The sequence below is a fragment of the Triticum urartu genome, chromosome 5A (assembly GCF_056163025.1).
Source record: "Triticum urartu cultivar PI428250 chromosome 5A, HENAU_Tu73, whole genome shotgun sequence".
Taxonomy (NCBI): domain Eukaryota; kingdom Viridiplantae; phylum Streptophyta; class Magnoliopsida; order Poales; family Poaceae; genus Triticum; species Triticum urartu.
This window is the reverse complement of record NC_141877.1, coordinates 587,431,101-587,494,790: the sequence shown is the minus strand read 5'-3', so window position 1 is coordinate 587,494,790 and position 63,690 is coordinate 587,431,101. Positions and strand designations below refer to the sequence as shown.

At 44.9% G+C, this 63,690-nt stretch overlaps 6 protein-coding genes across 7 annotated transcripts; 1 reads left to right on the top strand and 5 right to left on the bottom strand.

Moving 5' to 3' along the window:
* Nucleotides 1-16,318: 16,318 nt before the first annotated feature.
* On the bottom strand, nucleotides 16,319-17,006 carry LOC125527892 (uncharacterized). Its single transcript, XM_087524345.1, has one exon. It carries the CDS (start codon nucleotides 16,934-16,936, stop codon nucleotides 16,532-16,534), a length of 405 nt encoding a protein of 134 aa, XP_087380471.1. The 5' UTR covers nucleotides 16,937-17,006; the 3' UTR covers nucleotides 16,319-16,531.
* Nucleotides 17,007-31,114: 14,108 nt separating this feature from the next.
* Nucleotides 31,115-31,929, bottom strand: LOC147973108 (uncharacterized). The gene has a single exon (XM_087524338.1). The coding sequence runs from the start codon at nucleotides 31,854-31,856 to the stop codon at nucleotides 31,371-31,373; it is 486 nt and encodes a 161-aa protein (XP_087380464.1). The 5' UTR covers nucleotides 31,857-31,929; the 3' UTR covers nucleotides 31,115-31,370.
* Nucleotides 31,930-34,582: 2,653 nt separating this feature from the next.
* On the bottom strand, nucleotides 34,583-35,395 carry LOC147973107 (uncharacterized). The gene has a single exon (XM_087524336.1). It carries the CDS (start codon nucleotides 35,313-35,315, stop codon nucleotides 34,836-34,838), a length of 480 nt encoding a protein of 159 aa, XP_087380462.1. The 5' UTR covers nucleotides 35,316-35,395; the 3' UTR covers nucleotides 34,583-34,835.
* Nucleotides 35,396-41,672: 6,277 nt separating this feature from the next.
* Nucleotides 41,673-42,917, bottom strand: LOC125506060 (uncharacterized). Of its 2 annotated transcripts, none has more exons than XM_048670938.2 (4): nucleotides 42,730-42,917; nucleotides 42,543-42,605; nucleotides 42,207-42,445; nucleotides 41,673-42,118 (listed from the first exon to the last, which is right to left on the bottom strand). In XM_048670938.2, exons 1-4 carry the CDS (start codon nucleotides 42,805-42,807, stop codon nucleotides 41,950-41,952), a joined length of 549 nt encoding a protein of 182 aa, XP_048526895.2. In that variant the 5' UTR covers nucleotides 42,808-42,917; the 3' UTR covers nucleotides 41,673-41,949. The 2 variants fall into 2 exon arrangements, with proteins under 2 accessions (XP_048526895.2, XP_048526894.2); XM_048670937.2 differs by having other exon boundaries at nucleotides 42,207-42,448; nucleotides 42,730-42,916.
* Nucleotides 42,918-46,546: 3,629 nt separating this feature from the next.
* LOC125506059 (uncharacterized) lies at nucleotides 46,547-47,347 on the bottom strand. Its single transcript, XM_048670936.2, has one exon. The coding sequence runs from the start codon at nucleotides 47,284-47,286 to the stop codon at nucleotides 46,807-46,809; it is 480 nt and encodes a 159-aa protein (XP_048526893.2). The 5' UTR covers nucleotides 47,287-47,347; the 3' UTR covers nucleotides 46,547-46,806.
* Nucleotides 47,348-54,263: 6,916 nt separating this feature from the next.
* Nucleotides 54,264-56,290, top strand: LOC147973106 (uncharacterized). The gene is made up of 4 exons (XM_087524575.1): nucleotides 54,264-54,587; nucleotides 55,451-55,589; nucleotides 55,713-55,958; nucleotides 56,040-56,290. The coding sequence occupies exons 1-4, from the start codon at nucleotides 54,264-54,266 to the stop codon at nucleotides 56,288-56,290; spliced, it is 960 nt and encodes a 319-aa protein (XP_087380701.1).
* Nucleotides 56,291-63,690: the final 7,400 nt, after the last annotated feature.

Below are 63,690 nucleotides of genomic sequence, written 5' to 3'. Positions count from 1 at the left end.
ATCGATGGGCATCTCCATAGCCCATTGATTAGACTTGTTGATGTGAGACTTTCTCCTTTTTGTCTTCTCCACATAACCCCCATCATTATATTCTATTCCATCCATAGTGCTATATCCATGGCTCACGCTCATGTATTGCGTGAAAGTTTATGAGTTTGAAATTATTAAGGTATGAAACAATTGCTTGGCTTGTCATCGGGGTTGTGCATGATGAGAGCATTCTTGTGTGATGAAAATGGAGCATGACTAAACTATATGATTTTGTAGGGATGAACTTTCTTTGGCCATGTTACTTTAAGAAAACATAATTGCTTTGTTGGTTTGCTTGAAGTATTATTATTCTCTATGTCAATATGAACTTTTGTCTTGAATCTTCCTAATCTGAATATTCATACCACAATTAAGAAGATTTGCATTGAAATTATGCCAAGTAGCACTCCGCATCAAAAATTCTTTTTTTATCATTTACCTACTCGAGGACGAGCAGGAATTAAGCTTGGGGATGCCTGATACGTCTCCAACGTATCTATAATTTTTTATTGCTCCATGCTATATTATCTACTGTTTTGGACTATATTGGGCTTTATTTTCCACTTTTATATTATTTTTGGGACTAACCTATTAACCGAAGGCCCAGCCCAGAATTGCTGTTTTTTGCCTATTTCAGTATTTCGGAGAAACAGAATATCAAACGGAGTCCAAACGGAATAAAACCTTCGGGAACAGGATTTTCTCACTGAAAGTGATCCAGGAGACTTGGACCCTACTCCAAGGAGTCAAAGAGGCGGTCACGAGGGTGGGGGGGGGGGCGCCCACCCCCCTAGGGTGCGCCCCCTGCCTCGTGGGCCCCTCGGTGCTCCACCGACGTACTCCTTCCTCCTATATATACCTATGTACCCCCAAACGATCAGAAGAGGAGCCAAAAAACCTAATTCCACTGCCGCAAATTTCTGTATCCACGAGATCCCATCTTGGGGCATGTTCCGGAGCTCCGCCGGAGAGGGTCGTCATCATGGAGGGCTTCTACATCATCATAGCCCCTCCGATGAAGTGGGAGTAGTTTACCTCAGATCTTCGGGTCCATAGTTAGTAGCTAGATGGCTTCTTCTCTCTTTTTAGATCTCAATACAAAGTTCTCCCCCTCTCTCGTGGAGATCTATTCGATGTAATCTTATTTTTGCGGTGTGTTTGTTGAGACCGATGAATTGTGGGTTTATGATCAAGTCTATCTATGAATAATATTTGAATCTTCTCTGAATTCTTTTATGTATGATTAGTTATCTTTGCAAGTCTCTTCGAATTATCAGTTTGGTTTGGCCTACTAGATTGGTTTTTCTTGCCATGGGAGAAGTGCTTAGCTTTGGGTTCGATCTTGCGGTGTCCTTTCCCAGTGATAGAAGGGGCAGCAAGGCACGTATTGCATTGTTGCCATCGAGGATAACAAGATGGGGTTTATTTCATATTGCATGAATTTATCTCTCTACATCATGTCATCTTGCTTAAAGCGTTACTCTGTTTTTAACTTAATACTCTAGATGCATGCTGGATAGCGGTCTACTTGTCACGGACGTGATGCCTATATACATGATCATGCCTAGATATTCTCATAACTATGCTCAATTCTGTCAATTGCTCAACAGTAATTTGTTCACCCACCGTAGAATACTTATGCTCTTGAGAGAAGCCACTAGTGAAACCTATGGCCCCCGGGTCTATTCTCATCATATCAATCTCCATCACTTTAATCTTGCTATGCTTTTTTACTTTGCCTTTTACTTTTCACTTTGCATCTCTATACCAAAAATACCAAAAATATTATATCTATCAGATCTCACTCTCGTAAGTGACCGTGAAGGGATTGACAACCCCTAATCACGTTGGTTGCGAGTAGCTATCGTTTTGTGCATGTACGAGGGACTTGAGCGTGGCCTCCTACTGGATTGATACCTTGGTTCTCAAAAACTGAGGGAAATACTTACGCTACTCTGCTGCATCATCCTTTCCTCTTCGGGGAAATCCAACGCAAGCTCAAGAGGTAGCACGCTCCGCTTCCACAAATTTCTTTGCAATAATGCGATCATAGTTGCCTTTCGGCGGAGACTTTGCTGGTTTTTTCAGGGCAGCCAGAATGCGCTTCGCTTTCACAGGATCTACCTTCTCCTCCGGAGGTGGATGTTTCTTTGCTTTCACCCCTTCAAAGAAGTTCCTCACTTCGGCTCGCACAATCTTGGCGTTCTCCTCCGGGGTCCTCTCATATGGTAACTTCTCTGGAGTCTTCAGAGAAGGACTGAATCTGTATTGCCTCCCGTCTCTAGCTGTACTGCTAGACGTCGGTAGAGCAGACGGAGCGGCTGCAACTGTCTTCTTTCCTTGCTTACGAGGCGGAGAAGAAGGACTACGACGCGTCGGAGCAGCTGGAGCGGCGGCGGGTCTCTTCCGCCCTTGCTGACGAGGCGGAGAAGGAGGAGGCTGGCTGCTCGGGCGCGCCGGCGCAGGCGGAGAAGGAGGCGGAGTGCCGCCACGCGCCGGAGAAGGAGGCTGAGTGCCCTGATCACTCGCCGGAGGTGGAGGCGGAGTGCCCTGACTCGCCGGAGGAGGAGGAGGAGGAGGCGAAGGCGTCCAGTTCAGAAGCTTGATGAGCTCCTTCCGCCATAGGCATGGAGTCAATAGACAAGAACCCAACCGAGTCTCCCCTTCACCGGTAGGGTAGTCAAGCTGGAGGTCCTCAAATCCCTCCGTTATTTCGTCCACCGTCACCCTGGCATATCCTTCTGGAATCGGACTATAGTGAAAAGTTGCGCCGGGTTCAGTAGGTCGAACAGAGCCGACAGCCGCCATGACTTTGAAGTTCTACCATTGCGTCATAAGGTGGCAATGTTGAGACTCCATGATAGCATCCACGGGGTAGCTAGCAGGAGCCGTCAAGACATGCTCCGGCTGAAGCAGCTCGGTGGAAGCCACGCTGCTTCTCCGCTGAGATGGCGGGGTAGCTTTGGGGGTAGTTTCGGGTCGCTTGCTGCGAGCTACTTCTCGTTCCTCTAGCGCTTGAACCCTTTCGTGTAGCGTCTGAATTTGGGCATGCTCCACTTTTTTCCTCCTCTCCTGGCATTTGTAAACGCCTGCGTCTGGAAAACCAGCCTTCCACGAAACGGAGCCTGGCGTGCCTCGTGTCCGTCCAGGGTGCTCAGGATTCCCGAGGGCCATTGTGAGCTCGTCGTTCTCTCTGTCTGGAACGAACGTCCCTTGCTGCGCTGCATCGATATAGTGCATTAGCTTCTTGACTGGTATGTTCATTTGCTCGTCCGTCCAAACGCATTTCCCTGATATAGGGTCCAAGGTTCCGCCAGCCCCGAAGAACCAAGTCCGGCAACAGTCTGGCCAGTTCATTGTCTCTGGTTCGATCCCTTTATCAAGCAGATCATTCTCAGTCTTGGCCCACTTAGGCCGGGCTTTGAGGTAGCCACCTGACCCCGTGCGATGGTGAAGCTTCTTCTTTGCAGCATTTTTCTTGTTTGTTGCCGACATCTTCTTACTCTTTTCCGATGTCTTGTAGGCCACAAATGCGGGCCAGTGATCTCTGATCTTCTCATATCTGCCGATGAATTCTGGTGTCTCTTCTTTGTCGACAAACGTTTTCAGCTCATTCTTCCACCTCCTAAATAGGTCTACCATCTTCTTAAGAGCATGAGACTTGATTAATTGCTCTTTAACTGGCTTCTCCGGATCCTCCTCTGGCGGTAGGGTGAAATTTGCCTTCAGCTCAGTCCAAAGATCATCTTTCTGCATATCATTGACATAAGACACCTCAGGGTCTTTGTTCTTAGGCTTACACCATTGCTGGATGCTGATCGGGATCTTGTCCCTAACAAGAACCCCGCACTGAGCAGCAAATGCTTCCTTTGTCCGGATGGGTTCAGTCGGCATGCCATCGCGCGTGATTGCTGTGATCTCAAACCTTTCATCCGAGCGCAACTTTTTCTTCGGGCCTCGTCTCTTTACTGAAGTTGTGCTCGATCCGGAGGGCTCGAAAAAAGAAGAATTAGATGAGAGTTAATTAATATGTGTACATACCAAAACAATGAATGCATCAATTAGCTAGTCATCACAGGCTTAACTAATATATTTACCTGGCCGGACTCTGTTCGGTCACTGTAGCCGTCACCACGGGCTCCTTCTTGCACCAGCATTGGGTCACCGGAGCCATCATAATCATGTCTTTCCTCCTCCATTCTTTGATCACCGTAGCCTGCTTCTTCTTCACCATGTTCTGCTTGCAGACCATCATTGTCGTTAAGATACGACATGACATCACCTCCGGCTAAGATTATGTCCCCCAACACCTGTTCTTGTTCCTCGTCTCGTCCGAACTCCATTGTTTCTGCAAATATTACAACATGACAACTATTACACAAACATGACAGCATGTGGATATATTAGTGGCAAACGTAGACCTAGCTTATTCCGGGTTTGGGGTGGCCTCGGCAACACTTCAAGGGTAGGGGCGCGACGGGAGGGGGTAGGAGACCGACATCGTTTTTTTCTAGGGTTTGGGTGTCCTCGAGAGTTTTGGTCGAGCGAGAGGACCGGGGGGTGCTCCCGTGGTATAAGTTATCACGGTCGAAGTTATCCGGAAGGGGGTTATATCGACAACGACGACATACATACATGGGAAAATAATGTTATCGGGGAGGGGGTAGATCGAACCCCCCCCCCCTCGTGTTGAAGTTATCGAGACACGGGGTATATCGACAACGACATATCCGATAAAAATAAGAAGACGAAGAAGAAATAAAAAGAGGAGAAGAAGATATTAATAGAGGAGAAGATTGAAGAAAAAAGAAGAAAAAAAAGAGGAGAAGAAGATATCAATAGAGGAGAAGAAGAGAAAATAGAATATTCTATTTTGTCTTCTTCTCCTCTATTCCTTTCTTCTTCTCCTCTTCTTTTTCTTCTTTTTTCTTCTTCTTATTTATTTCTCCTCTTCTTCCTCTCCTCTTCTTCTCCTTTCTTCCTCTTCTTATTTTTCTTTTTCCTCTCATTCTTTTTCTTCTTCTTCCTTTCCTAGCTAGATATATAAAACTTTTCTAAAAATGTAACTTTTGCATACATACATGGGAAAATAATATTATCGGGGAGGGGGTAGGTCGAACCCCCCCCTCGTGTTGAAGTTATCGGGACACGGGGTATATCGACGACGACATACCCGATAAAAAAATAAGAAGACGAAGAAGAAATAAAAAAAGGAGAAGAATAAAGGAATAGAGAAGAAGATCGAAGAAAAAAAAGAAAAAAAGAGAAGAATTTTTTTTCTTCTTCTCCTCTATTCCTTTCTTCTTCTCCTCTTTTTTTCTTCTTTTTTCATCTTCTTATTTATTTCTCCTCTTCTTCCTCTCCTCTTCTTCTCCTTTCTTCCTCTTCTTATTTCCTTTTTCCTCTCATTCTTTTTCTTCTTCTTCCTTCTTAAAAATACATGAAGTAGTATTGCTTGCTTTTTTTAAAATAATGTTCAAATAGAAATTTTAGAAAAAAGTAAAGGTTTTGCCTAATTCATTGTTCATATGAATATACAAACATTTGCATATTTACAATAACTAATATCACCAAAAAAATCTATGAACAGAAAAAATCCTAATTTTTCTAAAAATCTATCTTTTGCATATATACATGAACATATATATATACACACACACAGAGAGAACATATATACATACATATATACATTTTTATAAAAATGCAAAAACAAAAAATCTAAAAAAGGACATATAAACAGATATACACACATACATATACTCATACATATACATATAATTAGGAAAAAAACATCTATATATGTGCAAAAAACAGGGAGGAAGAGGGGGGCGGTGCCGGCCCTGACCAAAGGGATGAGAGGTGCGGCGTGATCGGGGTAGGGGCACGGTGCGCGTCGGGGTAGACGCAACGGCGGCATGGTCGGGGAAGGGGCAGAGGCGATGGCGGCGTGGTCGAGGCTGGGCGAGGCAAAGGCGATGATGGCGCGGGGCAGCTGGGGCGACGACGACGTGGTCAGGGCAGGGCCGCACGACGTGGTCGGGGCGGGCCGCCAGCGGCGTGCTCGGGGCAGGGCGGCTGCGCGTCGACGAGGCAACAAAGGGCGGCGACGGCGTCGACGGGGCGAGCTCGGGCAGCCTGGCGGCGTCGTCGGGGCGGGAGGAACTGATGCAGATGAATCTGAAAAACGCTAAGTGCTTTCTTATATACTGAGAGCATTGGTCCTGGTTCGTGGCACCAATCGGGACCAATGCCACCCTTTAGTCCCGGTTGGTGGCACCAACCAGGACCAAAGGCCTCTTTTCAGCAGCCCAAAGGGCGGGAAGCAGAGGCCTTTGGTCCCGGTTGGTGGCACCAACCGGGACTAAAGGGGGGGGGGTATTGGTCCCGGTTGGTGCCACCAACCGGTACCAAAGGCAGCCTTTCGTCCCGGTTCGAGCCACGAACCGGGACCAATGGCCTTGTGCTAGAACTGGCGCGGTGCGGTGGGATGTTTAGTCCCACCTCGCTAGCCGAGAGGCTTCGACAGTGGTTTATAAGCGCGGCTGCGCTGACCACTTCGAGCTCCTCTCAAATGCAGGCTTACGGGTCTAAAGTTACTTTATCTGCCTATGGGCCTACTGGGCCTCCTGCGGGCCTGAATCCTGGCCCATGGTAGGGTTTCTAGTCGTATTCACGCCGTGGGGGACTAGTAGGTGGTACTTTTTTTGTTTTTTTGTTTTCTTTGTTGCTTTATTTATTTTATTTTGTTTCTACTTACAACAAAATACTTAATGTTGCTATTTTTTTTCAGTTTTTTTCTTTTGTTTTTTACATTATTTATTTTCTTTTGTTTCTTGCTTTATTTTTAAATTCTTTTTTGCTTTTAGGTCAGAAAAATTATAAACTTTCTGTTAGTGCCATTAGTTTTCAAATTTGAATTCTTTGAAATTTGTGTGAATCACAAGTTCATGATTAACTTTACTATAAAAATAGTTTTTTTTCCATTTTTTTGTTTTGTTTTTTGCATTATTTATTTTCTTTTGTTTTTTGCTTTTTTAATTCTTTTTGCTTTTAGGTCAGCAAAATTATAAACTTTCTATTAGTGCCATTAGTTTTAGAAAAATTATAAACTTTCTGTTAGTGCCATTAGTTTTCAAATTTGAATAGTTAAAATTTGAATTGTTTGAAATTTGTGTGAATCACAAGTTTGTGATTAACTTTACTATAGTTTTTTTCCAGTTTTTTGTTTTTTGCATTATTTATTTTCTTTTGTTTTTTGCTTTAATTTTTAATTCTTTTTTGCTTTTAGGTTAGCAAAATTATAAACTTTCTGTTAGTGCCATTAGTTTTAGAAAAATTATAAACTTTCTGCTAGTGCCATTAGTTTTCAAATTTGAATAGTTAAAATTTGAATTTTTTGAAATTTGTGTGAACCACAAGTTTGTGATTAACTTAGTAAAAAATGAGCATAGATGCGTTTATAGAGAAAATTCAACCTAAATTTATAGTAAATTTCTATGAATTTCAGAGAAATTCACTCTGAATTTAGGTTAAACTTTTCTTTATAAGGGCATCTATTTTCACTTTGAGAGGAGCTCAACAAGGCAGAGAGGGAAGGGCTTATAAACCGGTGTGAGCCCCCTTCGGTTGGCGAGGTGGGACTAAACTCTGCCCGCAACGAGGACCAACCCTTTAGTCCCGGTTTGTGGCACAAACCGGGACTAATGGTCATGGGCCAGGGGCGAGGAGCATTGGTCCCGGTTGGTGCCACGAAGCGGGACCAATGCCCCCTTTAGTCCCGGTTGGTGGTACCAACCGGGACCAAAGGCCTTATGGTGTCCCCCTTTATTTTGTTTCTACTTACAACAAAATACTTATTGTTTTTATTTTTATTTATTTTATTAAAGTTTATTTTTAATTATTTTTCTTTTAGGTCACAAAAATTATAAACTTTCTGTTAGTGCCATTAGTTTTCAAATTTGAATAGTTAAAATTTGAATAATGGCCTTTTGTCCCAGTATTACGAGGGCCGAACCATAAGACATTAAAGCATTTCAAATGAACTCTGAAAAAAGTTGAAAGTTGGCATGGTATCATAATTTCACCCACATAGCATGTGCATGTACAAAACGGACAATGGTATCATACTCGTCTGTTACAAAGTTGGCATGGTATCATCATAATAGTTGCGGGAGAAATTCTTCACTTTTTCTTCGCTTGTGTCATTTGCGTATTGCGCCGTAACCATGGATAATCTTCATCGTTTATCAGGATGCTTGGGTCAGCCTTGACTTTGAAGGGAGGAATTTCATGAAACTTTTCATAATCTTCAGACATGTCTGTCTTGCCCTCCACTCCCACGATGTCCCTTTTTCCTGAAAGAACTATGTGGCGCTTTGGCTCATCGTTTGATGTATTCGCTTCCTTATCTTTTCTTTTTCTCGATTTGGTAGACATGTCCTTCACATAGATACCCTGTGCCACATCATTGGCTATGACAAACGGTTCGTCAGTGTACCCAAGATTTTTCAGATCCACTGTTGTCATTCCGTACTGTGGGTCTACCTGTACCCCGCCTCCTGACAGATTGACCCATTTGCACTTAAACAAAGGGACCTTAAAATCATGTCCGTAGTCAAGTTCCCATATGTCCATTATGTAACCATAATATGTGTTCTTTCCCCTCTCGGTTGCTGCATCAAAGCGGACATCGCTGTTTTGGTTGGTGCTCCTTTGATCTTGGGCGATCGTGTAAAATGTATTCCCATTTATCTCATATCCTTTGTAAGTCAATACAGTCAAAGACGGTCCCGTGGAAAACAAGTACAGCTCATCACAAACAGTGTTGTCACCTCTGAGACGTGTTTTCAACCAACTGCTGAAAGTCCTGATGTGTTCACATGTAATCCAGTCGTCGCACTGCTCTGGGTGTTTGGAGCGCACACTGTTCTTGTGTTCATCGACATACGGGGTCACCAAGGTAGAGTTCTGTAGAACTGTGTAGTTTGCTTGAGACCAAGAATATCCGTCCCTGCATATTATTGAGTCTCTTCCAAGAGTGCCTTTTCCAGTCAGTCTCCCCTCATACCGCGATTTAGGGAGACCTATCTTCTTAAGGCCAGGAATGAAGTCAACACAAAATCCAATGACATCCTCTATTTGATGGCCCATGGAGATGCTTCCTTCTGGCCTAGCACGGTTACGAACATATTTCTTTAGGACTCCCATGAACCTCTCAAAGGGGAACATATTGTGTAGAAATACGGGCCCCAGAATGACAATCTCGTCGACTAGATGAACTAGGACATGCGTCATGATATTGAAGAAGGATGGTGGGAACACCAGCTCGAAACTAACAAGACATTGCGCCACATGACTCCTTAGCCTTGGTACGATTTCTGGATCGATCACCTTCTGAGAGATTGCATTGAGGAATGCGCATAGCTTCACAATGGCTAATCGGACGTTTTTCGGTAGAAGCCCCCTCAATGCAACCGGAAGCAATTGCGTCATAATCACGTGGCAGTCATGAGACTTTAGGTTCTGGAACTTTTTCTCTGGCATATTTATTATTCCCTTTATATTCGACGAGAAGCCAGTCGTGACCTTCATACTGAGCAGGCATTCAAAGAAGATTTCTTTCTCTTCTTTCGTAAGAGCGTAGCTGGCAGGACCTTTATACTGCTTCGGAGGCATGCCGTCTTTTTCGTGCAAACGTTGCAGGTCCTCCCGTGCCTCAGGTGTATCTTTTGTCTTCCCATACACGCCCAAGAAGCCTAGCAGGTTCACGCAAAGGTTCTTCGTCACGTGCATCACGTCGATTGAAGAGCGGAACTCTAGGTCTTTCCAGTAGGGTAGGTCCCAAAATATAGATTTCTTCTTCCACATGGGTGCATGTCCCTCAGCGTCATTCGGAACAGCTAGTCTGCCGGGGTCCTTTCCAAATATTACGTGTAAATCATTGACCATAGCAAGTACGTGATCACCGTTACGCATGGCGGGCTTCTTCTGGTGATCTGCCTCATCTTTGAAATGCTTGCCTTTCTTTCAACGTTGATGGTTGGTCGGAAGAAATCGACGATGGCCCAGGTACACATTCTTCCTACATTTGTCTAGGTATATACTTTCAGTTTCTTTTAAACAATGCGTGCATGCGTGGTATTCCTTATTTGTCTGTCCTGAAAGGTTACTGAGAGCGGGCCAATCATTGATGGTTACAAACAGCAACACGTGCATGTTAAATTCCTCTTGTTTGTGTTCATCCCATGTACGTACACCGTTTCCATTCCACGGCTGTAAAAGTTCTTCAACTAATGGCCTTAGGAACATATCAATGTCATTGCCGGGTTGCTTAGGGCCTTGGATGAGAATTGGCATCATAATGAACTTCCGCTTCATGCACATCCAAGGAGGAAGGTTATACATACATAGAGTCACGGGACAGGTGTTGTGATTGCCGCTCTACTCCCGGAAAGGAATAATGCCATCCGCGCTTAAACCAAACCATACGTTCCTTGGGTCACTTGCAAACTCAGGCCAGTACTTTCTCTTGATTTTTCTCCACTGCGACCCGTCAGCGGGTGCTCTCAACTTCCCGTCTTTCTTACGGTCCTCACTGTGCCATCGCATCAATTTGGCATGCTCTTTGTTTCTGAACAGACGCTTCAACCGCGGTATTATAGGAGCATACCAAATCACATTCGCAGGAACCCTCTTCCTGGGGGGCTCGCCGTCAACATCACTAGGGTCGTCCCATCTGATCTTATACCACAATGCACCGCATACCGGGCATGCGTTCAGATCCTTGTACGCACCGCGGTAGAGGATGCGGTCATTAGGGCATGGATGTATCTTCTGCACCTCCAATCCTAGAGGGCATACGACCTTCTTTGCCGCGTATGTACTGTCGGGCAATTCGTTATCCTTTGGAAGCTTCTTCTTCAATATTTTCAGTAGCTTCTCAAATCCTTTGTCAGGCACAACATTCTCTTCCTTCCACTGCAGCAATTCCAGTACGGTACCGAGCTTTGTGTTGCCATCTTCGCAATTGGGGTACGGTCCTTTTTGTGATCCTCTAACATGCGATCGAACTTCAGCTTCTCCTTTTGACTTTCGCATTGCGTCCTTGCATCGACAATGACCCGGCGGAGATCATCATCATCGGGCACATCGTCTGGTTCCTCATGATCTTCAGCAGCTTCCCCCGTTGCAGCATCATTGGGCACATCGTCTGGTTCCTCTTGATCTTCAGCAGCTTCCCCCGTTACAGCATCACCGTATTCAGGGGGCACATAGTTGTCATCGTCCTGTTCTTCTTCGTCGTCTTCCATCATAACCCCTATTTCTCCGTACCTCGTCCAAACATTATAGTGTGGCATGAAACCATTGTAAAGCAGGTGGGTGTGAAGGATTTTCCGGTCAGAGTAAGACTTCGTATTCCCACATTTAGGGCATGGACAACACATAAAATCATTCTGCTTATTTGCGTCAGCCACTTCGAGAAAATCATGCACGCCCTTAATGTACTGCGAGGTGTGTCTGTCACTGTACATCCATTGCCGGTTCATCTGCGTGCATTATATATAATTAAGTGTGTCAAAAACCATTACAGAACATCATGAATAGATAATTAAGTGACCAAATTAATAGAAGTTCATCATCACATTAAAACCAAAGTACATACATAATTCTCATCTAACAACATATAGCTCTCCAGAGCATCTAGTTAATTAAACCATACATTGAAACTATGTAAAACATTTCAATGCGAAAACAAATGCGATCATAATCGCAACCAAGGTAACAATTGATCCAACGGCATAATGATACCAAGCCTCGGTATGAATGGCATATTTTCTAATCTTTCTCATCTTCAACCGCATTGCATCCATCTTGATCTTGTGATCATCGACAACATCCGCAACATGCAACTCCAATATCATCTTCTCCTCCTTAATTTTTATTATTTTTTCCTTCAAGTAATTGTTTTCTTCTTCAACTAAATTTAACCTCTCGACAATAGGGTCGATTGGATTTCCAGTTCAACTACCTCCTAGATAAATAAAATCTATGTCACGTTGGTCGGCACAATTGTCATAAACAATAAATGAACCAAATAGTTATAAAAAATAATATATATCACATCCGAATCATAGCCAGGACAAGGGCCGACGGGGGCGGATACCAAAACCATCGCACTATATAATAACAAGCAATAATAAAAGTAAGAAAATTAGACAAGTATCTATCTAAAGTAAGAATTTTTTTCTTTCAGAAAGAAGATAAGAACAAGAGGCTCACCACGGTGGTGCCGGCGACGAGATCGGTGCGGGCGATCGACGGCGGTGAAGACGGGAATGGGACGTGACGGGCCGCTAAACCTAGACAAATCTCGAGGAAAATGGAGCTTTGAGGTCGAGCTTCGAGAGGAGAAAGCTTAACTAGTGTGGCTCGGGCATTTCATCGAACACATCATGTGCATAGGAGGTGAGCTAGAGCACCACAAAGCCCCCCCCCCTCGCCGGCCAGAGAAAAACATAGCACTGGGGTGCTCTGCTCGCGGGCGAAGGGTATATATAGGCACCTCATTGGTCCCGGTTCGTGGCATGAACCGGTACCAAAGGGAAGCCTATGGTCCCGGTTCAAGCCACCAACCGGGATCAATGGTGGTGGGCCAGGAGCGAGGCCCATTGGTTCCGATTCGTCCCACCAAGCGGGACCAAAGGGGCCAGACGAACCAGGACCAATGCCCCCACAAGGCCCGGCAGGCCCCTGGCCTCACGAACCGGGACCAATGCCTCCATGGGTCCCGGTTCTGAACTAAACCGGGACTAATGGACTGACCCGGCCTGAACCAAAGCCCTCTTTTCTATAGTGGCTTGTGTAGTACACAGATAGTTTAATGCGTAATATTTAACACGATGAGTACCAAGCTAGAAATAACTTGCATTGAGTGGTAGTTGGTGCTGAGCTCAGATTAATGGGGCATGTGATTTTTGTTCTTTTTATTACGTTCTTTAGCTGGATTTTTTCTTCAGAAAAGGGTAGAGTTTCTTTACTTGAAATGAAGCATCAAGTGAAACAAACACAAGGAGTATACATTCGGTCTCTGCATAACTTGAACGCACACAACCAACACTAACGCATACACATAAACAAACGTCGGCAAAGAGCAACTTCTATGGAAGAACCCATGTCAATGCATGGCAGGCTATAGCCAGGTAATGGCTTGCTTAGATTGGTCGTTGGCCAGACTCACCGTGGTAGGCAGCACAACTTCTATGGAACCATGGTTGGTAATCAGAATTTTGTGTACGTTAGTGAGAAAATGCATGGATGCCTCAAATTCCCGGTATTTAGGTGAGGAGCTGGAGTTGGGCTCAACTTTCCTTATTCTGTCAAATATAAAAATGCTAATGCGGCACTGTTGATCTTTGGCCAAGTGAATGAACTTGGCTCCACGGCATGCATTTGGATGTGCTTCACTTCTTTCTTTTTTTTTGAAGCAGGACAATTTAGTTACATCCTGGCTGATTCTTTTTGGGACCAGTCACCTTTTCAAATTAACAAAAACTTAAATTATTAAAATTAAAAAAATAATACAATTATAAACATACATTTTTCTATGGGAAAATGAAATAAGGGCATCCATATTACTTACTCTAAAGCAAGAAATAAACTCAAATAAAAATAAATTAAATTGCACAAAAAACTTGCATACAAATTGCATATAGTTCAAAAATAAGAAAACCAGCATATATGTAGGTGGAGGACACTTGAGAAGTATATGGATGAACCCGGATACATATGAACCCACTTTGGAAAACACATTTCTAAATTCTAGAAAAATCTATTTTTTTTGCACGGGTACGTCTCCATGTTTTATGTGCGTGCATAAAGTTTCACGGAAAAATAACTTTTTTATGGCCTGTGCAAAAAAGACAAAAAATTATGTCGTGCAACACTATTTAGAAGCACTAAAATTTGTCTTTTTTGCGGAGACAAAACAAAAAGACATTTTTTCATAAAACTTTGTGCCGCGTACACACAATTGCGAACTTGTATGCGTGATATTTTCTGTTAATCGTGTGGCAGCTATACTGTGATCAAGGATATAGCAGCTTGTCTTCGTACATTCTTAGCCCAACCACCCAAGCATGTTTCAGTCCGACCTATCCACCACATACTCTGATGATGGCCCTCAAATTATCTCTTTTTCACGTTCGGATAGATAGTCGGGGGTTACCAACATTACTCGCAACAAACTGAGAAGATCAACTAAGAGAACAACCATGACCAAAGAAAAAATAATTGCTACATTGAGTAGTTACTCCAAGAATGTGGCCAGAAAACTACAGAAGATCAAATATGTACTGGTTCGATGAGTTCGCCACCCTTAGACGTGAGAGCCTGAAATCATTAAAGGCAAGTGTCCTCCACCTACATATACACTGGTTTGCTTCACTTTCGGCGGTCTTCTGGCCGCAGGAGACATGATAACCCCAAATATTTGCATAGGGTATTTTTCATCCTTTTTTGCTATTTTTATGTAGTCATGGCAGCGGCGTCTTCGGTGCGAAGGCGGTGTCGTGTGGAATGATGGTTTCACAACCCATCCCACATCCCATTTGTGTACCCATCGTTGTTATCATCATCTTCTTCTTTTTCAGTGGCCCGGTAATGAAAAAGCGGTACACAACCTGTCATACAAGGGGTGTGTCCTCAGCCACGGTGGATTCAACGATATAAGATGTCACCCCTTGTGGTGCGCATCCCACACGGCTATCTAAAATCTTTAAGTCTAGTAAATATTGTGTCTTTCGTGGGTTTTTTACTTGGTGCATGAAGTCTTAAAAAATGTGAGTATGTTAGCTCCTGGATGTTGTTAGGCAGATGTATAATATATTTTTTTGAGAATTTTTTTCATTCATATCACGAATCAGTACAAAGAAGTTGACCCTTACAAGCACACTGAAACGCAAACACAAAGGACCATGAATACCTAGAGTACCCTAAGACAACCATAACATAAGAAAATCTCCGGAGCCCCGTGTCATCATCTCTGAATCTTGAGAGAAGACCCCTGCAGCAGAAGGATCTGCAACCAGTCGCAAGCAGGTCATCATCTTCGACCATGGTACAATTGCCGCCACGCTGCTTCCTCCTTTCTTGACACCAGCGCTGAGAGGGCATGGACATCAATCTAACACACCAACAAGGAAGAAGAAGGGTCTTCGTCTCCCTGCATCCATCGCCCATCTGAGGACCCAAACGGCCAGTGTCGATGGACCTCCAGCCACCAAAGCCCGCGACCTCGACGAGACCCGGGGATCCCCAACTCCGCTGGCTCCTAGACGAAGGCAAAAGCCTCGCCTGGTTGCGAATGGAACCCGGAGAAACTTATTCCGACGTGACACCACCGCAACGGCCTCGGCAGCGTCTCCCTCAACCTTAACCCTATCACACACCCACCTAGCGAACAGACCCGAGGTTCCCCCTCCCTCCCGTCGCCGGAGCGGCCGACGGAGAGAGAGGGAACCGGCGGCGTCACCGGCGGCGCGCAAGGGAACCCTCGTTGCCTCCCTGACCGCCTGTGCGATCCTACTTTTCCGCTATGTTGGTTGGCGGCAGATGTACAATATTTTGATGGTGTGAACTAGTCGTAAAAAAAGCAATTAATCATATCTGGTTGTTGTTTGTACCACATATCTCCACATGTTGATACTGGTTCGTGTATATCCTGACTATGCTTAATACTGGATCTCCAAAACTCTTTACATCTTTCTTTTTATTGTGGGATCGTATGCGCATCTATCATTGTGCTTGATACGGCAACAATGCTATTTCCATCATTTTATGGTTGTATGTATTGTCTCTTCTCTCGATGTTCTAGTCTAATAGTTGAACCCTTCATCTATAACGAAAATTCCCATCGTGGCTTTCATAGGCTAGACCTGTTGACATCGGCACGAGGGCATATCTCCTTGAAGGCTTTGCCACAAGAATGCCGACTTAGTTGTATGTGTTTCTTTTATCTCGTCTTTGTTGTGATTCTGCCATTGTTGTCTTCTGCATGTTCTCTGCTTGCAAGTAGATGATATTGCCATGTTGTCTTGTTTCTATTTTACTAAATTTATGGTTACATGCATTCGAGTAGGTAGAGGTCGAAAGTTTTCGACATTCCTTTCAAAAAACTAAACATCTGTCAGTTTTGGCCTTAAAAGGCAAAGATCACATATAAACACGAGTATGTGCAATGGAACAACTGTCAAAATTCAAGAAACACCAACAATAAAAATATGGAGGCTTAAATAAAATGGTATATGAACAGCTGATACACATCACATACAAAATGTAAAGAGTTCTACCACGTGACATATGTGGTAAGCAGTCCAAACAATTCAAAAAAAAAGTAAAGAGTTCCATGTAAGAAAATATGGAGGTGTAAAGAAAATACAGTGCTTGCATGTAAGAAAATATGGGTGGTGGCTACTTCTGCATCAAGGCCGCCGCACTGAGTCGCCTACACAGACGGAGGTGGCGCCAGGAACGGCATGGGCACGTTCACATTCGGGACGAACGGCATTGGCGGCAGTGTCACCTTTGGTACGACAATAGCGGGCATCGGCGCCATGGTCACCTTGGGCATGGGCGGCAGCACCGCCTTCGGCACGACGACGGAAGGCATGGGCGGCAGCGTCACTTGCGGCACGGTGGGCAGGGTGACCGCCGGCATTGGTGGCAGCAGGGTGACTGTGTCCGCGGGCACGGCAGGCAGGGTCGGCACGGCTGGCAGGCCAGGTACAGCAGCGGTAGGGGCAGCCGCCGGAGTCGCGTCAGCCAAGTGGCGTGCGCCGTGGCACGTGTGCCCGGTGAGTAGGAGCGTGCACGCCATGATCTGGGCCAGCAAGCTCGTGTTCGAAGCCATTTCTCAGTGCTAGCTAGTACTACTTGTTTCTTGGAGACTGGGTAGTGATTGCAAGGGTAGCTGCTCTTGCTTTGTTGTGGGATGCAAAAACATGGCTCAGTAAAAGGCAATATATAGCCTTAGCGAAGTGATCAGAATCAGATCGGTTGTTGGACCAGACTCACATTATCGTGTCCAACATAGCTACGGTTAGGTTGGTAATCGAGATGCCAGCGTGTTATGGTGTAGAGCCGGTGGTGCTGCTCTTCTGTCCTCCTCCTTTCCACCCTCCTGCATCAGCTTTTCAGCGTCTCTGCAGCCTGCGCCGCATATTTTTGCCCGTCAGCCTGTGACCGGAGCGTTGCTAATTTGCTGCTTAGTGGCGGTATTCAGGTTTCAGCAGAGCTCCGTCGTCTCTGTATCATGCCCCTGCTGTTGTGCTTCTCTGCGTCACCCTCTGTTTTCCATTTCACCTGAAGATCCAAAGTGTGGTACATCCATTAGGATTTGATCGCCTCATCTAGTTAGCTAGAATTAACAGGGTGATTCATGCATTTGTGTAGTTAGGTCATAACTGAAGTTTTAGATTTGTCCTAAGTCGAACTTTATTAAGTTTGACCAAGTCTTGTATACAAACATGTGGACATATACAAAGTATTGTAGAGGTATATTGTGCAGGCAGGTTCCTGTTCAGTCGAATATTGTAGCCCGATTGAGCTGCGCTGCCCTCGACGTGGGTGGCTGATTTCTGGCACAGGTCTTCATGTGTTTCTACACAACCTTCGCGGTGAGGGTTGGTCGGTGTTCGTCCACAACGAAGTCGGAGTCGCTTTCTCAGAGATTAGGGATGGCAATGACGCCTGCTTGGGGAGAAGTGATGACGATAACGCTTGCGTGCTAGCTCGATGTGGCACTCTCTGTGAAGGCGGGTGTGGGCTATCTGTGTGTGCCACTCGGCGGTTTGTGACGGTTTTCGCCCGGTTTTCCGTTAATTAACTGGACAACTCTTTTCTGCTTAATTAATAGATGAGGCAAATCCTCCGTTTCAATAATAATAATATTGTAGCCCGATTGTTGTTCGTATGGATCTCCCCAATGATTCTCATTCAGACGGTAAAGAATAGAGGGCATGTTACGTTACTCCTTCACCAGTGACATGCCTATTGCATGTCTTTGTATATGCACGTAAAATATATATCACACATATTTTGAAGTTTCCTAATTCCTTAAGAGTTTCTTGGCTGCCATAAAGGAGGCAATTGATGGTGGTGGTCTGTACCTCTCTTATCTCCTTGTCCAATGTTATAGTTGTCTTTATCAGCTCTTCGTCCACTATGTTATGCAATTCAAATTTAACTCAAACTGCCATGTTGCTCCTCTATCCCAGTTAGGCTTTACGGGGTTATCTTCGGTACCCCCACCCATTTAAAAAAAATATGACTTTTGATATAGGTCAATAATTGGGATTGCAACTTACATCTTTAATATCTAGCTGAGCTTCATTGGACGGATATGAAAATTAAATACACTCAACTAAATAACACAAACACACCGAAGACCATCCCCTCTGCGGGTCACTGCCGCCACCGCGGTGAACAAACACTAATCATGCCAGACCGAATGCCCAACGATCGACACCATCCTCAGAGTCATCGAGGAGACTCGAAGGAAGGACATTGACATGGGAAAAGCCGAGGAACCATTATTCCATCACCGTCTTTGCCCCAATTTGACCAGCAATGAAGAACTCAAAAATCGCGCGGAACACCGACAAGGACATTTAGATCCGGGGTTATCCCACTGATAGAAAAAGGGCCTGTTGTCCCGGTTCGTAAGGGCCTTTTGTCCCGGTTCTGGAACCGGGACTAAAGGGTCGGTACTAATGCCCTGTCCCTTTAGTCCCGGTTCAATCCAGAACCGGGACAGATGGGCCTCCACGTGGCCTATGCGCGGAGCCCAGGCAGGAGACCCTTTGGTCCCGGTTGGTGGCACCAACCGGGACCAATAGGCATCCACGCGTCAGCATTTCTGTGGTTGGGGTTTTTGTTTTTTTGAAAGGGGGGGGGGGGGGTTGGGGGTTTTGGGGGGTTAATTTAGGTGTTTCATATATTGTGTTAACTAACTATAATTAATAGAGAGAAGTGTCATCTCTTATGTCCGTGCTTGGTCGACGCTACGTACTATACATACGTATAGAGAGGACTAGACACGCTAGCTAGCTAGTAAGCAAACGAAGGAAACAGAAGATCGTCATGAACATATATGCATACAGAGAGAAGTGATATCGACCACCTCTCCTTCTCCGAGAGATTGGTCGAACAACAAGTTCTCGTATATCTATCCGACACTACCAGCTACATATATACAATAATTATCTCTTACAAATATAATCATACGGACTCAGGGTCCACATAGTATTCTCCGTCTTCAGGGATCACGTGGTCAAGAAAGAATGCCGCCAATTTCTCTTGAATTGCTCGCATGCGAGCTGGTGCTAGGAGTTCATCCCGCTTCTGAAACATCTAATTTAAAGAAGGGGGTCAATACATATATATGAATGAATGAAACTCAACACAAATGATGGTAATAAAATAAAATTATGAATGTTGTTATTTACGTACTTCATATTGTTCGTCAGTGTAGCCCCGCTCACAGGTTGTGTGGCGGATGGACTCGCAAACGTAGTATCCACAGAAATCATTCCCTTGTTCCTGCCACAACCACTTTACAAGAAATAGAGGTCAATCAAACTAATAAGCAAGAATGTCAAATGGTATTGATGAAACTAGCGCTTGAATGACTAGTAGATGCGCGGAACATGCTACTATAGTACTTACTTTCGGGTGTCTAAATTGCAGCTCCTTCGGCAGTCCCGGAGCTTTTCTGGTGAATTTTCTCCAAACCCTGCCGGACAAAGAAAACAATTACTTGATATATCAGGAAATGAACAAAGTTGCTGATATGGTGGATAATGATCGATTTAACTTACTTCTCGAGTATTTGAGTCATGTCTGCATAGTCCTGGGGATCTTTTCGTCTTGAGTCTAAGACGGTTACTAGTCCCTGCTCAAGCTTAATCTCTAGAAGAATATAGTGGAAACTGCACACGCATGCATAACTCATCAATTACATTACTATAACCTTGACTAATATATAAGGGAAACCGAATACGCACAAGACAGTAACACTCACTTGAAGTTGTAAGGAAAGAGTATTATATCTTTGTTTTCATTTATTACCAACGACCGTAGCAAGTTGGCCTCGGTAGCTACGGCATGAAATTTAACCTGAGTTGCATCTATGAGATATGTGTTAACGAACCCAGTATCACCGACCTGTCTTTTCTTCAATTCGGCGATCTTCAATCTGCATAATATAGTGAGGATGATTATAAATACATCCAATGAAAGAGTTGAGCTATATAGAGAGACTTAATGACAGAAGTAGTACTACTTACAGACAGTAGCAGGCGACCGTTGTTTTATCGAGGGCCAATTGATTGAAAAACTGATAGAACTCCTCAAATGGAACAGGCAACAGTTCAATTCCAATGAGGTCATGCTCCTTTTTTACTTTCATATACAAAGTACTCCTTCCCCCGGAGTCTCTACAGATTTTCAAGTACCAATCATGCAATCTTCACATCATCGTTGATAGAGATCTTTCATCTTTGACGAGAGGCTTCCCGTACTCGTATCTTTGTATCTGCACCTCCATGGGTTCATAATGTACATCGTCGGGCAGGTAATCTGCAAGATTGCTATAACCGAGCACCATCCTCGGATCATTAGCGACATTGTGGCTAGGCACCTTGAGCAGGGGGCACAATTGCTTCGCTTGTTCGCCGAGCTGGGCAATTTGTTTCCCAGCTCGTCGTTCTTTCAGCCTTTGATCACTGACAATACTTCCCGACCGCTCCGCTTCGGCAAATTCCTTTCCAATAATGCGCTCATAGTTTCCTTTCGGCGGAGACTTGGGTGGTTTTGTCAGGGCAGCCAGAGTGCGCTTCGCTTTCACCGGATCTACCTTCTCCTCCGGAAGTGGATGTCTCTTTGCTTTCAACCCTTGAAACCAGTCATCCACTTCGGTTCGTGTGATCTCGGCGTTCTCCTCCGGGGTCCTCTCGTATGGTAACTTCTCTAGAGTCTTCAGAGAAGGACCGAATCTGTATGTCCTCCCGCCTCTGGCTGTGCTGCTAGACGCCGGCCGAGCAGACGGAGCGGTTGTCTTCTTTACTTTCTTACGAGGCGGAGGAGAAGGACTACGACGCGCCGGAGCAGCCGGAGCGGCGGCAGGTCTCTTCCGCCCTTGCTGATCTCTGGATTATCCTCTAGCGGTAGGGTGAAATTTGACTTCAGCTCAGTCCAAAGATCATTTTTCTGCATATCATTGACATAAGACACCTCAAGGTCTTCTGTAGCCGGCTTAAACCATTGCTGGATGCTGATCGGGATCTTGTCCCTAACCAAAACCCCGCACTGAGCAACAAATGCGCTCTTTGTCCGGAGGGGTTCAATCGGTTGGTCGTCGGGCGCGATTGCTATGATCTCAAACTTTTCATTCGAGCTCAACTTTTTCTTCGGGCCTCGTCTCTTTACCGAAGTTGTGCTCGATCCGGAGGGCTAGAAAAAAGAACAAAGACTTAATTAATATGTGTACATACCAAAACAATGAATGCATCAATTAGCTAGTCAGCAGAAGCTTAACTAATATATATACCTGGCCGAACTCGGTTCGGTCACCGGAGACGTCATCACGGTCTCCTTCTTGCACCGGCATTGGGTCACCGGAGCCGTCCTCACGGTCTCCTTCTTGCACTGGCATTAGGTCACCGGAGCCATCATAATCAGCTGCTTCCAGACCATCGGTCTCGTTGAGAAACAACGAGCAGATGGCATCACTTCCTCGTGCGATTATGTCCCCCAACAACTCTTCTTGTACTTCGTCTCGGGCGGTGTCCATAGTTTCTACAAATATTAACAACATGGCAATTATTATTCAAACATGACAAATGGATATATTAGTGGCAAAAACATAGAACTAATATTAATTAGTGGCCTCGACGGTGCTTCTCTAGGGTTTGGGGTGGCCTCGACGCTGCTTCTCTAGGGTTTGGGGTGGCCTCGACAACGCTTCAAGGATAAAAAAAGAAGAGGAAGAAGAGAAAAAGAGGAGAAGAAAGAATAGAGTTCTTACTCCTCTATTCTTTCTTCTCCTCTTTTTTTTCTTCTTCTTCCTCTTTTTTTTATCGGGAACGAGGGTCGTCGAGGGTCACCGAGCGATAGAGGAAACCCTAAATAGCAAGTATCGTGGGTGTGAGATACATGTGGCCGTCTGTGTCGGACACTACATCCACGTCCCACAAGTGACATGGGCGTCGAAGCCCGCGCCACTTGTGGGACGTGGATGTAGTGTCCGACACCGACGGCCACATGTATCTCACACCCACGATACTTTCTATTTAGGGTTTCCTCTACCGTTCGGCGACCCTGACCCTCGACGACCCTCGTTTCCGATAAAATAAAGAGGAGACGGTAGAGGAAACCCTAAATAGAAAGTATCGTCGGTGTGAGATACATGTGGCCGTCGGTGTCGGACACTACATCCACGTCCCACACGTGACGTGGGCGTCGAAGCCCGCGCCACTTGTGGGACGTGGATGTAGTGTCCGACACCGACGGTACATGTATCTCACACCCACGATACTTTCTATTTAGGGTTTCTCCTCTACCGCTCGGCGACCCTCGACGACCCTCGTTCCCGATAAAATAAAGAGGAAGAAGAAGAAAAAAAAGAGGAGAAGAAAGAATAGATTCTTCTCCTCTTTTTTTCTTCCTCTTCTTTTTTTATCCTCTTCTTCCTCTCATGTTCGAGAGGATCGCCGAGGGGTCGGGAGGTTGCCTAGTGTCAAAGAATTCAACAAAACCATGTCTTCATCATTAGGCGAAAGTAACAGGTGCATGATGGTACGAAGCTCTCCAAAGTTATTTTGGAACGGAGTCCCAGATAAGATAATTCGCTTTTTGGTACAAAGTTCAGCAAGAACCTTCCAAATATCGTTATTTGGAAGGCCTTTGCTGAAATTCATACAAAAAGGCAAATTATCCTATCCGGGACACCATTCCAAAATAACTTTGGAGGACTTCGTCATGCCCTGGTTACTTCCGGCTAATGATGAAGCCATGGATTTCTTCAATACTTTGACACTAGGAAACCTCTCTCAACCCCTCGGCGATCCTCGACCCCTCGAACCCTCGACGACCCTGGACCCCTCGACCCCTCGAACCCTCGACGACCCTAGACCCCCTCTCGACCCCCTCACGTCGAAGTTATCGGGTAGGGGGTATATCGACAACGACATACCCAATACATGCATACATACATACATACATACATACATACATACATACATACATACATATCACATGCATCCATACATATATGAACAAAATTAATATCTACTAATTAACAACCTAAATAAAAAAACTAATACATATAGGAAGAAGAAGAAAAAAGAAGAGAAGAAAGAATAGAGGAGAAGACTTCCTCTTCTTCCTCTCCTCTTCTTCTCCCTCTTCTTCTCCCTCTTCTTCCCCTTCTTCCCTCGACCCCCTAAACTAGTTCTCAACCCTCGACCCCCTAAACTAGTTCTCGACCCCACCCTCATGTCGAAGTTATCAGGGAGGGGGTATATCGACCCCCCCTCATGTCGAAGTTATCGGGGAGGGTTATATCGACCCCCCTCCTGTCGAAGTTAACGGGGAGGGGGTATATCGACAATGACATGCATACATGGAAAAAAATGCTATCCATCTATACATACATAGCCACATACATATATACATGGAAATAATGCTATGAAAAAAATATGAACAAAAAAATGCTATGAAAAAAATACACATAAACAAAAAATACATATATGAACAAAAAATGCTCTGAACAAAAAAACTAATACACATATATGAACATCTATACATACATATAGCCACATACATATATACATCATATATATGTACAAAAAATGAAAAAAAATGATAAACAGGTGGCGGCGGCTCACAGCAGCGAGGTTGACTGCCGAGGGCAACGGCGGGGGCGGCGGATGGCTCGGGGAGGAGGGCGGCGAGGGCGGCACGGGCTCTGGGAGGAGGGCTCGGGGACGATGGCAAGATCGGGGGCGGCGCGGGCTTGGGGACGACGGCGAGCTCGAGGGGCGGCGTGAGCTCGAGGGGCGGCGCGGGCTCGGGGACGACGGCGAGCTCGAGGGGCGGCGCGAGCTCCGGGGCGGCGCGGGCTCGAGGGCGGCACGGGCTCGAGGGCGGCAAGGGCTCGGGGGCGGCGCGGGCTCGAGGAGCGGGCGGCGGCGACGACGAGGAGCAGGTGGTGACGGCGACGGCGACCTCGGGGCGGCGACGGCGAGCACGGGCAGCCTGGCGGCGTCGTCGAGGCGGGATCGAAGAAACTGAACCAAAATTTTCACAAGTGTGGCTTATATAGACGGAGCATTGGTCATGGTTCGTGGCATAAACCATGACCAATGCCCCCCTTTAGTCCCGGTTGGTGCCACCAACCGAGACCAAAGGCCGCCGCTTCCCGCCCTTTGGGCTGCTGAATTGGGCTGCTGAAAAGAGGCCTTTGGTCTCAGTTGGTGGCACCAACCGGGACTAAAGGGGGGCATTGGTCACGGTTTGTGCCACGAACTGTGACCAATGGCCCCCTTTAGTCCCGGTTGGTGCCACCAACCGGGACCAAAGGCCTTGTGCGGCTGCTGCGTCGAAAGTTTAGTCCCACCTCGCTAGTTGAGAGGGGTGCGCAGTGGTTTATAAGCCCCACTGCCGCGCCCCTCTCGAGCTCCTCTCCATTGCAGGCTTACGGCCTAATTGTCACTACTATGCCCGTGGGCCTACTGGGCCTCCTGCGGGCCTGAATCCTGGCTCTTGGATGGGTTTCTAGTCGTATTCAGGCCGTGGGGGCCCAGTAGGTGGCATTTTTTTTTATTTTTTTGTTGCTTTATTTATTTTCTTTTGTTTTTTTGCTTTATTTTTTAATTATTTATGCTTTTAGTTTTAGAAAAATTATAAAGTATTTGTTAATGCCATTAGTTTTCAAATTTGAAAACACTTTTTTTTTGTTTTCTTTGTTGCTTTATTTATTTTATTTTGTTTCTACTTACAACAAAATACTTATTGTTGCTATTTTTTCCAGTTTTTTTGTTTTGTTTTCTACATTATTTATTTTCTTTTGTTTTTTGCTTTATTTTTTTATTCTTTTTCCTTTTAGTTTTAGAAAAATTATAAACTTTCTGTTAGTGTCATTAGTTTTCAAATTTGAAAACACTTTTTTAGTTTTTTTGTTTTCTTTGTTGCTTTATTTATTTTATTTTGTGATTAACTTTACTATAAAAATAGTTTTTTCCTGTTTTTTTGATTTGTTTTTTTGCATTATTTATTTTCTTTTGTTTTTTGCTTTAATTTTAATTCTGTTTGCTTTTAGGTTAGCAAAATTATAAACTTTCTTTTAGTGCCATTAGTTTTAGAAAAATTATAAACTTTCTGTTAGTGCCATTAGTTTTCAAATTTGAATAGTTAAAATTTGAATTCTTTGAAAATTGTTTGAATCACAAGTTTGTGATTAACTTACTAAAAAAATGAGAATAGATGCGCTTATAGAGAAAATTCAACCTAAATTCCTAGTAAATTTCTATGAATTTCAGAGAAATTCACTATGAATTTAGGTTAAATTTTTCTCTATTAGGGCATCTATTTTCACTTTGAGAGGAGCTCAACAAGGCAGAGAGGGAAGGGCTTATAAACCGGTGTGAACCCCCTTCGGTTGGCGAGGTGGGACTAAACTCTGCTCGCAACGAGAACCAACCCTTTAGTCCTGGTTTGTGGCACAAACCGGGACTAATGGTCATGGGCCAGGGGCGAGGAGCAAAATTATAAACTTTCTGTTAGTGCCATTAGTTTTAGAAAGTTGAAAGTTGGCATGGGCCAGGGACTAATGGTCATGGTATTACGAGGGCCGAACCATAAGACATGAAAGCATTTCAAATGAACTCTGAAAAGTTGAAAGTTAGCATGGTATCATAATTTCACCCACATAGCATGTGCATGTACAAAACGGACAATGGTAGCATGTTCGTGTGTTACAAAGTTGGCATGGTATCATCATAATAGTTGCGGGAGAAAGTCTTCACTTTTTCTTCGCTTGTGTCATTTGCTTATTGCGCCGTAACCATGGATAATCTTTATTTTTTATCAGGATGCTTGGGTCAGCCTTGACATTGAAGGGAGGAATTTCATGAAACTTTTCATAATCTTCAGACATGTTTGTCTTGCCGTCCACTCCCAGGATGTCCCTTTTTCCCGAAAGAACTATGTGGCGCTTTGGCTCATCGTATGATGTATTCGCTTCCTTATCTTTTCTTTTTCTTGGTTTGGTAGACATGTCCTTCACATAGATAACCTGTGCCACATCATTGGCTAGGACGAACGGTTCGTCAGTGTACCCAAGATTTTTCAGATCCACTGTTGTCATTCCGTACTTTGGGTCTACCTGTACCCCGCCGCCTAACAGATTGACCCATTTGCACTTAAACAAAGGGACCTTAAAATCAGGTCCGTAGTCAAGTTCCCATATGTCCACTATGTAACCGTAATATGTGTCCTTTCCGCTCTCAGTTGCTGCATCAAAACGGACACCGCTATTTTGTTTGGTGCTCTTTTGATCTTGGGCGATAGTGTAAAATGTATTCCCATTTATCTCGTATCCTTTGTAAGTCAATACAGTCAAAAATGATCCCCTGGACAACAAGTACAACTCATCACAAACAGTGTTGTCATCTCTGAGACGTGTTTCCAACCAACTGCTGAAAGTCCTGATGTGTTCACATGTAATCCAGTCGTCGCACTGCTCCGGGTGTTTGGAGCGCAGACTGTTCTTGTGTTCATCGACATACGGGGTCACCAAGGTAGAGTTCTGTAGAACTGTGTAGTTTGCTTGAGACCAAGAATATCCGTCCCTGCATATTATTGAGTCTCTTCCAAGAGTGCCTTTTCCAGTCAGTCTCCCCTCATACCGCGATTTAGGGAGACCTATCTTCTTAAGGCCAGGAATGAAGTCAACACGAAACCCGATAACATCCTCTGTTTGATGGCCCATGGAGATGCTTCCTTCTGGCCTAGCGCGGTTACGGACATATTTCTTTAGGACTCCCATGAACCTATCAAAGGGGAACATATTGTGTAGAAATACGGGCCCCAGGATAACAATCTCGTCGACTAGATGAACTAGGACGTGCGTCACGATATTGAAGAAGGATGGTGGGAACACCAGCTCGAAACTGACAAGACATTGCGCCACATCACTCCTTAGCCTTGGTATGATTTCTGGATCGATCACCTTCTGAGAGATTGCATTGAGGAATGCACATAGCTTCACAATGGCTAATCGGACGTTTTCCGGTAGAAGCCCCCTCAATGCAACCGGAAGCAGTTGCGTCATAATCACGTGGCAGTCATGAGACTTTAGGTTCTAAAACTTTTTCTCTGGCATATTTATTATTCCCTTTATATTCGACGAGAAGCCAGTCGTGACCTTCATACTGAGCAGGCATTCAAAGAAGATTTCTTTCTCTTCTTTCGTAAGAGCGTAGCTGGCAGGACCTTTATACTGCTTCGGAGGCATGCCGTCTTTTTCGTGCAAACGTTGCAGGTCCTCCCGTGCCTCAGGTGTATCTTTTGTTTTCCCATACACGCCCAAGAGGTTCACGCAAAGGTTCTTCGTCACGTGCATCACGTCAATTGAGGAGGGGACCTCTAGGTCTTTCCAGTAGGGTAGGTCCCAAAATATAGATTTCTTCTTCCACATGGGTGCGTGTCCCTCAGCGTCATTCGGAACACCTAGTCCACCGGGACCCTTTCCAAAGATTACGTAGTGTAAATCATTGACCATAGCAAGCACGTGATCACCGGTGCGCACGGCGGGCTTCTTCTGGTGATTTGCCTCGCCTTTGAAATGCTTGCCTTTCTTTCGACATTGATGGTTGGTCGGAAGAAATCAACGATGGCCCAGGTACACATTCTTCCTGCATTTGTCTAGGTATATACTTTCAGTGTCATCTAAATAGTGCGTGCATGCGTGGTATCCTTTGTTTGTCTGTCCTGAAAGGTTACTGAGAGCGGACCAATCGTTGATGGTCACGAATAGCAATGCCTTAAGGTTAAATTCCTCCTGTCTGTGCTCATCCCACGTACGTACACCGTTTCCATTCCACAGCTGTAAAAGTTCTTCAACTAATGGCCTTAGGTACACATAAATTTCGTTGCCGGGTTGCTTAGGGCCTTGGATGAGAACTGGCATCATAATGAACTTTCGCTTCATGCACATCCAAGGAGGAAGGTTATACATACATAGAGTCACGGGCCAGGTGCTGTGATTGCTGCTCTACTCCCCGAAAGGATTAATGCCATCCGCGCTTAAAGCAAACCATACATTCCTTGGGTCCTTTGCAAACTCATCCCAGTACTTTCTCTCGATTTTTCTCCACTGCGACCCGTCAGCGGGTGCTCTCAACTTCCCATCTTTCTTTCGGTTCTCACTGTGCCATCGCATCAACTTGGCATGCTCTTCGTTTCTGAACAGACGTTTCAACCGTGGTATTATAGGAGCATACCACATCACCTTCGCAGGAACCCTCTTCCTGGGGGCTCGCCGTCAACATCACCAGGGTCATCTCGTCTGATCTTGTACCGCAATGCACCGCATACCGGGCATGCGTTCAGATCCTTGTATGCACCGCGGTAGAGGATGCAGTCATTAGGGCATGCATGTATCTTCTCCACCTCCAATCCTAGAGGGCATACGACCTTCTTTGCTGCGTATGTACTGTCGGGCAATTCGTTATCCTTTGGAAGCTTCTTCTTCAATATTTTCAGTAGCTTCTCAAATCCTTTGTCAGCCACAGCGTTCTCTGCCTTCCACTGCAGCAATTCCAGTACGGTACCGAGCTTTGTGTTGCCATCTTCGCAATTGGGGTATAACCCTTTTTTGTGATCCTCTAACATGCGATCGAACTTCATCTTCTCCTTTTGACTTTCGCATTGCGTCCTTGCATCGACAATGACCCGGCGGAGATCATCATCATCGGGCATATCGTCTAATTTCTCTTGATCTTCAGCAGCTTCACCCGTTGCAGCATCATTGGGCACATCGTCTGGTTCCTCTTGATCTTCACCAGCTCCCCCCGTTGCAGCATCGCCGTATTCAGGGGGCACATAGTTGTTATCGTACTCGTCTTCTTCGCCGTCTTCCATCATAACCCCTATCTCTCCGTGCCTCGTCCAAACATTATAGTGTGGCATGAAACCCTTGTAAAGCAGGTGGGAGTGAAGGATTTTCCGGTTAGAGTAAGACCTCGTATTCCCACATTCAGTGCATGGACAACACATAAAACCATTCTGCTTGTTTGGCTCAGCCGCATCGAGAAACTCATGCACGCCCTTAATGTACTCGCGGGTGTGTCTGTCGTCGTACATCCATTGCCGGTTCATTTGCGTGCATTATATATAATTAAGTGTGCAAATTAATAGAAGTTCATCATCACATTAAAACCAAAGTGCATACATAGTTCTCATCTAACAACATATAGCTCTCCAGAGCATCTAATTAATTAAACCATACATTGAAACTATGTAAAACATTTCAATGCGAAAACAAATGCGATCATAATCGCAACCAAGGTAACAATTATCCAACAGCATAATGATACCAAGCCTCGGTATGAATGGCATATTTTCTAATCTTTCTAATCTTCAAGCGCATTGCATCCATCTTGATCTTGTGATCATTGACGACATCCGCAACATGCAACTCCAATATCATCTTCTCCTCCTCAATTTTTTTTATTTTTTCTTTCAACAAATTGTTTTCTTCTTCAACTAAATTTAACCTCTCAACAATAGGGTCGGTTGGCATTTCCGATTCACATACATCCTACATAAATAAAATCTATGTCACGTTGGTCGGCATAATTTTCATAAACAATAAATGAACCAATAGTTATAAAGATAATATATATACCACATCCGAATCATACAGGACGAGGGCCGACGGGGGCGGATACCAAAACCATCGCACTATATAAGATGCAATAATAAAAGTAAGAAAATAATACAAGTATCTATGTAAACATACAACTAAGAATATTTTTCCTTTCAGAAAGAAGATAAAACAAGAGGCTCACCACGGTGGTGTCGGCGATGAGCTCGGCGCGAGTGATCAACGGCAGTGAAGACGGGGACGGGGCGTGACGGACCGCTAAACCTAGACAAATATTATGGAAAATGGAGCTTGGAGGTCGAGCTTGGAGAGGAGAAAGCTTAAGTAGTGTGGCTCGGGCATTCCATCGAACACCTTGTGTGCATAGGAGGTGAGCTAGAGCACCACCAAGCCCTCTCCCCCTCGGCCAGAGAAAAATAGAGCGAGGGGTATATATAGGCACCTCATTGGTCCCGGTTGGTGACATGAGCCGGGACTAAAGGGGAGCCTTTGGTCCCGGTTCAAGCCACCAACCGGGACCAATGGTGATGGGCCAGGAGCGAGGCCCATTGGTCCCGGTTCATCCCACCAACCGGGACCAAAAGGTCCAGATGAACCGGGACCAATGGCCCACGTGGCCCGGCCGGCCCCCTGGGCTCACGAACCGGGACCAATGCCCACATTGGTCCCGGTTCTGGACTGAACCGGGACTAATGGGCTGACCCGGCCTGGACCAAAGCCCTGTTTTCTACTAGTGTCCCATCCTTCACCATTGTAGCGGCCAGTAGGGGCCAAGGGTCCCGCAGCGGCGCCAAACGGGTCAAGGGGAAAAGCTAGCAGCCTCCTCTCTTTTTTAGCAGCCTACTCTCTAACAAACCCTAGAGTTGCTGCCGATGGACCAGGGAGGGAGAAGGATTTGGAGAAGAGAGTTCATGTGGTAGGTGAGACGTGATACGGAGAGAGAACCAATATTTGCTAATACACTTTGGATGATACTCGCTCTGTCCGAAGAAACGTGTCAAAGAAATGGATGTCTAGACATATTTAGTTCTAGATACATCCATTTTTATTCATTTCTCCAACTTGTATTTTCGGCTGGAGGAAGTATAAGATTGTGAAGATGTTTTAGTTGCAGGTTATTGATATGAAATACACTTTCCACGAATCTTAACGTTTTTTATCCCTCCTCCAATATAAGAATGATAGAACAGAAATACATCATTAAATACATAGAAATACCGCATATGTATTGGGACAACCCAAAAAATCAACCCACACTAACTGACGTCTGATACGTGAAATGCAAAACACACATGGCGAACACAAATATTTCACACAGGAGCAGGCGAGTGATCTAGCACTTGTTCAAACATGAAGAGCGTGAGACCGTCAATGCAACACCATGCACATGGCACACCTATGTTGATGGAGGCGGCGCCAGGAACGGCATAGGCACGTTGACGGTTGGGATAGAAGGCATCGGCGGCAGTGTCACCTTGGGCATGGAAGGAATAGCGGGCATCGGTGGCACCGTCACCTTAGGCACAACGATGGCGGGCATCGGCGCCATGGTCACCTTGGGCACGACGATGGCGGGCATCGGAGGCATGGTCACCTTGGGCACGGAAGGAACAGCAGGCATAGGAGGTAGTGTCACCTGCGGCACGGTCAGCGCAGGCACCGTCGGCATAGCTGGCACTGTCACGGCCGGAACCGTTGGCATAGCCGGCATCGGTGACAGGGTCGGCATGGTAGGCACGGCCGGGAGGCCAGGGACAGCAGCCGCAGCGGGTGGGGCAGCCGCCGGCGTGGTGTCGGCCAGGTGGCGTGCGCCGTGGCACGTGTGGCCGCCGAGGATGGTGCACGCCATGATCACGGCCAACAAGCTCGCATTGGAAGCCATTGCTCAGTGCTAGCTAGTAGTTTCTCCGAGATGGTTTAGCGTCGTGCCTGGGTAGCTAGTGATTGCAGCGAGTTGGGATGCAAGAACACGGGTCGATGCCAGGCAATATATAGCCTTAACCAAGTGATTAGATAGGTTTGTTGAACCAGACTCACAATATAGTGGCCAACCCAGCTTTCTCTAGTTACGGTTGGTAACGGAAGTGCCAGCGTGTTGACCAAAAGGAAAATGTTTGTTCGATCGATCAGCTGAGGAAGACCGGAACGTGGATGCATCTGCATGGCCTGAATTTCCTGCGTTTTGGTGTGGAGCTGGTGGCGCTGCTCTGGTGTTCTGCTCCTTGCCACCCTTCTGTTTCAGCGTGTGTGTTTTTTTTGCAGCGTGTATATTTTGCTCGTGCAGGAATCCTGCCATTTCGAAAGACAAATATATTTTGCACATGCATTGCTGTAAAATGTTGTCATCCACTTCGGCACACGCCACTTTGTTACCTCTGCTTCTTTTTTTTCAGATCGAGAATCATCCCTCAGGCTTTATTAATCAAACTTGAATTGTTACAGGGATGAGAACTTCGGGTGGGGTACAACCCAGCCACAAATGTCTACCAAAAGAGAGTTTTAAACAAAACTTAGCGAGATTGTGGGCATCACTATTTCTGCTCCTAGACTCATACATGAAATCACAACTATTAAACCTAGTTTTCCATCAGACTAGTTCCCTGATGACTCTGTTACCTCTGCTGTTATGCTTGTCTGTGCCACTGTTTTTCATTACAACTTTTTTTGAGGGTTTGTTTTTAATTACAACTGGTGATCCAACATCAAAGTGAGCCGGTCCATTCATTTGGATTGGGTCACCTAGAAGCACGGTGGCCCACATATCTATGTGGCTAGAATTTTAATATATATATATATATATATAATTTTATTTTTGGAATAGTCTTCAATTAAAAAAATCATTAGTACGTCCTCGCAAGAATACACGTACTTCAAATTATAATGAAAGAAATATTGAAAACATCTTGGTCAAATATGAAGATATTTTTTTGGGCATGTAAAAATGAAAAGATATAATGCTATTTATACTTGGCCGCCTAAATATTTTGTATAGGAAAGTTTAGTACCCCCCCCCCCTCCCCGCAAGTTTTTTTTGGATATTTGCTCCCCTGATAAAATTACACCCCCACTTTTCTTAACTTTACCCCAAATTCAACTTTAATGATTCAATTTAAATATAAGATAACATTTGCCTTCAGCATTCTAAATCAGGTAATATTTTGGTCCCTTTTGGAATGGAAGTTGTTTGGTTGATAATATGCCAGTAGATCCACAAAACGTGTGGCACACACCAAAATAAAATTGAATCAGTAAGAATAGAATATCACAACCGTCGTTGAATGCTCCTGCTAAATCTGTTAAAGCATTCTCCCTCAGTCACTCTTGAAATATCTTGTTTCTATACATTTCTTTTACACAAGCCATTTTTTAATTGCAAATAGCTAATTTCCAACAACAAAAATTCATAATTGTTCTGATTTTAGGATTATGAGGAAAATATATGGTGTTTGTGGCACCCTGTCTGGGTGATGGTTTTCATACCCACTCCAAATGGACCAAAACTAACTCTGCAACAACCTACTTCGCGAATACCTCCATCTGGTGGTTTGGAATGCGTTTTGAGTTGATGCAAAATCTGACCATTTGAGGCCTTCTGTCGGGTGGTAGGTCTCTCTTGAACATTATGAAGAAAAAAAAATCTCACCGGCACAAATGTTGTAGAGTAGGAACTGGAGATTTATTTTAGGATACTAATGAGTCTACAAACCTAGGAATACTTCAGAGGGAAGGGAAAGGTACATGCCACGAGGGGGCGCAAATCTTCTAGTGTAGGACTCACCACTTCATATGATAAAATCTTGAACATTAGTAGACTCATCACTGTCTGCAACTACATCTAAAAGGTTTCCTCAAGCAGTAGGGATTTTGTTTGTAGATTATCAACAATCGATTCCTCGTAAATACATCACTGTTTTCTCAGAGTTCTCAAATTGCTCACATTTGATTTTATCCAATATTTTTGTTGTTTTCTTATTTAATTTATAGTATCGCAAAAAAAATTGGTTGCTAGTTGCAGAGCTATCGTGATTTGAGGGATTCTTACAACTTCCGTATGGGGGCAAGGCTAATGCGAAGACATGACACAAGATGAGGATCGATGTCATGTGGCGGGCACCGCCACGTGGTTGAGAGAGAGAGTGTGTGTGAGAGAGAGTAGGGTTGTCGCCAGTGGAAAGAGAGATGGCTGCGGCTCACCATGTTTGTGAAGGGAGGAGGCGGTGGTGTCTAGGGAGAGTGAGTTGTTGCATAAGGACTAGAGGGGAGAACGATTTTGGAGAAGAGAAACTTCTGGTGGGTGAGGCAATCTAGCGACTGGATCAAACTTGAATAACGCGCCACCGTCAAAATTATACAAGAGTGTGAAAATGTTTTGGTTGTAGAGGCTAGGGGGTGCAAAATGCATGTTGTCGCCCTTTGGGGACCAACCCTAAGAGATCATTCTCTTCAGTTTTTTTAAGTTTTTTTTTCTCTAGCTTTTTCCTCCTTATGACCTTTCATGTCAATGTAAATACTGCTCCTTACCTATCATAATGAAAAGTCCAGCAATTGCTGGTCTCCCTTCAAAAAAATGTTTTGGTTGCAGGTTATTGATGTGAAATACACGTTCCATGAATTTTGAAGTTTTGATCCCTCCAATATAACAATGATAGAATATAAATACATCATTAAATACTTAGAAATACTGCATATGTACTAGGACAACCATAAAAAAACACTAACTGACATTTGATACTTCAAATGCAAAACATACAACGCGAACACAAATATTTCACACAGGAGCAGGCGAGTGTTCTAGCACTGGATCAAACATGAAGAGCGCTGAGCGCGACACCATCAATGCAACACCATGCACATGGCACACCTATGCTGATGGAGGCGGCGCCAGGAACGGCATAGGCACGTTGACGGTTGGGATAGAAGGCATCGGCGGTAGTGTCACCTTGGGCATGGAAGGAATGGCGGGCATCGGTGGCACCGTCACCTTAGGTACAGTGACGGCGGGCATCGGCGCCATGGTCATCTTGGGCACGACGATGGCGGGCATCGGAGGCATGGTCACCTTGGGCACAGAAGGAACAGCAGGCATAGGAGGCAGTGTCACCTGCGGCACGGTCACCATGGGCAGCGTCGGCATAGCTGGCACTGTCACGACCGGAACCGTTGGCATAGCCGGCATCGGTGGTAGGGTCGGCATGGTAGGCACGGCCGGGAGGCCAGGGACAGTAGCCGCAGCGGGTGGGGCAGCCGCCGGGGTGGTGTCGGCCAAGTGTCGTGCACCGTGGCTTCCACTGAGGAGCGTGCACGCCATGATCACGGCCAACAAGCTCGCATTGGAAGCCATTGCTCGGTGCTAGCTAGTAGTTTCTTTGAGACGGTTTAGCTTCGTGCGTGGGTAGTGATTGGAAGGCTGCTCTTGCTCTGTTGCGAGTTGGGATGCAAGAACCTGGGTCAATAACAGCCAATATATAGCCTTAACTAAATGATTAATCAGATTGGTTGTTGGCCAGACTCACATTATAGTGGCCAACACGGCTTTCTCCAGCTTTTGTTGGTAACCGAAGTGCCAGCCGAGGAAGACCGGAGAGTGGATGCACCTGCATGGCTCGAATTTTCTCCGTATTGGTGTGGAGCTGGTGGTGCATGGCTCCTTTCCAGCCGGCGGTTCCTGCGCGTCAACGTCTCTGCAGCCTGCACAGCATATTTTGCCCGTGCAGTGCTAATTTTCTGGTTTTGTCCGGAGCTGCGCCGCCTTGTGTCGTACCTATGCCTCAATTTTCTTTTAACACACCTCTGGCTCTGTTGTTGTGCTTCTCTACGTCATCCTCTGTTTTCGTTACAAGTAGTGATCCAACATCCAAGTGGGTCACCTAAGAAACAACGAGTTTGCTTTTTAAAAAACAACCTGTGACCCATGTGTTTTCTTGCAGGAAATTTTTGGATCTATTTATTTTCAATCATGGCAGTACAACAAACATAAAAAAAATTATATCCATATCCGTAGACCACCTAGCGACGACTATATATGTATTTAATCATGACGTACGGGGCTCATGTATTTACGCGGCTGAATTTTCTACATAATGTTACATATTTTGATTAGTATTCAATACAATATTGTAATCATTAGTTTTCATACGAATACACTCATATTACATCATAAATGGCTATAATAAGGAACACGTCTTTGTCGAATATGATGATACTTTTTAAAAAATGCCGTTTGGTGCTCGAGCTAGAGGTAGCTCGTTATCACGAACGCTCGGTCGGCACCGTGATTCACAGCCCACAGCATGACCCGCACCGTATATAACTGTACATTGATGTATTTCTCAACGTATAGGTCCTGAGACTAGCAATTATGGGGGATGCGATGATAGAGAACACTATGCAAGGACATGGAAGAAAACGAAAACGTCAAAGGGGGGCAATCCTAGCACTAGCCAGGCCGGTGGTAGATGACATTTCGATGGTGAACGAGGAGACATGCGTGGTCATGGTGGCCGTAGAGAGCGGACGAGTGTTATAAGTGGTGGTGGTGGTGGTCGTAGAGGAGGTTCCGGCGGTATTCGTGGTCGTACAGGATGCAGAAGCGGTAGAGGATTGGCTTTTGATTATTTGTGTAATCAAAATGATTGATATAATATGAATGGTAAGTATTTGTTCATACTATTCCGAACACTTCTTGTTTTTACACATTTTCTTTGTTCATGTCATTTGCTAACAATTGTTCTTGTTGTTGGCATGGATTCATCCGGTTCCATGATGAAGTCATCGTGCGCTGAACGAGAGGACATGCCGAAGACATGGAGGGGGCAGCTTGGACAAGAAGAAGGGGGATGAAATTGTTGGAAATATGCCCTAGAGGCAATAATAAATTGGTTATTATTATATTTCCTTGTTCATGATAATCGTTTATAATCCATGCTAGAATTGTATTGATAGGAAACTCAGATACATGTGTGGATACATGGACAACACCATGTCCCTAGTAAGCCTCTAGTTGACTAGCTCGTTGATCAATAGATGGTTACAGTTTCCTGACCATGGACATTGGACGTCGTTGATAACGGGATCACATCATTAGGAGAATAATGTGATGGACAAGACCCAATCCTAAGCCTAGCACAAGATCATGTAGTTCGTATGCTAAAGCTTTTCTAATGTCAAGTATCATTTCCTTAGACCATGAGATTGTGCAACTCCCGGATACCGTAGGAGTGCTTTGGGTGTGCCAAACGTCACAACGTAACTGGGTGGCTATAAAGGTACACTACAGGTATCTCTGAAAGTGTCTGTTGGGTTGGCATGAATCGAGATTGGGATTTGTCACTCCGTGTAAACGGAGAGGTATCTCTGGGCCCGCTCGGTAGGACATCATCATAATGTGCACAATGTGATCAAGGAGTTGATCATGGGATGATGTATTACGAAACGAGTAAAGAGACTTGCCGGTAACGAGATTGAACAAGGTATCGGGATACCGACGATCGAATCTCGGGCAAGTATCGTACCGATAGACAAAGGGAATTGTATACGGGATTGATTAAGTCCTTGACATCGTGGTTCATCCGATGAGATCATCGTGGAGCATGTGGGAGCCAACATGGGTATCCAGATCCCGATGTTGGTTATTGACCGGAGATGTGTCTCGGTCATGTCTGCATGTTTCCCGAACCCGTAGGGTCTACACACTTAAGGTTCGATGACGCTAGGGTTATAGGTAATAGATATACGTGGTTACCGAATGTTGTTCGGAGTCCCGGATGAGATCCCGGACGTCGTGAGGAGTTTAGGAATGGTCCGGAGGTAAAGATTTATATATGGGAAGTCCTGTTTTGGTCGCCGGAAAGGTTTCGGGGTTTATCGGTAACGTACCGGGACCACCGGGAGGGTCCCGGGGGTCCACCAAGTGGGGCCACAAGCCCCGGAGGGCTGCATGGGCCAAGTGTGGGAGGGAACCAGCCCCAGGTGGGCTGGTGCCCCCCCCCCCCCACAAGGGCCCAAGGCGCCTAAGGGGAGGAAGGGGGGCAAACCCTAAGGGCAGATGGGCCTTAGGGCCCATGCCTGGTGCGCCTCCCTCTCCCCCTCCCCTTGGCTGCCCCACCAGATGGGATCTGGGCTGGCCGCCGCCCCTAGGGTGGAACCCTAGGTGGGGGCGCAACCCCTCCCCTTCCCCTATATATATTTGAGGTTTGGGCTGCCCAACACACGTGATTTGATCTCCTTCTTGGCGCAGCCCTACCCCTCTCCCTCCTCGTCTCTCGTAGTGCTTGGCGAAGCCCTGCTGGAGTCCCGCGCTCCTCCATCACCACCACGCCGTCGTGCTGCTGCTGGATGGAGTCTTCCCCAACCTCTCCTTCTCCCCTTGCTGGATCAAGGCGTAGGAGACGTCACCGGGCTGTACGTGTGTTGGACACGGAGGTGCCGTCCGTTCGGCACTAGGATCATCGGTGATTTGGATCACGACGAGTACGACTCCATCAACCCCGTTCACTTGAACGCTTCCGCTTAGCGATCTACAAGGGTATGTAGATGCACTCTCGTTCCCCTCGTTGCTAGATTACTCCATAGATTGATCTTGGTGATGCGTAGAAAATTTTAAATTTCTGCTACGTTCCCCAACAGAAATCACCACCATATTAGTATGGTGATGTTTGCAATATGAAGGTGTACGTCCACTAACCGGAAGAAGGTATGGACAGAAGGTAGAAGATTCTTCATGTATCCCAACTATGCACATGATCGTGCACGTACAACTAACACCTATGACCGCCCACCAACATGTTAAACAAATAAACATGGCATGCAAGTGATCTCGTTTGCTTCATTGTGTATCACTAACACAAACACTTGATTTGTAGGATGGCCATGAGCGTCGTCGGAAGGACAGGAAGGAGCGGAAGAAGTGTGAGGAGGAGAGGGTGCGCAAAGAGAAGGTGGCTCGTCGGGAGGAGAGGGCAAGGAAACCCGAAAGAGCTTGCCTTGCATTTTTGCACAAGAGAAGGATGAGGCATGCGACAAGAAAGGGAAATGGCCTCGATGATATACGATGTATGAACTTTTCAGTTCGAGACTTGTTGTGTGCAATGAACTTCCATGTCATTCGAGACTTCTTGTGTGTTATGAACTTTCATGTCATTATAGACTTGTGTGATGAACTGAGTACTGTGCTGTGACAAGACTATGTTAATATCGATGCTTTGCTATCTATGAAATCTTGTGAATTTTGGGTGTTTGGCAATGTTTGGAACATGAGAATCACCGAAAATTGATAAGTCTTGCTTCTTACCTGCCCATTTTCAATGGCCCGCACACGATGCTCCCTGTCGTACTCTTGAATTAAATTTTCGTACCAAGGTCCATTATCCGCCATCCTACAAATCACCGTATGGAAAAAATATCAAGTAATTTGGCATAATAACATCAACTCAACAACATAAATTTTCCATTCACACATTAAATGGATTTGCTTACAAACATAATGCATTCTTTTTGCTAAAATTTAGAAAAAGCAGCCTCTTAGATTGATTCATATCCAAGTCATCTACATACACACATATTGATTCTCCTCTTAAGCATACCACATACAGACAGACACATCATATATAAATCAAACAATATTGTCGTACCACATACACACGTCATATATTTTCATACCACATATACACATCATCTAAACATAATGGACTTGCTTTCTTGCACATACACGCACCATCTATAATCAAACCAAATTATCAAACCAACCATACCACATAAAACCATCAAATATTCATCATCCCTCTTGAAAATATCCTATGGGACAATATATGCACAAACACTAAATAAATTGTCCTACATGTTCACCAACACTTCATCTACTCACTACCAATCATCTATAATCATCTACTAAATACACAAAAGTCTAAATCAAATAAAGTATCTACTCATCTATCATCACCCAAGGTTGAATAATGTAACAACAATAAGAGATTTTAACCAAAATAAATTGGAGGAAACAGGGGAGATTACCTCAAGGAAGCTTCTAGACCTCAGATCTATAAATTTGAGGGTGGAAAGAGGGGATCTAGAAGGATTTGGTGGGGGGGGGGGGGCACCTCTCTTTGTTCCTTGTTCGGCAGCCGCCATAGGATAGTGACAATGGGATGGGCTCGGCCTGTGTGTCTGTTTAACTACTAATCAGGCGAAAACACCATGGATTATGGCGTTTTGGGTCGGGGAAGAGGGGAGGTAAACGCCACAATCAATGACATTTACCCCTTTGTCACGTTGGACAGTCAAGGTTGAAAGTGTTGTTCTACACCAGAGCTCATGTGAGCTCAGATGAACAGGAAAAAAATAGAAAAATCCAAAAAATCTGATTTTTTTTGTCTGAAACATTGAAAATATATTTGTTGGCTTGCAAAATTTCATCACAATATAACATTTGTGGAAATCATGGCAAAAAAATAGTTGCTCCAAAATGTTATTTTCAAACGCATTTTGGAGCGTTGATTTTTTTATTCCGACACGATGTGTTGGGAGTACTACACCACTAGAAGGGTTGGGCGCGCTTCACTGCGCCGCTGGTGTTGTTGAGATTCTTAAAAAAAATGCTCATTTTATTTTAAAATATATGGTATATTAATTTTTTGAAAAGTCCAACCTCTTTAAGTGTGATCAAATTTATGAAGAAATATATCAAAATTCCTAATATCAAATTGGTGTTATTAGATTCGTCATTAAACGAATTTCCATAATTTTTTGGCTTAATATTGTGGATGTTGATATTTTTGGCTCTAAACTTGATGAAAGTTAAAGAAATTTGACTTTCCAAAGAACTAACACCCCATGTATTTTGGAGCTGATGGAATATTTAGTTTGCTGATGAGCAAGACAATGGAGTGTGTTTTATGCTTATTTATAGTGCAGTTATTTGGTGGGCCTTCATGGTGTGATTTTGTGTTATGCACTAAACAACTCATACTTTTGTGGGTAAATTTCGGTGTCGGTGTCTACATGTACTATATTGGTGCTATAATATCATCACATGGTGACCCTTCTTTTTTTAGGTGGTAAGAGGGGGCACGGGGTTTATATGTTTTTCTAGCTGGTTGGTGTTGATTGATTTGAAAAATCGTTGGTCCGATCAAAATCATAAACCAAACTCAAATTTGAATATCTGAATCAAATAAAAGAACTTCAAAATTAGGTAGTATGGTGAATTAAAATAACTAAATTAAATGAAAGATCTCTTTGAGAAATTATTGACCTGGTCAAAATCAGGTGACCAAGTTCTATCCTCAATTAATTGTGAGGACTTAAAAATTAGAAAGCATATTGTATAGTATAAAAGAATTGAGTGAGAGCTTTGAGAAATTGTTGACTTAGTCAAAATTGGGTGATCCGAGTTTAATATTTTTTTTGAAGGACCAATCCAAGTTTAATTGGACACCTCAGTTGATTGTGAGACCTTTTACCCTAGGAGCCTAGTGACATAGTCGATGGAGTGATTGGGGACGGAGTACGGAAGAGAAATGAACATCCGCCTCAGGCTTTGTGAGAAAAACAAACATCGTAGAGATAAGCATGATGACTTATGAGAGCTCTTCGACGATATTTTCTAGGGTATCAGAGAGAGAGAATGAAACCCCGGAAATAAAATACTCTAAATTTACACAAGAAATTAAACATGAGCTGATAAACGTGGACAACATATGCATTATCTATGCCCGGTGAGACAAAAGGAAACAGTAGTTAATCAAGAGGTAGTCTTAGGATTAATTTCTGGACCAACAAACATTAAGAAACGTTCACCACCGCACGCTGCCGAAGCAGAAACAAACACGAGTTCAAGCGACTACTACTTGGTAGTACAGAGCAAACCCAAAATGAAACGCAGGTCCAACGTTGCCACAACAAACAAGCCGACGCGCAAGGCATCCCACCGTGGAAATGGATGCCTGGATCACGAAGCGCCAGGGCGATCTTCACTTCAGCTAGTCGTCCAGAGTAAAAGGAGCTGCCGGCTGCTCAGGGGCCTTGCGCTTCGGAGAGGAAGACGGAGCAGGATCCGCCACCGGCGGCGCCGGTGGCGAAGGCGAGCCCGACCGAAGCCTCTCCTCCGCCGCCAAGACAGCCTCTGTTGCCTCCACGAACTCAGCCCAGCTGATAAGAACAAACCACATCGATCCGTGTTAGTGTTAGTAAACAAGAAATCAATAGGCTACTGAATGTGTGAATCTGGCGAACGCACCACGTGATCGGCAACTTGATGGCCCGGCGGGCTTCTGGTCGGGCATTCAAGACGCGGATGAGGTCGTGCACGCTAGGGCCGCGAAGACGCAACGCAAGATCCTTCACGACCTCGCTAAGGTCGGCGATCTGACGACGGATCTCCAGCGTAGCAATCTCGGTCCGCGCTGTTGAGTGGAGGGTCCTCTGAACCAGCAAGCACAGGTCCGCCATGGAAGCGCCTCCGCCATTGCCGTGCTGCTGCTGCGTGCACATTCATCAGCGCAAGGGGAAATGTTCAGACTTCGGAGATCCAAGCAGGAAACAGTATAAGAGATCTATCAAAATGAAAAATTACCAGCAAGTTGTGCATGTGTATGACCCGAGCCTGGCCGATGGACGACACCGCATCTGCCTGTGCCTGAGCGCCGCAGGTAGAAGAACAAGCAGAAACATGAGGGGCAAGAGATTGTTGATGCTATGTATGTACATATCCCTCACAAAAAAAGGAGAGAAATAAAGAAGCAGAGGTTCTGTATACATACTTGGCCGCCGGCATGTTCGCCACTAGTCCCGCTCAGCGGCGGCGTCGGAGGTGCACCAAGAACCAGCTCCGGCACCATTGAAGCTAGCGGTAGAGAAGACGGGACAGAGAGAGACAAGAGTGGAGGGTGGTGGTGTGAAGCAAGGCTGGGACTGGGGTTGAGCCGGTCTGGTCTGCTTTGTAGGGCAACAAGGACAAGGAGGAGACCGCAACAAAAAAAATTGACACACTCATATACACGTGCATTCACTCATTCCTATGAACCCACACATGCACATCCTATCTTTATGAGCATCTTCGAGAGACTGAGCCGACATATCATCTTAATATTTTTACGAGAATGAATATGCACCGAACTAGAGAGCTTAAAAATAATTCAACCCCAGAAAGAAAATCAAGATTCCCATAACAAAACACAGTAAAGGCTTATTTGATTCAAATGATTTTCATATGAATTTTAAAGGATTAGAATTCTTAGAAAACTTTTCTATGTTGGTTGTTTAATTCATCATATGATTGATCCAATAGGAATTTTTACAACGGATTTCTTTGTGCTACTTCCCATAGGATTTCTAGCATCACCTCAAATATCTTTAAAAGAATCTTTTTTTTTACTATCATGCAATCAAACATACCAAAATCGTATAGGATTGCGATAAGCATGACATTCCGATCCTATGTTTTTCCTACTCCCGTGTTTCTAGAATCCTATGAAACAAAGAGACCCTACTGGTTTCTTTGGTTCGCAATATTTGAAAACCACATGAATAGAATGTCATGGTACTTTAGAATCCTATACATGAATCGGCAATAGACGTTGTTTGGTTGCATTATAGGAAAAACACAGGAATTTTCTATGAAAATAGAGTGGATGCCATAGTTATCATAGACTCAAAGAGATTTTTCCAAGAGGTTTAACCTCTTGCTAGGAATCCTATGTAATTTATACTGTAGAAAGCATTCCATAGGAATTTTGGAGGATCCACTCCTTTGAACTAAATGAACACTCTACAGGAAAAAAAATCCTATGAAATAGAATCCTAGAAAATTCGTTTGAAAATACTATGAGCCAAACAGACCCTAAAAGAATGGAGTATGAAGCGATTTCCACAACACCAGCCATTAGAAGTAAGGGCATCTCCAATGCGGGTCACATAATTGACCACAAATGTTTAGACCGTATGGTTCGGTCACATTTAGCCATCCAATGCGGCTCACTAGAAATGAATGAATCGATCCTGACGTCTGAAATCCCACAAACTGACATAGACCGGGGGGGGGGGGGGTGGCGGTCTACTACGTCGAACAACCCGGACGCATCCAAAAACCTCTTTCGCATCATGATCATGCCCGTTCCAGAATCCTCTGCGTCGCGTATGCACTCCATCTTGATCAGTCACCCGTCAACCCGCATCCACAGCACGTAGCTACCGAAAAACCTACTACTACGCTGCCCGCATTAAAGTTTCGCTGGTCCGCCTACCCGGCTATTAAGGGCCAATTCATTTGGGCGGCTTAGAATATAAGTTGCCTCTCCACTAGCTTTAAAAATAAGCCTTCTCCTAAATTTGTTGAAACTTCTAATTAGTTAACTCATAATTAGTTTAGAAGTCTCAATGAATAAGAGATACGGCTTATAGAAAAAGCTAGGAAAGTGGCGGCTTATTTTGTTTAAGCCGCGAAAAGAACTGGCCGTCGACCGAACACAAACACAAGCCCTATCCTCCTACTCCCCTCTTCCACATCCATCACACACCACCACTGGTCGCCAAGACGGGCAAAAGACCAACGCCTCCAACTGGCGGTCAGCGCGCGGCTCCGGTTTTAGTTAGCACTATCGCCCACGTTCTCCAGGCCCCTTGTCGTCCACACTTCCATCCTACATCAAATCGGAGCTGATTTCCTCAGACGACAAGGAGGAGCAGAAGTCGCCCGTGCTGTGACGGACAACGAGTTCGTGCCGTAGATTGAGACCGTGCTCGAGTGGTTGTTGATCGACCACAGTCCGGTCTCGCGTCCCCTCCACATAACCGCGACGTCCAAATAGAATGTTGTGTGAAGGAGGAGCCGCCCTTCCCAAATTCTTTTATGCTTGATCCGGTTATCTATTCGATCCATTTCAAATGAGCAAGTCATTAGGTGTGAGGTGTCCACAGCTGGATGACCAGCACCCCACGGACATTTGTTGATGTGCATTTGACGATTCACGTTGAAGATGTTCTAACCTTTATCAAGCATATCTTAGGCCTCCTTTGGTTTGAAGGAATTTCATACGAATTTTAGAGGATAGGATTGTTTTCTTTAGAGCCCTTTGGTTCATAGAAATGAATTCCTACTTCTACATAGGATTGGTTCCTATCCTTCACATTTTATAGAAAAATAAAAATGAGCCTAGACTCAATGAAAAAATTCATTTGATGTGAACCAAATGACATCTCGTTTTCTATTCCTACTCATAGGATTTGAGATACATGTCATCTCATTTTCTACAAATTTCCTATTTCTACGATAATTCTATCCTATGAACCAAAAAAGCATTAAAGAAAACCATTTGTTGTACTACCAAAAGGGAACTACGAGCTATGACTTGACATGACGAAGGCATGCATCCTTTCAGTCTGCCAGCGAGCGTGGGATGCACAGGGACATGTATCTGACATGGGGAGCAACCGGGCGGCCGAGCAGCTCACGATGGACCGTGCAAAGTGGCTTTTTTTGAGGTGACGGTGTAAACAAGTTGCTAGCCTGCATGGGGAAGACAAACCGGTACAAGGCACGGAGGCAGAGTACCAATGATGGACATCTCCAACAGCACGGTGAGTACACTGGTAGTACGAAAGAAACTATAAAACTCTCAAACCGTACACGTGTATCTAAAGGGGAAGATCACGTCCAAGCCAAAGGATTTACTCCATCAAACGTGTACTATAGCCTAAAGAGATAAAGACATGTACCGGTGCAATTCAACCCAACTATATAAAATGTACACAAGGGTTACTTAAGGGTATTTTCAAAGCTGACCCACATGCGTCTGGATCGCGTTGTCCGAACAACAGAAGTCATTCAACATGGGACTGTATTGGTTTACAGCGCGGTCTGGACGCGATTTCTCCCGCAAACCGGAAACAAACATGAGGACTTCGCGGGAGTCTAATCCACGAACATTTTTAAAATCGACAAACATTCTTTGGAAATTGGTGGAACAATTTTTTAAATCCATGGACATTTTTTTAATTTAACGATTTTTTAAATTCATGATATTTTTTGAATGAGTGAATGTTTTATGAACGAATAAACTATTTTGTAAGTCATGATCATTTTTTGAAATTTCGGGATATTTTCCCATTCATGAATTTTTTTGAATTGGTGATTTTTTTTCAATTTCTTTAACAGTTTTTAATACATGATATTTTACAAAAAATCATGAACATTTTTTGATTTACTGAACATTTGTTTTCAAAATTTTGAATTTTTTAATAAGAATTTTTTTTATAAAACCACGAGCACTTTTTGAATCCACAAACATTTTATGATTTATTAAAAAATTTATTTCATTTAAAAAAAATCGAAACATTTTTTAAGTCCCAAATTATTTAAAGTAGAAAAACAAAAACAAAAAAAACAAAAAATTAAAGTTAAAAAACAGGTCGCCCGGACATGGGCTGGACCAAACGGGGGCTCTATATCTTCTCACACATGAATAGAGCGTAGTATAGGAGGTACCTACTACATGGGCAGGCCCAGGTGGGGGATTCCCCTGTGTGAAACTTTTTTATGGCATTGGTCGGTTTGCATGTTTGGAGGCAATTCTCGTGACATACCGCAAGAAGCAATATCCCTTTAGTTGGTATAGGCATAAAGGTATAAATAACATGTAAATAAATTAAAATGCCGCATATATACTAGGACAAGAACACCCCTTTAATATCAACACACAATAACTAACAACTGAATTGAAATGTAAAGCAAACAACACGAAAGCAAATACTTCACATGAGCAACAAAGTGATGTAGCCACTGGAACATGGGAGCGTGTGACCGTCGACCTGGTGCACGCGTCACCATGCACGTGGCACTCCTAAGTTGATGGAGGCGGCGCCAAGAACGGCATAGGCACGTTGACAGTGGGGATAGAAGGCATCGGCGGCAGCGTCATCTTGGGCATGGAAGGAATGGCGGGCATCGGCGGCATCGTCACCTTAGGCACAACGACGGCGGGCATCGGTGCCATGGTCACCTTAGGCACGACGATGGCGGGCATTGGGGGCATCGTCACCTTCGGCACCGCAGGAACAGCAGGCATGGGCGGCAGTGTCACCTGCGGCACGGTGGGCACAGTCGGCATAGGTGGCACGGTCAAGGACGACACCGTCGGCACAGCCGGCATCGGTGGCAGCATCGGCATGGTCGGCACGGCCGGGAGGCCAGGGACAGCAGCGGCAGCGGGTGGGGCAGCCGCCGGGGTGGTGTCGGCCAAGTGGCGAGCGGCATGGCACGTTGTGCTGGCGAGGAGCGTGCACGCCATGATCATGGCTAAGAAGCTCGTGGTGGAGGCCATGCCTAGCTCCTAGCTAGAGTTTCTCTCAGATGGTTTACTGCGAAGGGACTATGAGATGTCTCTGATCGTTGGGATGCAAGGACAGGGGTCGATGCCTGGAACTTATAGCCCAGGTGAGGTGATGGATGGCCTGATTAGATTGGTTGTTGGCCAGACGTGTTTACGTTAGTCAGAAGTGACAAAATGTTTATATGATCGAGAAGGAAATTAGTTGTAGCGGTCGATCGATGTGGATGCGATGCATGCATGGATGCCTCAATTTCTGTGTTTAGGTGAGGAGCTGGCGCTGCAGGTACCTCTCCTCGTCACTCTTTCTTCACGATAAATAAGTACTATTTCAAACACAGGGGGATGTGTGCCGACTGCCGAGCCCCTCGTGCCTTGCCCACCGCAATGTGAAATCAAATAAGAAAGGGCGTGGCAACTGCCTGATTGATTTTGAATAGTCAATCCGTGGTAAACTTCAGACATTCGGTGAACCTCGTTAATAAATTTCAGTGGCATTCGTGTTACTATAATTACTTGGTGCTCGGTAATATTTTTTTTCTAGCATGTGCCTTTTAGAGTGGGTTGCTTGTGTGGTCTTTTACGCCGACTTGGGCGTTTTGATGTAGAGATGACGATTTCATGACATTTCAATGTTGTTTTCGTTCTTATTCCTGCATGTTCATCCGTTCAACTACTTAAGTCAGCTGTATTGTGAACTTAATTTTTTGCAAAGTGCATTTACGATGGTGTAAGCACCCGTGACAATCTCAACGATTTGAGTGGGAACAAAGGGAGGAAATTGGTGGCCAACATCTGAGTATTTGGTGGATGGCCCTGGCAGAAACATGCTTGGGCAGTTGCGCTACGCAGGCAAGGAGAAACAGACCACCATGATGTCCTTCGTGCTCAGCCATCCAACATATCTCTCAATTTTTTTAAGAAAAGGAGAATGACCTCCGGCCTCTGCATTGCATCTGGGAGATGCATGCGGTCATTTTATTGATTATTCTTAAGGACCTTACAAAGTAGAACAACAGTCTGCCGTTATTCCTATCCATATGAAGAGAGAAGAGAGAAGGGGAAGAGAGTAAAAAATTAGTTTGTGATGGCGTCGGAGTTGTCTTAGTTGACGGTGTTTGAGAACACATCCGCACACGCTTATACAACCCCCCGATTTGGGGGTATACTAGGGGATTTGGGATGTCTCGTTAAGTCCACAGGCAAACAAGGGATATTGGAGGTATAAAAGTGCCCGGAGCCTTGGACAGTCAAGTTTGGACATGTAAGGACAAATTAGGGGATAGCGTTGGAGATGCCCTGGTTGACACTAGCGTCTAGTGTTCAAAACTTCTATTTTTGTGGCTCACGTTCAAATGTTTGATCATAAATAAAAGAAGCGGCCTTTATACGCTTGTGATGTGCCTACATCAAGATCTCAATATCAGTCAGTGACACTAACAACAGTACAAACGGCGAAGTTTTTTCAAAAAGAACAAGATCATTGACAAGTCAACAATGGTAGGGTTCCGACGACATTAAGTGGTGCCGAACGGAAGTTTAGGTGAGGAGACGAGACGAAGCTTTGGTTACTCATTTCGAATCTGTCACATGTTTTAAATGACTTGAAGATATATTAACGAATCAATCTTTCTTCTTTCAGCCATCCAGATTGAGCAAATCTTCAGGCAGCAGGAAACGAGGCCCGAACAAAAAGTTGAAGGAGGGCGTAAAGTACAATATCGAGGCCATCAAACCTAATGGCGAACCATTAGCGCCTAAGAAGATTGCGGACAAGTTCATTCGTCAGTGCGGAGTTCTTGTGAAGGACCAACTTCCAATCTCCCTTCAAGAATGGAGAGAGCCAGCAAAGCCACGTCCAGATCTTACTTTTGTCGACGACAGACAAAAAGTTCTGCTTTGGAAAACTCTCATGGAACATTTCACCCTACCAGATCATTTCACAGATGCAGATGTGGAGAAAGTCAAGGAAGCTGCTCTTAGGAAGATAGCGGTTGCATTCAACAACCACAAGAATCGTGTATGGGACAAGTACGTCAAGGGAGGAAGGAAGACTCCAGTATTCGAGAGAACACTAGAGAAGCAAAGTGCTCATTGAGACGATTTCGTAAAATTCAAGGATTCGGAATTATCTAAGGAACGGTCGAGAATAAACAAGGACAATGCCGAAAAAAGGATAAGTTCCATAAGCTAGGGCCAGGTGGCTACGCGGTGGCAATGCCTAAGTGGGCTAAGTCTGAGAAAGAGATGAAGGATGCAGGTGTCGCTCCAGAAACATTGAGCTAGCCCCCCAGGTGCAGGACTTGGTTCTATGCGCATGGGGGGGAGTTGGACCCGAAGACAGGAAAAGTTTCGAAGAAGGCATGTCTGAACGAGCCGAAGATAAGCTACTTGTTGCAATAGAAGAGGCTCGATCGGGGGTGTTCCAGCCTAACAGAGAGAACGACGAGCTTACGCATGCCCTGGGAAATCCTGAACACCCGGGAAGAACACGAAGCAAGGGCGCTATTCCGTGGTATGAGGGGTTTTCGGACTGGAACACCGACTACAGAACCCGCGCGAGAAAAAAAGATTGCGGAGGAGAAGAAGAGGAAGATGGAGAAGGAGCAGAGGAAGCTGGACTATGAACGCCTTCAAGGCCTAGAATCAGCGCACGCAGATTTGGCAGTCAAATTCCAGTGGCAGCAGGAGCAGATTGACTCACTTAGCCAGCAAAGGGGGTCTCAGCAGCTGCAGCAGCTAGCGGATGATCCAGCATTGGATAGCACCGTCCCATCCATGCCGAGAAGCAGCATGGGTTCCGCCCCGGGCGATGCAATGCTGGATAGATACCCCGTGGATGACATCATGGAGAACACTAACTGTGAGCTACACTTCAAAATGAAGAACATATCCATGAAGGTGGCGGACGCCGTTGCTTTTACAAGTCCCCCCGAGGCAACCTTCCATTGCAACCCGATTCCAGTGGGCTATGCTCGTGTCTTGGTTGATGAGGTGGTGGACCAATATTCGGGGCTAGAGCTTGACATTCCTGGAGGTGACGAGGAGCACACACTGGGAGAGGCCAAACATCGTATCATCCTATGGAGAAAGGATTGCATTATCTTTCGAAGGCCACCGACACCGCGTCAGCCGACTCCTTGTCGAAGTCCGTCACCGAGTCAGCAGACTCCCGCTCCTCCAAGTCCACCAACGCGTCAGGCCACTCCTCCTCCTCCAAGTCTGGCAAAGTGTCAGGCCACTCCTCCTCCAAGTCCTACACAGCGTCAGACCACTCCTCCTCCAAGTCCGGCACAACTTCAGGACACTCCTCCTTCAAGTCCAGCACAGCTTCAGGCAACTCCTCCTCGTCCAACTCAGCCACGTCAGCCGTCTCCGCCGCCTCAGCAATCATGGAAGAGAGACGCCGTAGCTATGGTGCGTAGCAGTACAAGTCGAGGTAGGACGGGAGGTACAGGTGGAGGCAAGCGATTTCAATATGGTCCAAGCAGCCTCGCGCCTCTTCCGCAGAGGCCTTACGACAAGTCTGAGGAATAAAACGCAGCCATATCAAAGGCCGAGGTGGAAGCCCATTTTGCACCGAAACCGCCACCGCCGCCAAGGGAGAAAGTGCCTGAGAAAAAGATTGACCACTTCATTCGTATGGCTAGACCACCAGCTCCCAAGCCTGTTAACACAGACTATGAGCGCCACCTCAGGAAGTTAAATCGAGCACGTCTACAGAAAGAGGCGAGTTCGAGCTCGAGCAAATCAGCTGGCAAAAAATGCGGTAAAACCGTTCCCCAGCTGGGAGAATAGGCGGCGCAATCAATCCCCCCGCTTGTTGTGCCAACAACACAAGAGAGTAGGCGCGCCCAATATTATTGTGGGCAAACCGTTTACGTTCCCAAGATGGGCGATGTGGTAATAACCGAGGAGCATATAAGGCGGACTGAAATCCTCAAGATCACTGTTGGACAACTCCTCGAGATCGAGTCCATGCCTCCGCTTAGAGAGGAGGAAATAAAACGGAAATATGTCCGGGGCCAACCTTTGGTCGAGCCAGACGAGGTCAAGAAGCTCCCAACAAGAATGTATGAATTGCATCAATGGTACATGGACATTACCAAGATTTCCAATCGAGAGTCCCTCATAGTGTATGTCAAGAAGGATCATTAGTTCCATGAGAAAGCTGTGTCCGTTGAGTATTCAGAACTATTTCAGTTATACAATCAAGAAGCACTCGACAAATCTATCGTCAGTTGCTATTGTCTGTAAGTGATTTCTTTCTATAATTTAAGTCACAAGCTAGCTGTAGTGATCATTTTGATCAATCATTACGTGTAATTATCCTCACTATATTTTTTTCTGTGGTATTATGCAGGATGAAGATGTATGAAATGAAAAAAGGTGGATGCTATGGCATTGGGTTCATTGACCCAAATACCATTAATGAATACACATGGAAATTAGATGCATATTATGAAAAAAGTGTAGAGGAAAGCATGCTAGAGTTCTTCAAGCGCCTCAATACCAATGAAGATATACTACTTCCTTACAACTTCGAGTGAGTCACACTATCTTGTACTACAAATTCTGTTTTTGCCTACTAGCTAGCTACATGTTTTTGCTTACATATGCCCGCTTAATTAAGACATGCAAACGTGTGTGCATGCAGATTTCACTGGATCTTGTTAATCATTAAAGTTGGTGAAGGAACAGTTGAAAATACTGGACTCACTACTTAAAAAAGAAAGTGACTACACCATCTTGTTTGGGATAGTCAACAGGTAATTTCAATCATTATTAACTATATCTCGGCCTATTTAGTTCATCATTTTCTGATATGAACTATTTAATAACCCCTTTATTCATTTTCTTTGTCGGCGGGCAGGGCTTGGGCAAAGTTCATCAGCGTCACTCCAGGCCAATGGAACCGAAAGCTGAAATGGTATTGACCCAAGGTAAGTAATTAAGTAGTACTAGCTAGCTAGCTGCCATCTCTTTAATTATCATGCTTGATTAATTATTATCTGATCAAATTCCATTCTCGTAAAGGCCCTGAAGCAGGCGCCGGGGAATAATCTGTGTGCATACTACTTTTGCGAGAACATTCGCATGATGGCGTCCGAAAGGAGCAGATCTCAAAGACAGGACTGTGTACGTTTGTCAGAACACTATTCACATTTTTTACACCATTATCGATATCTAGTCACATAACTAATACACATGCATATTGATATCCTTCTTAACAGTTCAGAGAGGTGCGGGAGCAGCTCCTAGCAGAGGAGCGCATAGGAGCAATTCAAGAGGAAATAGCGGGATTTTTGCTTGACTAGGTCATAGATCCCAAAGAAGAATACTATTACCTGCTACCGCCCCCATGAACCACTTTCAATTGTCATCATGCTCCGAAGGCACCAATTAGGCTAATGCCACTGGCTCCGAAGGCACTGCTACGTCTTGAGCTTGCGTTGGTTTTCCCCGAAGAGGAAGGGATGATGCAGCAGAGTAGCGTAAGTATTTCCCTCAGTTTTGAGAACCAAGGTATCAATCCAGTAGGAGGCCACGCTCAAGTCCCTCGTACCTGCACAAAACGATAGCTACTCGCAACCAACGCGATTAGGGGTTGTCAATCCCTTCACGGTCACTTATGAGAGTGAGATCTGATAGATATAATATTTTTGGTATTTTTGGTATAAAGATGCAAAGTAAAAAGTATAAGCAAAGTAAAAAAGCAAAGCAAGATTAAAGTGATGGAGATTGATATGATGAGAATAGACCCGGGGGGCATAGGTTTCACTAGTGGCTTCTCTCAAGAGCATAAGTATTCTACGGTAGGTGAACAAATTACTGTTGAGCAATTGACAGAATTGAGCATAGTTATGAGAATATCTAGGCATGATCATGTATATAGGCATCACGTCCGTGACAAGTAGACCGAAATGATTCTGCATCTACTACTATTACTCCACTCATCGATCGCTATCCAGCATGCATCTAGAGTATTAAGTTAAAAACAGAGTAACGCCTTAAGCAAGATGACATGATATAGAGAGATAAATTCATGCAATATGAAATAAACCCCGTCTTGTTATCCTCGATGGCAATGATACAATACGTGCCTTGCTGCCCCTTCTGTCACTGGGAAAGGACACCGCAAGATCGAACCCAAAGCTAAGCACTTCTCCCATGGCAAGAACTACCAATCTAGTTGGCCAAACCAAACGGATAATTCGAAGAGACTTGCAAAGATAACCAATCATACATAAAAGAATTCAGAGAAGATTCAAATATTATTCATAGATAGACTTGATCATAAACCCACAATTCATCGGTCTCAACAAACACACCGCAAAAGGAAGATTACATCGAATAGATCTCCACAAAAGAGGGGGAGAACTTTGTATTGAGATCCAAAAAGAGAGAAGAAGCCATCTAGCTACTAACTATGGACCCGAAGGTCTGAGGTAAACTACTCACACTTCATCGGAGAGGCTATGATGATGTAGAAGCCCTCCATGATGACGGCCCTCTCCGGCGGAGCTCCGGAACAGGCCCCAAGATGGGATCTCGTGGATACAGAAAGTTGCGGTGGTGAAATTAGGTTTTTGGCTCATGTTCTGATCGTTTGGGGGTACGTAGGTATATATAGGAGGAAGAAGTACGTCGGTGGAGCTCCGAGGGGCCCACGAGGCAGGGGGCACTACTAGGAAAAGGGCTATAGATGATATGGCCACTAATGGCGCACCAGACATGTGGTGCGCCATTACTATATACTAATGGCGCACCATGTGTTGGTGCGCCATTAGTAATATATTACTAATATTACTAATGGCGCACCTCGTGTGTGGTGCGCCATTAGTAGTTTTGAAAAAAAAATTGTTACTAATGGCGCACCGTGGTACAGTGCGCCATTACTAGTTAACATAGTAATGGCGCACCACACCCACCGTGCGCCATTAGTAGTTTTGAAAAAAAAATTGTTAGTAATGTCGAGCCCCACCTTCCCTCGCCCCGTCGCCCCCCTCCCCTCGCCGCTCCCTTGCCCCACCTCCCCTCGTCCCGTCGCCCCACCGCCCCAACCACCCGCCGCCGCCGCCACCCGCCACCGCCCCCTGGCCCCACCGCCCCTCGCCCCGTCGCCCCCACCACCCGCCACCGCCCCGGCGCCCCGTCGCCCGAACGGCGCCCCGCCCCGGCGCCCCCCCTGGTGCCCCGCCGCTCCCACCACCTGCCCATCGGCCCCTGCGCCCGCGCCGCCCCCGGAGCCAGGCTCGCCACCGCCCCTGCGCCCGCGCCGCCCCCGGAGCCAGGCTCGCCGCGGGCCCCCTGCGTCCGCCTCGCGCCCCCCGGAGCCAGGCCCGCCGCCGCTGCCCTAACCGCGGCAGTCCACCCCCACCCCCTGCCCTCGGAGCCAAAGTGAGCATTTTTTTTTCTACTGTTTTTCTTTGCTGTTTAGGTTTAATTAGGTTATTGATAGGTTTAGGTTAGTGGTTGGTTTAGGTTAGTGCTAGATTTAGGTTTAGATAATTAGAAGAAGAAGAAAGTTAAAAAAAAGAAGAAGAAGTAGAAGAAGAGGAAAAAGGAAAAAAGGAAGAAGAATAAGAAGAAAGTTGAAAAACATAACAAGAAAGGAAGAAGGAGAAGAGGAGGAGGAGGAAGGAGAAGAAAGAAAAAGGAGAACAAGAAAAGAAGAGAGGTGGAGAAGAAGAAGATGGAAAGGAAAAGGAAGAATGCATCATTGTTTAATTGTAGAGGCTGATGATCGAAAAGTTGACCTTTCTTAGGAGTAGCATCTTCAAATAAGTAACCCTTCATGTCTTCAAATAAAATAACAGAACAACATAACTCAGAACGGTAATATAACCAAGAATGCATCTTCGAGGACGAGAGCTTTTTTCAAGTGTTTATTTGCTGCTTCCTCATAAGCAACGAGACATCTCTGAGGACAGAACATCATTTTAGTAGGATGTAACAATCATTAGTCTTCGAGAAGAATGATATTAAATAACATAGTAGCCTGTGATGTATTTTCGTACCGAAAATGCATTTGGCACTAGTCCTCGCTTAACAACATCATGGGTGGGAAGCGGGAACTTCGGAAGTGCATTGGTATAGTCGATTATCTTCTGCTCAAAATTTATGCTGCTATAATGTTGTATGATAATGTTGTAAGGGTACTAATTGGTCTCTTCTGCTGCTTATCAGAGATGGGGGGAAGCAGCCACCACCGCTCTGCCTCACCGGAGTACGAGTTGGATGCTTTCGAGTTCTTCAGTATCATACTAGGGACTTCAGTATCAGCCACGAGGCAGGTATATAAAACGAGAGATCTCCCCTTCACCCATCTCATTATGATAACTCTGTTGTTTGCTACATCACTCCTTGTCCCAAATTGCAGAGGCTTCCTGACACTTTTATGAACATGCTGGGTGAAGATCCGCCAGATAATGTGAAGCTCCGACAGGCCGGCAGCGGGGTTCGCAGGCTGTGGGACATGGAGTTGGTGATCAAGGAGGGCCACATGTACCTGTGTCGTGGATGGGAGAAGTTCTACAGTGCCTACGACCTACAGACCGGGTACTTTCTTCTCTTCAGGTATGACGATAACGCCACAATGCTCATCGTGAAGGTTTTCAACGCGACTATGTGTCGCATGCGCTACGCTGACGACGAAGATGCCAGTGCGTTCTGCCTCTTCTTATTCCTCTACATTTGGCTTTGTCTCACATCGATTGTTAACGGTCATTGTTGCATTTGGATAGGCAATGGGAGCAGCAGCAGCGACACTGGCTACAGCCAAAGCAGCAGCGATTATGGCTGTAGCAAAAGCAACAACGATTCTGGCTTTAGCGAAAGCAGCAGCGATTCTGGCAGTAGCAAAGACAACAAGAAGGATGATCCGGACTGGAGTGCGGGAGAAGAGGAGCAGAGTGGGGATGAGGAGCTGCAGGATGACGATGGGCATCAGGCTGAGGATGACCTAGCGCTGGTGGTGGCTGACCAATGGCAATAGATGGTGGTGGCTGACCATGGGCAAGAGATGGTGGTGGCTGACCATGGGCAAGAGATGGTGGTGACTGAGGATGACCTAGCGATGGTCGTGCCCATCCTGCCTGAAGGTGGCCTCGCGATGGTGGTGGTGCTTGACAATGACCACGCACCGGTGGTGGCGCCGGCGATCCCACAGCTGGGCGACATGACCACGCCAATTGTGGTAGAAGACTACATCCCACAGCTGTTCGGTTTCGTAGTAATTTCAAAAAAAATTCTACGCACACGCAAGATCATGGTGATGCATAGCAACGAGAGGGGAGAGTATTGTCTACGTACCCTCGTAGACCGCAACAGAAGCGTTGACACAACGTAGAGGAAGTAGTCGTATGTCTTCCCGATCCGACCGATCCAAGCATCGTTACTCCGGCACCTCCGAGTTCTTGGCACACGTACAACTCGATGACGCTCCCCGGGCTCCGATCCAGCAAAGCTTCGGGGATGAGTTCCGTCAGCACAACGGCATGATGACGATGATGATGTTCTACCGACGCAGGGCTTCGTCTAAGCACTACAACGATATGATCGAGGTGGAATATGGTGGCAGGGGGCACCGCACACGGCTAAGGAACGATCACGTAGATCAACTTGTGTGTCTAGGGGTGCCCCTGCCCCCGTATATAAAGGATCCAAGGGGAGGGGGTGCGGCCGGCCCTATGGTGGCGCGCAGGAGGAGTCCTACTCCTACTGGGAGTAGGACTCCCCTCCCGTTTCCTTGTCCAACTAGGAGAGGTGGAGGGAGAATAGGAAAGGGGGGCGCCGCCCCTCCCTCCTTGTCCAATTCGGACTAGGGGGAGAGGGGGCGCGCGGCCTGCCCTGGCAGCCCCTTCCTCTTCTCCACATTAGGCCCATGAGGCCCATTAACCCCCCGGGGGGTTCCGGTAACCCCCCGGTGCTCCGGTTTTATCCGATACTTCTCCGGAACCCTTCCGGTGTCTGAATATAGTCATCCAATATATCAATCTTTATGTCTCGACCATTTTGAGACTCCTCGTCATGTCCGTGATCACATCCGGGACTCCGAACTAACTTCGGTACATCAAAAATGCATAAACTCATAATAACTGTCATCGTAACGTTAAGCGTGCGGACCCTACGATTCGAGAACAATGTAGACATGACTGAGACAAATCTCCGGTCAATAACCAATAGCGGGACCTGGATGCCCATATTGGCTCCTACATATTCTACGAAGATCTTTATCGGTCAGACCGCATAACAACATACATTGTTCCCTTTGTCATCGGTATGTTACTTGCCCGAGATTCGATCGTCGGTATCCAATACCTAGTTCAATCTCGTTACCGGCAAGTCTCTTTACTCGTTCCGTAATACATCATCTCACAACTAACTCATTAGTTGTAATGCTTGCAAGGCTTATGTGATGTGCATTACCGAGAGGGCCCAGAGATACCTCTCCGACAATCGGAGTGACAAATCCTATTCTCGAAATACGCCAACCCAACATCTACCTTTGGAGACACCTATAGAGCTCCTTTATAATCACCCAGTTACGTTGTGACGTTTGGTAGCACACAAAGTGTTCCTCCGGCAAACGGGAGTTGCATAATCTCATAGTCATAGGAACATGTATAAGTCATGAAGAAAGCAATAGCAACATACTAAACGATCGGGTGCTAAGCTAATGGAATGGGTCATGTCAATCAGATCATTCAACTAATGATGTGATCTCGTTAATCAAATGACAACCCATGTCAATGGCTAGGAAACTTAACCATCTTTGATTAACGAGCTAGTCAAGTAGAGGCATACTAGTGACACTCTGTTTGTCTATGTATTCACACATGTATTATGTTTCCGGTTAATACAATTCTAGCATGAATAATAAACATTTATCATGATATAAGGAAATAAATAATAACTTTATTATTGCCTCTAGGGCATATTTCCTTCAGTCTCCCACTTGCACTAGAGTCAATAGTCTAGTTCACATCGCCATGTGATTAAACAGCAATAGTTCACATCACCATGTGATTAACACCCATAGTCCACATCGATATGTGACCAACACCCAAAGGGTTTACTAGAGTCAATAATCTAGTTCACATTGTTTATGTGATTAACACCCAAAGAGTACTAAGGTGTGATCATGTTTTGCTTGTGAGATAATATTAGTCAACGGGTCTGTCACATACAGATCCGTAAGTATTTTGCGAATTCTATGTCTACAATGCTCTGCATGGAGCTACTCTAGCTAATTGCTCCCACTTTCAATATGTATCTAGATCGAGACTTAGAGTCATCCAGATCTGTGTCAAAACTTGCATCGACGTAACTTTTTACGACGAACTTTTTTGTCACGTCCATAATCGAGAAACATATCCTTATTTTACTAAGGATAATTCTGACCGCTGTCTAGTGATCTACTCCAAGATCACTATCGTACTCCCTTGCTAAATCAGTGCAGGGTATACAATAGATCTGGTATACAGCATGACATACTTTATAGAACCTATGGCCAAGGCATAGGGAATGACTTTCATTCTCTTTCTATCTTCTGTCGTGGTCGGGCTTTGAGTCTTACTCAACTTCACACCTTGTAATACAGGCAAGAACTCTTTCTTTGACTGCTCTATTTTAAACTACTTCAAAATCTTGTCAAGGTATGTACTCATTGAAAAAACTTATCAAGCGTCTTGATCTATCTTTATAGATCTTGAAGCTCAATATGTAAGCAGCTTCACCGAAGTCTTTCTTTGAAAAAAAACTCCTTTCAAATACTCCTTTATGCTTTACAGAATAATTCTACATTATTTCCGATCAACAATATGTCATTCACATATACTTATCAGAAATGCTGTAGTGCTCCCACTCACTTTCTTGTAAATACAGGCTTCACCGCAAGTCTGTATAAAACTATATTCTTTGATCAACTCATCAAAGCGTATATTCCAACTCCGAGATGCTTGTACCAGTCCATAGATGGATTGCTGGAGCTTGCATATTTTGTTAACACCTTTAGGATCGACAAAACCTTCTAATTGCATCGTATACAACTCTTCTTTAATAAATCCATTAAGGAATGCAGTTTTATTTATCCATTTGCCAGATTTCATAAAATGTGGCAATTGCTAACATGATTCGAACAGACTTAAGCATAGATACGAGTGAGAAACTCTCATCGTAGTCAACACCTTGAACTTGTCGAAAACCTTTTGCGACAATTCTAGCTTTGTAGATAGTAACACTACTATCAGCGTCCGTCTTCCTCTTGAAGATCCATTTATTTTCTATGGCTTGCCGATCATCGGGCAAATCCATCAAAGTCCATACTTTGTTCTCATACATGAATCATATCTCAGATTTCATGGCCTCAAACCATTTTGCGGAATCTGGGCTCATCATCGCTTCCTCATAGTTCGCAAGTTCGTCATGGTCTAGTAACATGACTTCCAGAACAGGATTACCGTACCACTCTGGTGCGGATCTCACTCTGGTTTACCTACGAGATTCGGTAGTAACTTGATCTGAAGTTTCATGATCATCATCATTAGCCTCCTCACTAATTGGTGTAGGTGTCACAGAAACCGGTTTCTGTGATGTACTACTTTCCAATAAGGGAGGAGGTACAGTTACCTCATCAAGTTCTACTTTCCTCCCACTCACTTCTTTCGAGAGAAACTCCTTCTCCAGAAAGTTTCCGAATTTAGCAACAAAATTCTTGCCTTCGGATTTGTGATAGAAGGTGTACCCAACAATCTCCTTTGGGTATCCTATGAAGACATATTTCTCCGATTTGGGTTTGAGCTTATCAGGTTGAAACTTTTTCACATAAGCATTGCAACCTCAAACTTTAAGAAACGACAGCTTAGGTTTCTTGCTAAACCATAGTTCATGCGGTGTCGTCTCAATGGATTTAGATGGTGCCCTATTTAACGTGAATGCAGCTGTCTCTAATGTATAACCCCAAAACGATAGTGGTAGATCGGTAAGATACATCATAGATTGCACTATATCCAATAAAGTACGGTTATGACGTTCGGACACACCATTACATTGTGGTGTTCCAAGCGGCATGAGTAGTGAAACTATTTCACATTGTTTTTAACTAAAGGCCAAACTCGTAACTCAAATACTCTTCTCTACGATCAGATCGTAGAAACTTTATTTTCTTGTCACGATGATTTTTCACTTCACTCTGAAATTCTTTGAACTTTTCAAATGTTTCAGACTTATGTTTCATCAAGTAGATATACTCATATCTGCTCAAATCATCTGTGAAGATCAGAAAATAATGATACTTGTCGTGAGCCTCAATATTCATCGGACCACATACATCAGTATGTATGATTTCCAGCAAATCTGTTGCTCGCTCCATTGTTCCGAAGAACAGAGTCTTAGTCATCTTGCCCATGAGGCATGGTTCGCAAGCGTCAACTCATTCATAATCAAGTGATTCCAAAAGCCCATCAGCATGGAGTTTCTTCATGCGCTTTACACCAATATGACCTAAACAGCAGTGCCACAAATAAGTTGCACTATCATTATTAACTTTGCATCTTTTGGTTTCAATATTATGATTATGTGTATTACTATGATCGAGGTCCAACGAACTATTTTCATTGGGTGTGTAACCATATAAGGTTTTATTCATGTAAACAGAACAACAATTTATTCTCTTACTTGAATAACCGTATTACAATAAACATGATCAAATCATATTCATGCTCAACGCAAACACCAAATAACACTTATTCAGGTTCAACACTAATCCCGAAAGTATAGGGAGTGTGCGATGATGATCATATCAATCTTGGAACCACTTCCAACATACATCGTCACTTCACCCTTAACAAGTCTCTGTTCATTCTGCAACTCCCGTTTCGAGTTACTAATCTTAGCAACTGAACTAGTATCAAATACTGAGGGGTTGCTATAAACACTAGTAAAGTACACATCAATAACATGTATATCAAATATACTTATGTTCACTTTGCCATCCTTCTTATCCGCCAATCACTTGGGGTAATTCCGCTTCCAGTGACCAGTCCCTTTGCAGTAGAAGCACTTAGTCTCAGGCTTAGGATCAGACTTGGGCTTCTTCACTTGAGCAGCAACTTGCTTGCAGTTCTTCTTGAAGTTCCCCTTCTTCCCTCTGCCCTTTTCTTGAAACTAGTGGTCTTGTCTACCATCAACACTTGATGTTTTCCTCGATTTCTTCCTTCGTCAATTTCCGCATTACGAAGAGCTTAGGAATTGTTTCCGTTATCCCTTGCATATCATAGTTCATCACGAAGTTCTACTAACTTGGTGATGGTGACTAGAGAATTCTGTCAATCACTATCTTATCTGGAAGATTAACTCCCACTTGATTCAAGCGATTGTAGTACCCAGACAATCTGAGCACATGCTCACTAGTTGAGCGATTCTCCTCCATCTTTTAGCTATAGAACTTGTTGGAGACTTCATATCTCTCAATTCAGGTATTTGCTTGAAATATTAACTTCAACTCCTGGAACATCTCATATGGTCCATGATGTTCAGAACGTCTTTGAAGTCCCGATTCTAAGCCGTTAAGCATGGTGCACTAAACTATCAAGTAGTCATCATATTGAGCTAGCCAAACGTCATAACGTCTGCATCTGCTCCTGCAATAGGTCTGTCACCTAGCGGTGCATCAAGGACATAATTCTTCTGTGCAGCAATGAGGATAAACCTCAGATCACGGATCCAATCCGCATCATTTCTACTAACATGTTTCAACACAATTTTCTCTAGGAACATATCAAAATAAACATATGAAAGCAACAACGCGAGCTATTGATCTACAACATAGATATGCTAATACTACCAGGACTAAGTTCATGATAAATTAAAGTTCAATTAATCATATTACTTAAGAACTCCCACTTAGATAGACATCCCTCTAATCCTCTAAGTGATTACGTGATCCAAATCAACTAAACCATGTCCGATCATCACGTGAGATGGAGTAGTTTCATTGGTGAACATCACTATGTTGATCATATCTACTATATGATTCACGCTCGACCTTTCGGTCTCCGTGTTCCGAGGCCATATCTGCATATGCTTGGCTCGTCAAGTATAACCTGAGTATTCCGCGTGTGCAACTGTTTTGCACCCGTTGTATTTGAACGTAGAGCCTATCACACCCGATCATCACGTGGTGTCTCAGCACGAAGAACTTTCACAATGGTGCATACTCAGGGAGAACACTTCTTGATAATTAGTGAGAGATCATCTTATAATGCTACCGTCAATCAAAGCAAGATAAGATGCATAAAAGATAAACATCACATGCAATCAATATAAGTGATATGATATGGCCATCATCATCTTGTGCTTGTGATCTCCATCTTCGAAGCACCGTCGTGATCACCATCGTCACCGCCGTGACACCTTGATCTCCATCGTAGCATCGTTTTCGTCTCGCCAATCTTATGCTTCCACGACTATCGCTACCGCTTAGTGATAAAGTAAAGCATTACAGCGCGATTGCATTGCATACACTAAAGCGACAACCATATGGCTCCTGCCAGTTGCCGATAACTCGATTACAAAACATGATCATCTCATACAATAAAATTTAGCATCATGTCTTGACCATATCATATCACAACATGCCCTGCAAAAACAAGTTAGACGTCCTCTACTTTGTTGTTGCAAGTTTTACGTGGCTGCTACGGGCTTAAGCAAGAACCAATCTCACCTACGTATCAAAACCACAACGATAGTTTGCCAAGTTGATGCCGTTTTAACCTTCGCAAGGACCGGGCGTAGCCACACTTTGTTCAACTAAAGTTGGAGAAATAGTCACCCGCAAGCCACCTTTGTGCAAAGCACGTCGGGGGAACCGGTCTCGCGTAAGCGTACGCGTAATGTCGGTCCGGGCCGCTTCATCCAACAATACCGCCGAACCAAAGTATGACATGCTGGTAGGCAGTATGACTTATATCGCCCACAACTCACTTGTGTTCTACTCGTGCAAATAACATCAAACCATAAAACCTAGGCTCTGATACCACTGTTGGGTTTCGTAGTAATTTCAAAAAAATTCCTACGCACACGCAAGATCATGGTGATGCATAACAACGAGAGGGGAGAGTATTGTCTACGTACCCTCGTAGACCGCAATGGAAGCGTTGACGCAACGTAGATGAAGTAGTCGTACGTCTTCCCGATCCGACCGATCCAAGCACCGTTACTCCGGCACCTCCGAGTTCTTGGCACACGTACAGCTCGATGACGCTCCCTGGGCTCCGATCCAGCAAAGCTTCGTGGATGAGTTCCGTCAGCACAACGTCGTGGTGATGATGATGATGTTCTACTGACGCAGGGCTTCGTCTAAGCACTACAATGATATGATCGAGGTGGAATATG

What these genes read in the sequence shown, in the direction of transcription:
- LOC125527892 (XM_087524345.1), bottom strand. Translation starts at nt 16,936, where the DNA reads ATGGCTTCGAACACGAGCTTGCTGGCCCAGATCATGGCGTGCACGCTC.
- LOC147973108 (XM_087524338.1), bottom strand. Translation starts at nt 31,856, where the DNA reads ATGGCTTCCAATGCGAGCTTGTTGGCCGTGATCATGGCGTGCACCATC.
- LOC147973107 (XM_087524336.1), bottom strand. Translation starts at nt 35,315, where the DNA reads ATGGCTTCCAATGCGAGCTTGTTGGCCGTGATCATGGCGTGCACGCTC.
- LOC125506060 (XM_048670937.2), bottom strand. Translation starts at nt 42,807, where the DNA reads ATGGTGCCGGAGCTGGTTCTTGGTGCACCTCCGACGCCGCCGCTGAGC. An exon ending in TACACATGCACAACTTGCTG is followed by an intron (nt 42,449 to 42,542) that starts GTAATTTTTCAT and finishes ATGTGCACGCAG; the next exon opens with CAGCAGCACGGCAATGGCGG. An exon ending in ATCAAGTTGCCGATCACGTG is followed by an intron (nt 42,119 to 42,206) that starts GTGCGTTCGCCA and finishes TGTTCTTATCAG; the next exon opens with CTGGGCTGAGTTCGTGGAGG.
- LOC125506059 (XM_048670936.2), bottom strand. Translation starts at nt 47,286, where the DNA reads ATGGCCTCCACCACGAGCTTCTTAGCCATGATCATGGCGTGCACGCTC.
- LOC147973106 (XM_087524575.1), top strand. Translation starts at nt 54,264, where the DNA reads ATGTCGAGCCCCACCTTCCCTCGCCCCGTCGCCCCCCTCCCCTCGCCG. An exon ending in CGCGCCGCCCCCGGAGCCAG is followed by an intron (nt 54,588 to 55,450) that starts GCTCGCCGCGGG and finishes TAATGTTGTAAG; the next exon opens with GGTACTAATTGGTCTCTTCT. An exon ending in CGCTGACGACGAAGATGCCA is followed by an intron (nt 55,959 to 56,039) that starts GTGCGTTCTGCC and finishes GCATTTGGATAG; the next exon opens with GCAATGGGAGCAGCAGCAGC.